This window comes from Jaculus jaculus, chromosome 2 (genome assembly GCF_020740685.1).
Source record: "Jaculus jaculus isolate mJacJac1 chromosome 2, mJacJac1.mat.Y.cur, whole genome shotgun sequence".
Lineage (NCBI taxonomy): Eukaryota > Metazoa > Chordata > Mammalia > Rodentia > Dipodidae > Jaculus > Jaculus jaculus.
In genome coordinates, this window is record NC_059103.1 from 86,061,129 (window position 1) to 86,133,217 (window position 72,089).

The window sequence follows — 72,089 nt, forward strand, 5'->3', positions numbered from 1 at the left end:
ATGGTGATTTTACATTTTATCAGAGAGAGAAAAAACAATAGATATCTATATGTAGAAGAAGTTAAAAAGGCCCAGTCAAGAGAGGAGTTTATTTATTTATTTATTTATTTGGACGCAAGGCTTGTGCTTTATTTAGTGCGATAGCTCAAATTTGGTGTGAGAGGTAGAGACCCTCACATGTCATGGCCAGATGACAGAACTGTGTGTGACAGATTTTTAGGAGGGCCAGATGAGGAGGGAAAATTGTGCCATTTGCCATGTCATTGGGGAAGTTATCAGGATCAATGAGAATGTTGAAATTGAAAGTATTAAACTCAGGTCAGTGGTGTCCATTATCTAGAGAATGTTGTGGCCAAATTTGAATAGTCAGAGTAACTTGGTAGGCAGGAGCTGAAATAGTCAGTTCCTTTAAATTAATTGTGAGACAGGACAATGGAGTGTCTTTTGGAATAGATCATTTAGAGCCCATTTTGAACAACAACTACTAATCCTATCACTAAGGATGTCTATGAGGCTTTGGGAGGGGAATGAAACCCAAGGATTAGGAGGGAACATTCCCACGCTAGTAATCCTTGGGGTGTCTGGTGGAATGATCTGTGGGGGCTTCCCAGAGTCTCCAATCATCCACAGACAGGAAAGCGAGAAACTCCAGTTTCCAAGGTCTGACACAGGGCACCTCCGCCACAGACCTAGAGTGAGTACCTTGTCCTGAAGGCTGTAATTTGATGAGGATGTGGATGGAGGTCATCACATGGCAATGGCTTCTCATCTGGAGTTCAAAAGTCTATGGGGAGAGGGTGTAATGAAGAAAAAAGTACCAAGGTATTCCAGGTACCAAGCTGGAAAGACTGGAGGTCTCCGGTCACAACTGGTGGCTGTTTAGTTCAGAGAAGTAATCACAGTGAACATCTGTGCTCACAAGAGAGTGAAACACTGGCAGGGAGTTAGGGAGGAAGAGAGGCAAAGAGAAGAAGAGGGCTCACAGCCGGGAAGACACCAAGAGCTCCAGTGTGGTTCACAGCACCAGATGTAAGGAAAATGAAACAGAAAAACAATGAAAACACCAGACTTTATATCAATAGACAGAGACTCTTTATTGAAGCACAGTGAGGGACTGCAATCTTCCCCGCAGATGGAGGCTGAAGCACTGATCTAGGCTGGGGTTCAAACTTATAAGAAGGATACAGAAGAAAACAGTCTGGACCAGCTACAAGTCCAAGGGGAGCAGATGACTGTAATTATTTGTATCGTTGCTCAAAATAAGTTTTCTCAGAAAAAGTGTCTAAGGGAGAATATCCCAGATGGTTTCTTCTCTTTCAACGAATTCCCAAGTTAAGGGAAGTTTATCAGCCAGAGAAGTTGTCAGGCTTGTCTGGGACTGAATGCCTCTGATGTTCCCAAGACCTCTAAGTTTCAGGGACAGGCATTAGCCCTTCAGTTCCCTCTGGTTTCATGGAAAGTCAAACCCTTCCTGCTTTCACACTATTATCATTATAAAATGTACTTTTAAAATCTCTAATAGTATTTTAAGGTTGCCTGATCTGATATTATTATACTTATTCCTGACTTGTTGTCTACTGTGTTTACATTTGTTAAGTTTTTATTCTTATTCATCAATTTTTTCATTATCTTTATATGTTCATAAATAAATTTGTGTATTTAAAATTAAGGTTTTCTCATATAATAGTGTATAGTTAAATTTTGTTTTTAAACGAGTCATCAATCTTCAAACATTATGTTAATCAATCTATTTTGCATATAATTACTGATGTTTGAATATATATCTGACATTTTAGACTTATTGTTTCTCTGTTACTATTTTCTATTGTCATTTTAATTTTGTTAGTAGACATTTTAATTCTTTTTTTATTGTTATGCTACATATTACTTACTTTCTAAATTATTACCTGATTTACAATTCACATCTTAATTCATACCAATGTAGGTATACCTGTTATATAATTTCAAAATTTATATGTCATTTATGCTTTTACTTATTGCTACTATTGAATTAAATTCTTGTCACTATTACAATTTATGAATATCCACATTGGTTTAAAAGTATTGATATATGCAATTGACCTTAAAAACAGAAAGGAAAAACATATTATTAAAATATATTGGTAATATCTAGTACATTTATCTATGTTATTAAACTGAATGGTTTCATTTGTTCATCTTAATTTTACCTAATATCCATTGACCTTTCTTTTTATCCTTAAAAATTCCCTTTATTTTTTTATTGGCCTGTTTCTGCTAAAAACAAATTATTTGTGTTTGTTTCCTTGGGATATGTTGTATTATCATTGTTATTTTTAATTTGGCTTCTTTGTATACATAAGTTTTAAATGACAAGCTTTTATCTTAGTACTCTGAGTATATGACATGCAACTGACATCAGGAATTTCTAATGAACAAGTGTTAAATATATAGTGCAATCCTTAGTAGTTATTTTTAGCTTAGAGATTACCCTTTTATTTTATTTCTTTTTGTTTTTTGTCTTTCAAGTATTTCACTGTCATGTTTGACTTCTTTTGATGTCTGACTTTTTATCTCCTTCAGTTCATTTCCATGAGATTCATTAAAATTCATGAATGAGTAGGTTAAAATATTTCATTAAATATTTGATGTTCTAACCATTAACCATAGCAACATTTTTTCATATTATAATTTCTTGTTTCTCCTTCTTGGACTGTGTTTGTTGGTATGTTTTATGGTGACTGCAAATTTTTTCAGATCTTTCATTTTGCTCAAATTTTTGTATCCCTTCAATTAAACAATCTTAATACATTTTTTGAGCTTATTGAAGGAGACTTTGCTAACAAATCATATTGTGCTTTTTATCATTTTATTATATGCAAATTCTATTCAGCTCCTTATGAAATGGATTTTATAAATATTTTTGTAGAGGTATAGGTTTGGTCTTTGAAAAACATTTATAATGAGTAATATAAAAGAACAGACTAGCAAATCTAATTTTTTGATCCTATAGATGAAACATATTTTTTTCATGGACTTACATTTTCAGTGTTAAAAATAATAAGGGAACTCTAAAGATCAAACAGATCTCCCTAGAATTGTGCTGTTTTAGCACCCCATAATTTCTACTTGCAGTTGGTTTTAGCCAGCAAAAAATTTCTCCCATTCTGTGGATACTCTATTGGTTCTGCTTGTTATATGGTTGTCTGTGAATAAAAGATAGCTTCATGAGTACCCAGTGGTTAAGTTATTGTTTAATTTCCTGAGCTACTAGGTTTTGTTAGAGATGTCTTTTCCAACTCCTATATCATGGAAAGTTCCTCCAGTTTTTTGTTTTGTGTTTTTGTTTTCTTCAAGTAGTAGAGTTTATGGTCTTATACTGAGGTCTTTGATCCATTTGTACTTAATTTTTGTGCATGGCAAGATGTGTGGATCTAGTTGCATTTTACTTTTACTGCATAGAGTTATCCAGTTTATCCAGCATCATTTGTTGAACATACTGTCTTTTTTCCAGTCTACATCGTTAGGGCCTTAATCAAATATCAAGTAGCTGTAGTTTAGTTTTTTAACCCAAAGTCCAGGTCCTCTATTCTGTTCCATTGACCAATAATCCTGTTTTTATGCCAGTACCATGTTGTTTTTGTTACTATGTCTTTGTAATATAACTTTGGATCATGTGTGATAACTTCTCCATAGGTGATTCTTTTGCTGAGGATATGCTTGGATATCTGAGGCCTTCTGCCATCCCACATGAATTTTCTGATCATTAGTTCTATATTTGTGAAAAAGAATGTTGGGATGTTTTATTGGTATTGTATTAAATCTATATATTGCTTTTAGTAAGACTGTCATTTTCACAATGTTAATTTTGCCAAACCAAGAGCATGGGGTATCTTTCCATTTTCTCAAATCCTCCTCAATTTTTTCTTGTGTATTTATGTTTTCATTATATAAGTCTTTCACATGCTTGGTTCATGTTATCCCAACATATTTTATTTTGTTGTTGTTGCTATTGAAAATGGGACAATGTATCCAATTTCTCTGTAGCTTTGTCTTTTGCATATATAAAGGCTACTGATTTTTGTGCATTGATTGTGTATCTTGCTACTTCACTGAAGGAATTGATCACTTCTAAGAGTTTTGCGATGTAGGTTCTGGGATCACTTATATACAGAATCATGTCATCTGCGAATAGGGCTAACTTAGTTTCTTCCAAGCCAATTTGTATCCTTTTTATTTCTTTCTCCTGTCTTATTACTTGAGATAGGACGTCCAGGACTATGTTGAAGAGCAGAGGTGAGAGTAGACACCCCTGTCTTGTTCCTGATCCCAAAGGTAATTCCTTCAGTTTCTCCCCATTAACTATTACTTGGGCTTTAGGAGCTTTGTATATAGCCTTCATTATGTTGAGATATAAACCATACATGCTTATTCTCTTCAATGTTTTGAAAATGAAGCAATATGGTATTTTGACTTTTCTTTATCTATTGAAATGATCATGTGGTTTTTGTGTTTAAGCTTATTTATGTAGTGTATTACATTGGCAATGTATGTTGAACCAACCCCATGTTCCTGGGATAAAGCATAATTGATGAAGGTGGATAATGCTTTTCATGTGTTGTTGAATTCAGTTTGGGAAGATTTTGTTCACGATCTTTTCATCTAAGTTTATTAGGGAAATAGGACTATAATATTTTTTATCTTATGGCCTCTCTGCTTGGTTTAGGTACTGTATTAGTCAGGGTTCTCTAGAGGAACAGAACTGCTAGAATGAATTATTTTAAAAAGGGAATTTATTGGATAAGCTTACAGTAGTCCAATAGCAGTTGCAGGCCTGACAATCACTTGACCTGGTAGCTGCTCAGTCCTTGTGTCCAGATGCCTCAGCAGTCCCGACCTGGCAATGCAGATGGTGCCAGAAAGCCTGGAGGCTTCTTGAAAGAGCTGCTGGGTTTCAATCCATGCAATTCATGACCAGGAGTGGGGTGAGTTGAACCTGTCCATGTGGATGTTGATCTTTTGGAACCTATGTTTTGGAGTAATAAGCATGGACTTGGTGCTTGCAAATGATGATGTCTTCTGGAGTGGTAAGCCAAGTTTTATGGACTATTCTGATGAGAGTCTGAAAATGCTAAGTGCAGACAGCATTGAACTTTGAGGCTTGGCTTATGAGCTTTCTAAGGGGAAGGAAAGACTGCCAAGGATTTTGTTGGAACTGGGCTACTGGCATAAGGGCTGGCTGCATCCTGCTGCCCAGGCCCAGAGAGTTTGATCAAGGTTAAATTTGTAATGGACCGATATGCTTGGCTAGAGATATTGGACTGAGAGATTTAAGATTTTAAGCTGGAAAACCTCAAGCAAGTTAAAATTACAGGCACTGATACTGGTTTTAGGTTACTGAATCTGCTATTGTCAAACACATTAGCAACCTTAAAGAAAGATGGTTCAATCGCTTTACTATGGAAAGGAGGCCTGAGGAACGACTATCATAAAAATGGAAACACGTTTGGAAAGAGTTGACTGGAGGAGGAACCTGCTTTTCAATGTTACGATTTATTTTGTGTGTGAATTAAGCATATGGCTGTGTTTTGCACACCTCGTATTGGTTTCAGAAGCATGAAAAATGCAAGAAGTGGTCCTGAATTGCACATGCTTCTAGGAGCTGCCGCTGAGATGTGGCATAAGGTGGGGTCTGATACCCTGATATGCTGAAAGAGCTTTTGAAAAATGTGAGGAGTCATCATGAATTGCACATGGTTCCAGGAGTGCATGCTGAGATACAGCATGAGGCAGGGCATGATGCCCTGATAGGCTGAAAGAGCCTTTGGAAGATGGACTGTGGTTTGCATGAAGACTTCCTCCTTTAGTTGATCCTTCCTAGAAGCAACCTGTGGATTACTAAACAGATAAAGTTGACAACACCTTAACTATCACAGGTAGTATGGTGATACTAGCTTCATAAAAGGAGTTGGGGAGCTTTACATGTGCTCTGATTATGTGGTATATTTTGAGAAAAATTGGTTTCAGTTCTTCTATGGAGGATTCATAGAATTCATCTTAGAATCCATCTAGTCCTGGAATCTTCTTTTGGGGAGGATTTTTATTACTTTCTCAATCTTAATGGGTGTGAAAGTTTTGTTTAGGAGACTAATCTACTCTGAGTTTTGCTTTGGTAGGTGGTATGTGTACATGAATTTATCCATTTTCTCCATATTATATAGTTTTGTAGAGTAGAGGTTTTTGAGATAAGTTCTGATGACCCTCCAAATTTCACTTATTTCTGTTGTGATGTCTCCTTTTTTGTTTCTAACTGTTAATTTCAATGAACAAGCTCATTTTTTCATCAGTTTTCTTAATTGTTTTCTTAGTTTCCAATGCATTAGTTTCTGTGCTGATCTTAATTATTTGTTACTTTGGAGGTTGGATTCTTCTTCCTTTTCCAGTGCCTTCTGGTGGATGCTTAGGTTATTGATTTGGGAGCTCTCTGTCTTTATTATGAAGGAATTTAGTGTTATGAGTTTTCCCCTGAGGGCCACCTTCATTTTGACTCATAAGTTTGGTAGGATCTGTTCTCATTGTCATTCAATTCTAGAAATCTTGCAATTTCATTTGTTATTTCATCCACTAACATTTATTGTTTAAAAATGTGTTGTTCAGTTTCCAGGAGCTAGAGGGATTCCTGGCACACCTTTTGTTGTTAATTTCTAGCAATATATCATTGTGATTTGATATCGTGCAGGAAATTATGTCAATCTTCCTAAATATATGGAGGCAGGCTTTATGGCCCAGCATATGATCTATTTTAGAGAAAGTTCCATGGACAACTGAGAAGAATGTGTGATCTGTGGGTTTGGGGTAGAATGTTCTGTAGATGGCCATTAGGATTAATTGATCTATTATGTTGTTGAGCACTCTTATTTCCCCATTAATTTTTTGTTTGGATGATCTATCTATTGATAATAGTGGAGTATTGAAGTCTTGCCTATGATGGTGTTGGTGGTTATTTCTGCTTTGTTGTCAAGTAGTTTTATGAATTGTGGTGTACCTCTGTTTGGTGTATAAAAATTGATTGTGATACCCTCTTGTTGAATCATTCCCTTGATAAGTAATAAGAGGCCTTCTTTTGTCTTTTTGATTACTTTTAGTTTGAAGTCTATTTTATGCAATATTAGTATAGCTATGCCTTCTTGCTTCTTATTTCTGTTCATTTTCCACCCTTTCTCCTCAAGGCACTGTCTGTCTTTAGTGGTGAGGTGGGTTTCTTGAAGACAGCAGATTGAGGGGTCTAATTTTATGATCCACCCTGTTATCTTATGTCCCTTGATGGGTGAATTAAGGCCATTAATATTTAGGGTAGTGACCATGAAGTTTGATTTGATTCCAGTCATATCGTGTTAGTTTATGTGGTTTAGTGTTTTCTTGGACTTTATAGTTTTTTGTGCCTTCTCTGAGTTGGGATGTTGTGTGATATGCTTCTTGTCGGCACTTGAGGTTGTTTATTTGACTCTTCTGTATGGAGAATTCCCCAAAGTGCTTTCTGTAGGTTTGACTTTGTGTTCATACAGTTGTAAAGGTGACTTTTATTATGGAAAGTTTTTCTTTTACCATCTATTATGAGGGACACTTTTGCTACATAGAGTGGTTTGGGTTGGAAGCCATAAGTTCTTAGATTTTGTAGTGGTCCATTCCTGGCCCTTCTGGCTTTCAGGGTTTCCATTGAGAAGTCTGAAGTAATTCTGATGGCATTACCTTTATATGTGATGTGTTACATTTTCCTTAGTTGCTTTTAGGACTTTCTCTTTGCTATCTATGTTTAGAGTTTTAATGATACTATGCCTTGGAAAATTTCTCCTTTGTTCTAGTCTGTTTGGAGTTATGTTAGCTTCTTATAACTTGATGGTACTTTCTTTTGAGAGGGTAGGAAAGTTTTCTTTGATCATTTTGTTGCACATTTTCTCCATGCCTTTGGTCTGATTTTCTTCCCCTTCTGGTATTCCAATGACCTGAAGGTTGGGAAATTTAAGAGTATCCCACAATCCCCTCATGTTTCCATAATGTGTTAATATGTTTGTAATTGACCTTATAGCCTCAGATATATTCCACGAAGATTAAGCTTTTTACATAAGTCTTCAGCAGACAGATCTCTGATGAAGGGGGTGTGTCACTATGGGCAAATTTTGAGTAAAGCCTTAAAATGTGTGGCCAAAATCAGTGCTTATTTGCTGATGCTAGGTATTGTCTCTCTACTATGGGTGTATGATGAAGTGAGTCAGCTTATTCCAACATGATAAAATATTCCATAGAATATATAAGCTTGAGATAAAGCTTTTCCTTTCATAAGCTGTACCTGGTCAGGTGTTTGTCTCAGCAATAAGAACATAAGTGTAACGCATGCCAAATACACAGTTGTAGACAAGGAAATGGAATTAAATCTATTTGAAAGACCACTACATATATTAATCACATCAACATTACTTGCCTAAATGTTTATCAGATTGTTATTAAAAGTGCCTAACTTCAAGAATTCTGAAAAAGTTTAAAATAAATTTTTATCCCCTGTATTATTACTCCTTTCTAGAAGGTAGAAAGTTTGTAGGTCCTTTTGCAAATTTTACTCATGTTGTCTCTAAGAATACTTACTTGATGTGGTTGGAATATAATAATAAACCTGATAAAATATTACATTCCCCACAATTAATTTAAAAGGGCATAAAATAAATTTCAAAATTATAGACTATCAGTTATATTAACAGCCCAGTTTCTGTCCCTGTAATTATCAATTCTGAGTCAAAAATTATCAATCAGTAAGAAATCATGCATCCGATTATAAAGGTTAGCACTATTCATATATCCAATTTTATATCAGTTTCATAATAATATATTTAAAATTACTTATTTATTTATTTTTGGGTTTTCAAGATGGGGTATCACACTAGCCAAGGATGACCTGGAATTCCATATGTAATATCAGGCTGGCCTTAAACTCACAGTTATCCTCCTACCTCTGCCTACTTAGTGTTGAGATTAAAGGTGTGCACAACCATGTCCAGTAGATTATTTTTCTTACTACTAAATTTGTCACTAAATAAATCAAACTCATTTTATTACTTACTTTAGTGATGATCATTTAATTTGTTAAGTTTTACATTTTCTGTATAAGATCCTAAGATGGTAGGCATAATAAAAGTTTTATATTTTTGAAATTCTGAAGTGAATGAACTGGTAAATAAATCTGAGACTTGTGAAATCTGTTAGAATTCAGGATTGACCAGAGCAATGTGAGGAGTACAAGAAAGAGAGGAAAAGCCAATCTCCACAGCACAGACTTTATTGAGAACACCCAGTGGGGTGGGGGGCAGCCTTCATATTTACCTAAAGGATAAAGAATATATATTAGGAACTATGATGTTAGTTTCTGTTTGGCAATGCAGACAGCAACAATTAGCATCATAAAATAGAAGAACCACATAAACATCCATTCTATAGTAATTTAGTTTCTACTTTTGAAGCAAAAAAAAAATCAATCTTTAGGTTCAATAGAATAAATTCTGTAACATCAATATGTCTTTTTGAAATGATCCATATATTAGGTACTGTCTTATTGCTGTGATGAAAATACCTAACAAGAAGGAATTTAAGGGTAGAAGGGTTTATTTTAGCTTACAGCTAATGGGGATAGAATCCAACATGGTGGAGAAGGAATGACAGCCAGAACATGAAGCGTGGTGCCCATCCAACCCATACTGAAAAATCAGATTGGTGAATTCTGACTTTTGTCTTTCTCCTTTGTATACATTCCATGACTCTAGCTCATAAAAGTTAGTTTTATCTACTCAGTTTATCTCATCTGGAACATTTCTCTCATCTATACCCAGAGATTCCCCCTTTCATAGAGTTTTCAAATCCTATGAAGTTAAACAACAAAAATTGACCATTGTAACTACTTACAAATTTATGGAAAAATGCTAGTTATTACAAATAATTTGAAACAATTAGTTTCAAACAGCAAGACATTTTTTTTTCTTTTCTTAGCAAGTTGTTTTCTTTTTTCATTTAATAAACATATGGCTTCTGTTTGCTGTTTCTTACCCATTCATAGGACCTGTTTAAAAACTTTAAGTAGAGGTTTTTTTTTAGTATTTTAGGTGCTTTTCCAGATCTATAAATATTGAGGTCAACATTATATCACATATGTATTGAAATATTTTTACAGAGGGTGGACAGAATGGAACACCAGTCTAAAATATTGGTAAAGTCTAACATGGAATAAAAAGAGATCAGTGCATGCATGAACTCTTTCATCCAAATTTCAAAACTGGAGGGAGCTGTGTGGATAGGAGGATCTCATTTTTAGTCCCCCACAATCCATACCACCATGAGTTATTTCTTCCTCATCCAGAGGTCCATCCTTAAGAATGTCATTGTGCCATCCTTGGTAGGGTCAGCTCAAGCTGCCTGCCTGACAATGGGCCAAGGGGAACAGGCCCTGCTTTATTCTAGCCTGCAGTACACATCACTCAGGTTGGCTCTCCCCAGGCCTGATAGAATCTGAAACTGCAGCCACCACTGCTGTCTCTTTTTCAGCCACATCTGAGATCATTGAAAGAGAGAACTTTTCCCTTTTCCCTGGGAGCTATGGTCCCCTCCTTTAAGCGTTTAAGTGTTTAAGGTTGCCTCCAAGTTCTCACATAACTCTAATGGTGCAGCTGTTGTGAGTAGTCATGCATGCTGAGTTGGGCTTATTTCATGTTGCAGCTGCCTGGGTCACTCTGCTTTGAATCATCCAATACTCAAATTCCTATAAGTACCTCTAATGGACTTGCTCGTTCACCAACTTGTACTTGGGTGTCATTATTCTTATGGGGGTAGAGGAGGTCTTCCATTGCTCTCTTTATCTGGGGTAAATATCAATAGACTCTCCAGAGCTGTGGTGATGCCTTAGTAGGAAAGAGTTCTTGCTGCACAGATATGAGAACCTGTCTGAGTAAAACAGATTCCCCAGGAAAAGTCACACAGTTAGAATAAGATGAGTAAGCTAGGTTAGGTAAACTTGAATGAATAAACCGATATCATGACTGTATTATTCAACTCAAAAAATATTTGCCCTCTCAATATTTCCTTGGCTACATAACATAAACATTCAATCATTCTGAAAGACACCTTTATAAGGAAATATCTATTAATATTGTCAATCATCAGTTGATATAACATAAATCTAGAAATAAATCAATTTTTTTCTAAGTATTTTTAGCAACTTTGGTGGGTGTTTAAAGCTAAGTAAACACAGCCAATTGTGACTGTTTATACAAAGAAGAAAAAAAAAGAAAACAAAACATTTCAGTAATCCCACAGGGAGAAAAAGAGGCCAGATTTTCAGCAGGTTTCTATCAGTTACCCAAGTATAAAAATATCATTTTAATTCCAGAAAAGAACTTATTTTAAGTGATGAAAGGTATCACAAAAAATACACTTTGATTCATTGGTAAAAATACATAGAACTCAGAAAAGGTTGAGGAGAAGTATAGGAAAACAATATATTAACAACAGAGGTAGGAAGTATTGTGGAAATAACTTAAAATAAATTTTGAAAAATTTCTCTGAAAATAACTTTAAAATATGAACCATTAGAATATAAAGGAGAATGGAAACAGAACTTTTATACAAAAGTTTTAGAAATGTTTTGATCAAAAGAACAATTTTAATGTTCACTCCAGAAACAAAATATTTTCTTTTCTAGTAAAAGAAAAAGTTTAATTAACCAAAAACAGGGTCCAAGCTATTACAAAATTGACAATAATGAAATATGTATAAACAGAAACTATAAATTGACTTTTAAATTTTGAGAGTTTCAAATGAATGATAAATTTCCTACATGACAAACCATGTCTCTACTTACAAGGAATATGTAAATGATTCTAAAGCTTCATAGTGAGAAAATTATCATAGTTCAGGAACAAATTCATAGCTTCAACTTACTATAGAAAGAATGGAATGTAAATAAAATCTTTCACTCAAATTGGGTCCTCCCCCCCACATAGTGACCCATGAGTAGTCAAAAAAGTAAGTCCATTGCCAAAGCGCTTTGTTCCTTGCCACATCCCATGCTCACTATACATCAAGAGCACATGCTGAAAGGAAGGGGGAAAGCAGTTTCCTCCTGGCTAGCCCTTACAGCACTGGAAAGTGCTATGGAAGCTGATGAGGAATAAGGGTCACCAATAATGTGGATAAGCAGGAGATCCTGAAAGTTATGAAACCAATCAGCTGGGCAAAAAGTACACAGCTGTGCAACAATGGCATATAACCTATGTGTGTAACCAACTGTGCTTTGATTGGACATGAGACCTGCTCAATGAAAGAGAACTCATATCAGGTACTAGGAACCCCATGGATAGAAAAGTCATAGACTCCAGAGAACCTCCACTGCTCTTTGGCTAATAAAAGTGAGTATATGCACCAAAATATCCCTCAAATAACTATGTTTATCCCCTTTAGTCTAAGATGCTCTCACTTTTATTTGAAGAATCTGTTTCAAGTTACAGTTGACAGAGAATACTGCTGAAATCCATAAGTACAGGAAAAAAAAAAAAATAGCCAGCTGCCTACCATGAGATGGAGCACCTCAGCCACATTTGCCAGGGCCCAGGAGACATTTCAAAAGCAGCAGCAATGTGAGTACTGCTCTTACTACTAGGCTGAAAAGCAGCTTTTAGGGAGATGGCAACAAACAATGTGGCCAGTCAAATTTCATCAAAACAGAAATCTAGAGGCTACAGAGAGTTCAATACTAAATCAGATTTCTTACATGCCCATTATGGCTCAGGGAACATTGCGGAAGAAGAGGTGGAAAGATTGTAAAAGATTAAAGGTAGATAGGATTAACCCAAGGCACAGTCCCCCCCCCCCTCATTAAATAGGTCATGAATCAAAGTTTAGAAATATTTGTCTATTACAAGTGGGATATGTGAAATATGTGAACAAATGGGCTTAATAAAACAATATCAAGGGCTGGAGAGATGGCTTAGCGGTTAAGCGCTCGCCTGTGAAGCCTAAGGACCCCGGTTCGAGGCTCGGTTCCCCAGGTCCCACGTTAGCCAGATGCACAAGGGGGCGCATGCGTCTGGAGTTCGTTTGCAGTGGCTGGAAGCCCTGGCACACCCATTCCCTCTCTCTCTCTCTCTATCTGTCTTTCTCTCTGTGTCTGTCGCTCTCAAATAAATAAATAAGTAAAAATAAAAATAAAAAGAACAATATCAAATATATTTAGAGACAACCTTTTTTGAATGTGTAGCATTTGTGCTGTCATGTGTATGTAACATATGGAAGAACATCATGTGTTCTTTATCATCTATCTGTATGTTTCTTTGAGATAGAGTCTCTCTCTGGTTGCCAAACTGCAGTTTTCACGAACTCCAGAGATTCTCTAGACTCTGCTTCACACAAAACTGAAGTTACATATGTGGTGGCAGATGCCTTGAATCCCAGCACTTTAAAGGCAGAGGTAAGTGTATTTCCATGAGTTTGAGGCCAGCCTGAGCCTACATACTGAATTCTAGGTCAGCCTGGGCTAGAGTGAGACATTACCTCAAGAATACAAACAAAAAAAAATTAAAAATAAAACTGAAGTTAGAGTTGTTCAGGGCCATCCACAGATATTTGCATGGGTCCTAAGAAACCAAACCCAGGTAGTATCAGGTCCTTTCATGCCCTCACACTTGGGACAAGAACTCTTGCCTACATAGCCAAAATTACATTTTGATTTTTCATGTTTATTTTCAAGTTATTGATACATGGTGAATATTAATAAATGTTGACTATTCTAACTATATCTGTCCTATATCTATTTTATAGTTCTTTTATGAGATCACTTTCCAAGTATGATTATAAAAGGAGACACTACAAGAGCTCAGAAAAGAGGGTTATTGTGTTCATAGATGGCAGACACAGGAGACATGATGTACTACTCGGGACCAGGGAAAAAGTCCCCCGTGGTTAGCAGGCAGAAGGTTGAGAAAGGGGAAATATTAGGTAGCTGTCTCTATCAACTTTTCAGTTGAAAATGAATGGAACACAGGATGACAAGTTTGAGACTGGCTGATGTGAACAATTTTGGTGGACTCTATTCTATAGGACTGGCCTGGATATCTGTCACCTTTCACCTGTCACCAGAAGATTAAGGGGAGGAATGTTGCCTTGGGCTACATGCAACTGATAAAGTAGGACAGGGCTCTGTATTGATATGTTTTCTTATCATCAGAACCCCTATGATTGAACTCTTTGTCACTTCAAATAGTGGTTTTCCACTTCTTACAGTTTCCTAGGGTGAAGAGAGGCAGTCTTCAAACAGTCAGGTAGATTTCTTTCAATGTCAAAACAACACTTACAAAGTCTAAAAAAAAAATTACATATATATTATTACATATATATATATATATATATATATATATATATATATATATATATGATGCTATCACTGTTGGTTTCTCCCTCATTAATTACTTACAAGAATAACACTCAAATATGAACATAATAGTAAGTGTTACTTGTCCATATCCATGAGGAGATGAAAGTCTTTCTTTCTGTGGCTATTCCCTAAGCTGGCTACAGTCTTGTGCTGACCTTGACTTTTCCAAATACAATGCACTTGTCCAATAGAATGTCTTTAGGAAGCCATATTTACATAAGTTTTGGTCACAATGTAGAACAGATGTCATGATTAATTTTTGGTTGTCAACTTGGCAGGAATTGGACTAACCATGGTAATGTACTGATCATTTTTGTGAAGGATTTTTATATTAGTTTAGTTGAGGTGTGGGAGGTTACCTCCCTTAACTGTGGGTAGCACAATCCCATTGAAGTGGGATAGGAGAAAGCTAGCTTCTTTTAGGTATTTCACTTAAAAATTGAGGCCCAGAGAGATCCAGAAGATGCCGCTTCTACATGGCACCTTACACTGATGCTCAATGGAACTCTTGGAAGAAATAGAACTCATGTGTGATCAAGACTGATCTACAGCTCTTCTTGTTGCCCACAGTTTAGTACGCTACCTAGATAGATGGCCAAGGTAGACTAACCCAGATTGGCTGGCTCTGGGATCTGCCCTCCAAATCTAAAAGCAATCAGAGCCTTCTCCTTCCATATAAAGGCTGCTCTGCTTTGCTTTTCCTATCTTCACTTGGGCCACAGGGATTCAGGTGAGTCTGGCCTATATCCTCACCCAACCTAGCTGGGTGGGAGTAGAATATAGCATTGTTTCTTGGTCTGGGGGTACTTTTCTGCTTTCTTCCACTTTGTAGTTTGGTATAACTAACCTATTTTGATTAAATGCTTGATTTTTCTCTGGTCTCTGAAACTACCACATACATATTTTCCCTAAATGCTAAATCTACCATATAGGTGATTTCACTAACTCTAGGCCTGCTACCTGTGTAATTTCTTTAAACTCAGAGTAATCACAACTGGACCTCTCTTCATTACTCATTTATTTTCTGAATTTCTCAGTCTATGCTTTGATATTTTCCCTATTATCTTTCCTTGAGGCTCACCATTTGCACTTTAGCTCCTCTCCATTTTCTTGCAGCTCACTCCACCTCAGTGTGGTAATTTGAACTAATACCACCCAATATATTTGACACTACATTAAAACTTATAACTTAGATCTCCAGCTGGGCTGGAGGAAGTGTTATTATGGGTGGATCCTAGGGTCCATCCCTAAGGTATTACTAGAGGCAGATCTGAATTCCAGCCTAAAGGTAAATAGAGTGTAGAAACTCTGCCTGGGGTTCCTGGAGTGTGATCGCCTGTGAAGATGGTGGTGGATTTTTTGTCTCCATGGACCTATAAAAGGGGACCAGCTTTTCCACCATTATGGAACTTCCTTGGAATCTATAAGCTTCAATAAATTCCTTCCTCCCATAACTTGTGCCTGGTTTGGAAGTTCATCCCAGCAACATGATGATACCCAGTCTTTCCTAGAAAGTCTCCATTTATCTACCCTCCACACACTTGTATCTCTACTCAATTTCCCCCCAAACATCAGTTTTTCTTAAAGAAATCTTATAAACAATGCAGTGATTCCACATGAGAGCATGTTTCCTACTTCCTACATGCTTATTACTCTGCTCTAGTCTCCCTTCCAAGATACCAATCTCCCTTAAATTAATCCCAAAATTTATTTCTCCCTAAATAAAACTTAGTAATTCATAATTTATCCTTCTTGAGTTTTTCTTTATCAATTATTTGTTAAAGTAGGACAGAACCCAAACCTGGACATAATAAATTTTGGGGACCCCAAAAGCCCCAATATCCTGCCTCAACATGTTTTGGGTACCTGTACTGTATAAAAAGAAGAGAGCTAGTTGAGCATACACAGTTCATGCCTCTTGCTACATCCTCTGTACTGATATGGTGATTTGATACTAGTTCCCAAATTGTGTCATATTACACTGCCACAAAAATTCCCCTCAATATTATAAACTGAATTAAATCTTTCTCATTCTATTCCATTATCTGCTTCTGGTAGGTTACTTTCTCCAAGTCATGAAAAGGTAACTGTGAGCTGGAGTGATGGCTTAGCAGTTGAGGCACATGCCTGTGAAGCCAAAGGACCTAGGTTCAAATACCCAGGACCCACATAAACCCGATGCTCAAGGTGGTGCATGCATCTGTAGTTCATTTGCAGTGGGTAAAGGCCCTGGTGCACTTCCTCTCTCTCAAACAAATAATCTTTTTTTTCAAACAAATAATTTTTTTAATTAAAAAGTTAACAAAATAGAAAGGAAAAGTAATTGATAATTAAATTGGTTCCAAGAAGTAGGGCCAATACTGCAATAATCCCTGACCATGTGGTTCTTGGACTTATCAAGCTGGTTTGAAGGAGGAATGTGGAAGAATTTGCAATGTTGGTTTAGAGAGGCTTTACAATTCTGGAGATTGCACTATGGCCCTTATGCTTCCAAATCAAGCACTTTCTTGACTGAGCTTTCTCCCCAACATCTCATGTTAACCAAATTCTTAATATTCATATTGGAAAAGATTCAAATATTGGGACTGGAGACATGGCTTAGCTTTTAAGCATTTGCCTATGAAGCCTAAGGACCCCAGTTTGAGACTGGATTCCCCAGGACCCACATTAGCCAGATGCACAAGGGAGCGCACATGTCTGGTGTTGGTTTGCAGTGGCTGGAGGTCCTGGCACATCCATTCTCTCTCTCTATATATATATCTGCCTCTCTTTCTCTCTGTCTGTTGCTTTCAAATAAATAAATAAACAAAAAATTCAAAGTATTAGACCTTATGTATTACTTAAGGGTTGATCTTAAGAGATTTCTCTTGTGGTACAGCAGTTATAATCTTCAAGCACTTTTACTTAAAGGTAGGGTAAATATAGTAGGAACAACTGTGGTGCTTTGAATGTAAAATGGCATGATAGCCTTATGTTTATAAATCAGCCTTTTAGTGAATCCCTAGCTGGTGGAGCTTTTCTCAAGTGAAGCGTTTCTGGAAGTGGTATGTTGCTGAGGGTGGACCTTGGGGTTTATTAGCCCTATTACATTTTAGCTCGAAAGCTCACTCTTGTTGATAGCTTATGGGACAAGATGTGTTGCCCAATATGTGCTCTTACGTGTGTTGCAGTCAGATTCACATTGTTGGCAGAAAACACTTGCCCAACAGTAGCTTGTGGGAAAAAAAAAAAAAAAAAAAGGTTTGTTTTGGCTTACAGACTCAAGGGGAAGCTCCATCATGGCAAGGAAAAATGATGGCATGGACAAAGGGTTGGCATAGCCTCCTGTCCAATATCAGATTGACAACAGTAACAGGAGCATTGCCAAACACTGACAAGAAGAAGCTGGCTATAACACTAACAAGTCTACCTCCAACAATACACTGCATCCAGCAGGATCCAATTCCTAAATTGCCATCAGCCAGGGACCTAGAATTCATAATACATAAGTTTTTGAGGGACACATGAATCAAATCACCATGCCATGATTTCCCTTATGATAAAATTTCCCCTCATGACCATAAGCAGAAACAAATATTTTCCTTCCATATACTTCTGTTGGTCTGGTGTCTTGTGCCTAGCAACAGAAGGTAACCACTAAACAAGTCAATCTTTATTATAAATTAATTTTTAATGCCTTATAATTTTTCATTCCTTATCTTTCAAGTGTGCATAATAGTCTATACATGATAATTTTTTATTATCATTTGATTACTTTAAAACTTAAATGGTGAGCTGCAAGCTGGGGCTTGTGCTATGGCTTCCAAACCATTACTTTACCCAGCAGAAGTATTCCTCATAATAGATGATGAAAGAAAAAAATTTCCATTAAACAAATCAACTTGATGATTATATGAATACAAACACAAACCTACAGAAAATACTGGAGAGAGGGCTGGAGAGATGGCTTAGCAGCTAAGAGCTTGCCTGTGAAGCATAAGGACCTTGGTTTGAGGCTCGACTCCCCAGGACCATTAGCCAGATGCACAAGGGGGCGCACACATCTGGAATTCACTTGCAGTGGCTGAAGGCTCTGGCATGCCCATTCTCTCTCCCTCTCTCTATCTGCCTCTTTCTCTGCCTGTCGCTCTCAAATAAATAAATAAAAATATTTATAAATAAATAAGAAAATACTGGAGAGAATACTCCACACAGAAAAATAAAACAACCAATCTCAAGAGCCAGCAGCAAGATCACAATAACTAAAATAAGCCAAGCTCAGAACAGTACATAACACAAAAAAGCACCCAATCCCACAAAACACCTTATCATGTCAGGGATTAATTCAAACCTCACAGTAATAACATTACATATTAATGGTCTTAACTCACCCAACAGAAAACACAGGTTATCAGGATGGATCAAAAAACTAGATCCCTCTATATGCTGCCTTCAAGAAACCCACCTCACCACTAAAGATAGACACTTCCTCAGGATGTAACATTGGAAAATGATATTCCCCCAAAATGGAAATTAAAAACAAGCAGGTGTTGTTATATTAACATCTGATAATATAGACTTAAACCAAAAGTAATCAAAAAGGACAAAGAAGGCCACTTCCTACTAGTGAAGGGGATGATTGAATAGAGCACATCACAATCATAAATATATATGCACGAAACATAGGTGCACCACAGTTTATAAAACAAAATCTACTTGACAATAAAACAGAAATAAACACAAATACCATCATAGTAGGGGAATTCAATACTCTGTTATCATCAATAGAGAGATCATCCAAGTAGAAAATCAACAGTGAAATAATGAAACTCAACAACATTATAGATCAACTTGACTTAATGGATATCTATAGAACTTTCCACCCCATCTCTACAGAATACACATTCTTATCTTCAGTCCATGGAACCTTCTCCAAAATTGACAGTACATTAGGCCATAAAGTGTGCCCTCATAAAGTCAGGAAAATTGAAGTAACGTCCTGCATCATGTGAGATGACAGTGCTTTAAATCTACAAATTATCAACAAGAGATTCATCAAGAACTCCACCACCTTTTGGAGATGAAACAACACACATCTAAACAATTAATAGGGCTTGGAAGAAATTAAAAAAGAAATTGTAAAATTCCTAGAATTGAGTGATAATGAACATATAACCTACCAAAACCTAAGGGACACAATGAAGACAGAGCCCTAAGGGGAAATTTCATAGCCATAAATGCCTTCATTACAAAGACAGAGATGTCAAATCAATAACCTGACTGTCCTAAATGTGTTGGAAAAACAAGAAGAATCAAACTCAAAGAGGTCCAACTAGAAAGAAGCAATAAAGATTAGAGCAGAAATTAATTTGAAATTAAGAAAAAAAATGATGAAATAAAGAGCTGGTTCACTGAAAATATAACAACATTGACAAACCCCTTCCCAAATTTATCAAGCAACAAAAGAGAGAAATGTCAAATTAACAAAATCAGTAATGAAAAATAAGTGGTGACAACAGAAGTTAATGAAATTAGAAGAATCATCAGGTTATACTTCCTCAACCTCTACTCCACAAAATTAAATAATCTGGAAGAAATGGATGAATTTATAGACATATACTACCTACCAAAACTAAACTAAGAGCATATTAATCTCCTAAACAAACCTATCAAATTGAAATTTGTATTGAAATGGTCAAACTTAGAACATATCATTCTAAGTGAACTCACACACTCATAGAAAGATAATTTCTGCATGATCTCACTCATTTGCAGTTCCTAACCCAGATCAGACCAAGTTGCTGACATATCTGAATAGTATCTCAAGGCTTAGACAATAGGAAGGGTAGGGCTCCGGGGAAGTGAAAGGGTGGGTGTGGACAAAAAATATGGACCCAAATTGAACTAGTACCATAGAATCCTATATCCTGGAAGTCACACTGAAAGGTGGAACCCTCAAGAGGTCCTTAGGGTCAAGATGGCCACAGCTTAAGTGTTTCACACCTCTGTGTTAAGGAAAGGCAAGACATTAAGGGTTTGTTGGGTTTCTAATAGACCTCCAGTGAGAGGACACAGAGTGGCAAAAAAAGAAATAGGCTGATTCCCACACTCTTGGGTAGCCCATCAGTCCTCATACCCTCAAGCAGTCACCCTAGCCATAGTCTCAGAAACATGTTTTTCCTGAACTAAATGCAGATCAAGGGACCCAGGCCAGCTTTAGTCCACCTGTGCCATAGCAAACAGGCAACCATCCCACTTCTCCCCACCCCAGTGACCTCCTTCTCACACCCTCCAATTCGTGAAACTGCTGCCCCACTCCTCCCAACCCCACAACCACTGTCCCACTCACCCCCAAACCATGTGGCCACCACCCCACTCCCCTCACCCTGCCTGCAGTTCCATTCCCAGTCCCGCATGACTGCCACCATACTCCTCATGTCCCCTGAAAATGCTGCCACACCCCCTGACCCCATGGCAACTGCCCCAGTCTCCCTGCCCCACACCACCATTGCCCTACTCCCTCCACCCCCCCAGCACAGCCACCACACTCCCACTGCCCCTGTGGCTGCCATCCCACTACCGCTGCCCCACTCTACCATTGTCACCCCCCACCCCCGTCCCACACAACTGGCATCCCACTGCCCCTGAACTGTCAACAGTCCCACTATCTCCACCCCATGCAATGCAACCTCCGCCCTATGCCCCTGCCCTGTTCAAACTCCATCCCCTGAAAGCATACCACTTTCCAGAGACTCCCATCCCTCTGTGAGCCCAGGAAAGCCAGATTAGCTCCACACACACCATCAGGCTCTTGAACGCCATCCCACTGGCCACTGCCCCCCATTACCCTGTCCATTTTGGGCTACCTAACCATGCACTCCCATACCTTGAATCACAGAACAGCAAGCTCCAGAGCCTCACAAGCTCCTTTCCTCTGAGCAGACAGGCCCAATTGCCACCAGAAAAATAGTGGAAGCAAATATAAAAGGGGAAAACCACTGGACACACTTCAAGGGTATAGTATAGCTTCCTTGTAAATTAAATAAGGCTAAAACACTGTGATAGGCAGAACACAATGCAAAAGGAATAACATGAAAAATCAAATGCAAGTAAATCCAATGAGATCATCCAGTCCCACAATGGATGTCTCTAATCAAAACATAGAAGAGACATTAGAATCAGAACCCCAAAATGAAGTTATGAGCTATGCAGCCCTAAACCAACAAATGGCAGAACTTACAGAAGAGCAACAAAGGGCTGATAATCATATGAATGCTGTTATCACTTGACTAGACCTAATAGATAAGATCCTGGATAGGGTTAAATGATCTGAAGGAGAACAAAAAAAAAAAAAATAAGAGGATCTAAATAACTAGATGGCTAAGCTCAATGAAGACATAAAGAAATGCAAGGATGAATTCCAGGAAACACCAAGGAAATCAGAAAATAACTTGAAACATGAACTTGGCAAGGGATGAAAAGTAGCAGGAAGTGAAAACCAAATTGAACAAGTCCAAAACTCTATAGAATCTCAAAAATATTCAATAAAATCTAAAATTTCTGGGAACAGAGCATGAGATACCCTTAAATGTCCTAACATTGAGATCATGGGAATGCCATAAGAGGAAGAAATTCAGACAAAGGCATGGCAAATTTATTCAACAAAATTATTGAAAAAAAAAATTTCCCACTCTCTCAAAAGAAAGGTTCATTGAGTTATAAGAAGCTAACAGAACTCCAAACAGATTGGACCAAAGGAGAAACTCTCCAAGACATATTGTCATTAAGGTTCTAAACATTGATACCAAAGAGAAAATACTAAAAGCAGCTAGGGAAAAACAACAAATTATATTGAAAAGTAACCCAAAAGAATCATTTCAGACTTCTCAGTGGAAACCCTGAAAGCCAAAAGGGTCTGGAATGGAACACTGCAAAGTCTAAGAACCTATGGCTTCCAACCCAAACTACTCTACCCAGCAAAAGTATCTCTTACAATAGATGATGAAAGAAAAACTTGCCACAATAAAATCAGCTTTACAACTATATGAACACAAAGCCAAACCTGCCGAGAGTACTTCAGGAAATTTTCCAGACAGAAGAATCAAATAATCAATGTCAACTGTCTACAAGAGACAGATAACAATAACCAAGCTCAGAGAAGGCACAAAACCTACAAAGCCAAGAAAACAGCAAACCACATAGACCAACACAATATGGCTGGAGTCAAATCAAACCTCATGGTCATTACCCTAAATATTAATGGCTTTAATTCACTCATCAAGGGACATAAGCTAACAGGATGGATCAGAATATTAGACCCTTCAATCTGCTGTCTTCAAGAATCCCACCTTACCACTAAAGAAAGACATCTCCTCAGGGTGAAATGGTGGAAAATTATATCCCAAGCAAATGGGAATAAGAAACAAGCAGGCATAGATATACTAGTAATGGATAAAATAGACCTCAAACCAAAAGTAATAAAAAAAAAAAAGATAATGAAGGCCACTTCCTACTTATCAAGGGAATGATACAACTAGAGGATATCATAATCATACATATTTATGTACCAAACAGAGGGGTACCACAATTCATAAAACAAAGCCTACTTGACAATAAAACAGAAATAACTACCAACATCATAGCAGGGACTTCAATACTTAATTATCAGTAATAAACAGATCATCCAAACAGAAAATCAACAGGGAAATGAGAGCGCTCAACAAAACCATAGAACAAGTAGAACTAATGGACATCTACAGAACATTCTACCCCCAACCCACAGATTGCACATTCTTAGCAACCCACGGAACTTTCTTTAAAAACCAAATGTTGTTGGAATATGGAGGAGAGCCAGTCCCCAGAAAATTAGCCCATATAGTGCTGGAAGGCACTACATGAGCTTCCAAGGGAATTTGGCCAACATCTGGCCAAGCACCTCAAAGTCTAAGCTATTCAGAAGCAAACAAACTGACACAATCCTCACACATCCATGGTGGATGGCTAACATACCCTCTCAGTAGAAAGGAGACATATATGGATCTGGGAAAGATATCAGAATCATATCCAGATAATGATTATGCTCTCCATTGTCAAGCTCCTACTAACATTAGACTGTAAGAGGGTCTACCCCCTTTTAATTCTCTCTAAATCAATAATGGTTATCCCATTTAACAGGTGCTTACCTCATTCTCTATTGGAGAATCTTCTCTTTTTCACATGGGAGCTATACCTGAGGAGATAAATGACCCACTGTGCTTAACCCTAGCCTCAGCTGAAACCAGAGAGGAATTGGGGAAATGAGCTACAGAGCTGCTTTCTCAGTGAATCTGATATCAGCACAAGGATGAAGGAGATATACAACGAGGACATTCAACACCTACCAAACCAGAGACCAAGAGGCTCTTGAGTGCCCATCATTGAAGTCAACTTAAAATTCTTCCTTCATTGTTCAGGGAATTTTGTGGAAGAAGGATCAGAAAGATTGTTAGAGCCACAGTTTTGAACATTTTGCACATAGACATTCTGAATCTCTCCCCATAATGCTTGACCTACAATTCCTGTCAGATTGACCTGCATCTTCAATGAGGAAGAATTCTTTAGCAAAGGAGCAGGGAGGAGGAAATGAATAGTATCAACATGTGTTGTTTACATACAAAATACATCCATATCTAATAAAAACTGTAAATATTTGTATAATGCATATGTATAAAATACATTGCACTCATTGGTTAAAATTGGTAACCCAGGCCCAGAAAAACCAATGTCACATGTTCTCTCTCATATATGGATCCTAGCTATAAATGCTTGGACTTCTTTTTAAGTAGGAATAAAACTTAGTAGCAGAGACCATTAAGGTAGAAATAGGATGTAACGGTAATGGAAAGGGAGGTAGGGAGGACTTAATAAGATGGTATTGTATATATATAAGTAGAAGAACAAATTAATTGGGATGAGAAGGCCAAAGTAAGTTCGGAGTAGAGACTGAGAAAAGTAAAGGGGGAGTGAGGACTAATAAAAATCTAAGAGGATATAAATAAATCATATGGAAACCTACATTTTTGGACAATGCAACAGAAACCACAGATTGTTATTAGAGAATTTTCAGTGCCTTGGATGGGAACTTTCCAGTGAGATGTGAGCCAGGGAGGTCACAAATGCCCCCAAAACATTACAAGCCATTGTTGAGGCTCTTGGTTTCCCACCAGGAATAGATGGTAAGACCTTATTCCTGAAAACTCCACATACTTGGGCTACAAGGTCACTGAGAAATCCTGCTGGAGCTGAGCTGAAAACCACCTCCATATAAACCAGCTGACAGAAAGAGTAAAAGTTATGTTGCATGCAATTCAACGGGAGAGAGAGAAATCACCAGTGAAGATATTCAACAGTATACTCTGCAAGTACTTAAATTTGGCCAGCCAGACCAAATGAGCAAATGGGTGCAATAGTGGTATGTCTGTTATGGGAAAAACCAACTGTTCTATAATTAGATTAGAGGCCTCCTCCATAGGACAGAATACATCCCCAATACTGAAAACCTAAAACATGGATATTCATGATCCCCAGGGTTGTAACATCTGCTGATGTCTGGCTAAATGTATATACTATGCTCACTTAACTGCCCAATAAATACCTCTTTTAATGTTCATACCCATATATCAATGCTACTCTCATTTTAAGTGGAGAAACATCCCTTGTTCCTGGATTGGAAGAATCAATATTGTGAAAATGGCAATCTTACCTAAAGCAATCTACACATTTAATGCAATCCCTATCAAAATTCCAAAGGCTTTCTTCATGGAAATAGAGAAATACAATCCAAAAATTCATTTGGAATCACAAAAAACCGTCGAATATCTAAAATAATAGTGAGCAACAAAAATGAGGCTGGTGGTATCACCATACCTGATTTTAACCTATACTACAGAGCCATAGTAACAAAAACAGCATGGTACTGGCACAAAAACAGACATGTAGATCAGTGGAACAGAATAGAGGACCCAGATGTAAGCCCAAGTAGTTATAGCCACCTGATATTTGATAAAAATGCCAAAAATACTCATTGGAGAAGAGACAGCCTCTCAGCAAATGGTGTTTTGAAAACTGGATATATATCTGCAGAAGGATGAAAATAGATTCTTCTCTCTCACCATGCACAAGAATTAAGTCCAAATGGATTAAAGACCTTAACATCAGACCAGAAACTCTGAAACTGCTAGAGGAAAAAGTAGGGGAAGCCCTTCAACATATTGGTCTTGGCAAAGACTTTCTGAATACAACTCCAATTGCTCAGGCAATAAAAACCACAGATTAATCACTGGGACCTCATGAAATTACAAAGATTTTGCGCTGCAAAGGACACATTGAAAAAAGCAAAGAGGCAACCTACAGAATGGGAAAAAATCTTTGCCAGCTATATATCTGATTGAGGATTAATATCTAGGATATACAAAGAACTCAAAAAGTTAAATAATAAGGAATCAAACAAGCCAATCAAAAATTGGGCTATGGAGCTAAATTGAGAGTTGTCAAAGGAAGAAATACGAATGGCATATAAGCATCTAAAAAAATGTTCTACGTCACTAGTCATCAGGGAAATGCAGATTAAAACTACATTGAGATTCCATCTCACTCCTGTCAGATTGGCCACCATCATGAAAACAAATGATCATAAATGTTGGCAGGGATGTGGAAAAAAAGGAACCCTTCTACACTGCTCGTGTGAATGCAATCTGGTCCAGCCATTGTGGAAAACAGTGTGGAGGTACCTAAAACAGCTAAAGATTGATCTACCATATGACCCAGCTATAGCACTCCTAGGCATATATCCAAAGGACTCATCTCATTTCCTTAGAAGTACATGCTCAATCATGTTTATTACTGCTCAATTTATAATAGCTGGGAAATGGAACCAGCCTAGATGTCCCTCAACTGATGAGTGGATAATGAAGATGTGGCACATTTATACAATGGAGTTCTACTCAGCAGTAAAGAAAAATGAAGTTATGAAATTTGCAGGAAAATGGATGGACCTGGAAAGGATTATACTAAGTGAGGTAACCCAGGCCCAGAAAGCCAAGCGCCACATGTTCTCTCTCATATGTGGATCCTAGCTACAGATGATTGGGCTTCTGCGTGAGAATGAAAATACTTAGTAGCAGAGGCCAGTAAGTTAAAAGGGAGACATAAAGGGAAGAGAAAGGAAGGGAGGAGGATACTTAATAGGTTGATATTGTATATATGTAATTACAATGATTGTAATGGGGAGGTAATATGATGGAGAATGGAATTTCAAATTGGAAAGTGTGGAGGTGGGGAGGGAGGTAATTACCATGGTATATATTTTATAATCATGGAAAATGTTAATAAAATTTTTAAAAAAATAAAAAAAAGAGAATCTTGTCTTTAGACAGCAGTGACCTTGGGATGACTCAGAAGGCACCATGATGCTTGGAAGAAGTGACAGAGTAGTGCTCAAAACTAAAATATCTCTACTACATCTTCCATGGCTCAGGGTCTATTATGGAGAAGGCTGCAGAAAGAATGTAAGAGCCAAAGGAATGGTGGGACTTTTTACAACATGCTCCTCCACAAAATGGCCTGAATATCCATTACTTCACAGTGCCTACCTACAAAAGGCTATCATAATAGGAATAAAAGATGATGACATTAAAATATAAAAGAGATTGATTGGAGAGGGGGAGGGGTTGTAACAGAGAGTGGAGTTTCAAAGGAGAAAGTGGGGGGAGGGAGGGAATCACCATGGATTATTGTCTATAATTATGGAAGTTGTCAATAAAAAATAAATTAATAATAAAAAATCCTTTCATTTTGCCAGGCAAACTATGATTTAATTGAACATTATTGTTTAAAATAGTTTTTGATTGACAGTAATATAAATAAGGTAAAAATACTTCACTGATCTTCTGACCTAACATGATGACCCATTATGTAGTTTTTTGCCAATATAGGATATTTCTCACACATCATAAACAATATTGACTCATCATCATTACCCAAAGCTAAGTTAACATCAGGGATAACTCTTGATATCATATATTCTTTGTGTTTGGTGAATTTTTAATCACATGTATTGCAGTTAGAATTCACATGTATTGCTGGTAGAATTCACTCAACCACGAGTAGCTTCTGGGAAGAAAAGGTTTATTTTGGTTTATAGGCTTGAGGGGGAAGTTCCATGATGGCAGGGAAAATGACAGCATGAGCAGAGGATGGACATCATCCCCTGGCAAATATCAGGTAGACAATAGCAACAGGAGAGTGTGCCAAACACTGGCTATAACACCCATAAGCCTGCCTGCCCCCAACAATACACTGCCTCCTGGAGGTGTTAATTCCCAGATATCCATCAGCTGGGAATCTAGCATTCATAACACCTAAGTTTACGGGGGACACCTGAATCAAATCATCACATCATGTGTCATCAATTATACTATTCTGATTTTAAAAGGAATTACTTCATTTTTATTAACTTACTATAATGTTGGCTATATGTTAGTATTATATAGCTTTAGTATACCAAGACTTTTTCCATCTAGTTATAGTTTCTTCATGGCATCCATAATGAAGGGATATTGAACTTTGTTGAAGGTCAAAGGTATTTTCTGTATCTTTTTTATATGACTATACAATTTCTGCCCTTTAATTCTATTTGCACACTGTACACTATCTGTGCATGCCACACCATCTTACACTCCTGGAATAAAGTCAATTTGGTCTTTGGGTATGAATATCACAATCATATTACCTCCCCGTTACAATCATTGTAATTACATATATACAATATCAACCTATTAAGTATCCTCCTCCCTTCCTTTCTCCACCCTTTATGTCTCCTTTTCAACTTACTTGCCTCTGCTACTAAGTATTTTCATTCTCACACAGAAGCCCAGTCATCTGTAGCTAGGATCCCCATATGAGGGAGAACATGTGGCGCTTGGCATTCTGGGCCTGGGTTACCTGACTTAGTATAATACTTTCCAGTTCCATCCATTTTTCTGCAAATTTCATAACTTCATTTTTCTTTACCGCTGAGTATAACTCCATTGTATAAATGTACCACATCTTCATTATCCACTCATCTGTTGAGGGACATCTAGGCTGGTTCCATTTCCCAGCTATTATAAATTGAGCAGCAATAAACATGGTTGAGCATGTACTTCTAAGGAAATGAGATGAGTCCTTTGGATATATGCCTAGGAGTGCTATAGCTGGGTCATATGGTAGATCAATCTCTAGCTGCTTTAGGAACCTCCACACTGTTTTCCACAATGGCTGGACCAGATTGCATTCCCACCAGCAGTGCAGAAGGGTTCCTTTTTTTCCACATCCCCGCCAACATTTATGATCATTTGTTTTCATGATGGTGGCCAATCTGACAGGAGTGAGATGGAATCTCAATGTAGTTTTAATCTGCATTTTCCTGATGACTAGTGACGTAGAACATTTTTTTAGGTGCTTATATGCCATTCGTATTTCTTCCTTTGAGAACTCTCTATTTAGCTCCTTAGCCCATTTTTTGATTGGCTTGTTTGATTCCTTATTAGTTAACTTTTTGAGTTCTTTGTATATCCTAGATATTAATCCTCTATCAGATATATAGCTGGCGAAGATTTTTTCCCATTCTGTAGGTTGCCTCTTTGCTTTTTTCACTGTGTCCTTTGCGGTGCAAAATCTTTGTAATTTCATTAGGTCCCAGTGGTTAATCTGTGGTTTTATTGCCTGAGCAATTGGGGTTGTATTCAGAAAGTCTTTGCCAAGACCAATATGTTGAAGGGTTTCCCCTACTTTTTCCTCTAGCAGTTTCAAAGTTTCCGGTCTGATGTTAAGGTCTTTAATCCATTTGGACTTAATTCTTGTACATGGCGAGAGAGAAGAATCTATTTTCATCCTTCTGCAGATATTTATCCAGTTTTCAAAACACCATTTGCTGAAGAGGCTGTCTCTTCTCCAATGAGTATTTTTGGCATTTTTATCGAATATCAGGTGGCTATAGCTACTTGGGCTTACATCTGGGTCCTCTATTCTGTTCCACTGATCTACATGTCTGTTTTTGTGCCAGTACCATGCTGTTTTTGTTACTATGGCTCTGTAGTATAGGTTAAAATCAGGTATGGTGATACCACCAGCCTCTTTTTTGTTGCTCAGTATTATTTTAGATATTCGAGGTTTTTTATGATTCCAAATGAATTTTTGGATTGTTTTTTCTATTTCCATGAAGAAAGCCTTTGGAATTTTGATAGGGATTGCATTAAATGTGTAGATTGCTTTAGGTAAGATTGCCATTTTCACGATATTGATTCTTCCAAGCCAGGAACAAGGGATATTTCTCCACTTTCTAGTGTCTTCTGCAATTTCTCGCTTGAGTGTTTTAAAGGTCTCATTGTATAGATTCTTTACTTTCTTAGTTAGGTTTATTCCAAGGTATTTTATTTTTTTTGATGCAATTGTGAATGGGAGTGATTCTCTGATTTCATCCTCTGTGTGTTTGTTGTTAGCATATACGAAGGCTACTGATTTCTGTGTATTTATTTTGTATCCTGCTACATTGCTGTAGGTTTTGATCAGCTCTAACAGCTTGCTAGTAGAGTCTTTAGGGTCCTTTATGTATAGAATCATGTCATCTGCAAATAATGATAACTTGATTTCTTCCTTTCCAATTTGTATCCCCTTTATGTGTGTCTCTTGCATTATTGCTATGGCTAAGACTTCCAAAACTATATTAAATAGAAGTGGAGACAGTGGACACCCTTGTCTTGTTCCTGATTTTAGCGGAAAAGCTTCCAGTTTTTCCCCATTTAGTAATATGTTGGCTGTAGGCTTGTCATAAATAGCCTTTATTATATTGACATATGTTCCTTCTATTCCCAGTCTCTGTAGGACTTTTATTATGAAGGGATGTTGTATTTTGTCAAATGCTTTCTCTGCATCTAATGAGATGATCATGTGATTTTTGTCCTTCAACCCATTTATGTAATGTATTACATTTATAGATTTGCGTATGTTGAATCATCCCTGCATCTCTGGGATAAAGCCTACTTGGTCAGGGTGAATGATCTTTTTGATATACTCTTGTATTCTGTTTGCCAATATTTTGTTGAGAATTTTTGCATGTATGTTCATGAGGGAGATTGGTCTGTAATTTTCTTTTTTTGTTTTCTACTTTGCCTGGTTTTGGTATCAGGGTGATGCTGGCCTCATATAAGGAGTTTGGTAGAATTCCTTCTTTTTCTATTTCCTGGAAAAGCTTAAGAAGCAATGGTGTTAGCTCTTCCTTAAAAGTCTGGTAAAATTCAGCAGTGAATCCATCCGGGCCTGGGCTTTTTTTAGTTGGGAGATTATTGATAACTGCTCGGATCTCCATGTTTGTTATAGGTCTATTTAAGTGATTAATCTCATTTTGATTTAATTTAGTTAGGTCATATAGATCAAGGAAATCATCCATTTCTTTCAGATTTTCATACTTTGTGGAGTATATGCTTTTATAGTATGTCCCTATAATTTTTTGAATTTCTCTGGAATCTGTTGTGATGTTACCTTGTTCATCTCTGATTTTATTAATTTGTGTCTCTTCTCTCTTTCTTTTGGTCAGATTTGCTAAGGGTTTATCAATCTTGTTTATCCTTTCAAAGAACCAACTCTTTGTTTCATTAATTCTTTGGATTGTTCTTTTTGTTTCTATTTCATTAATTTCTGCCCTAATCTTTATTATTTCTTCCCGTCTACTACTTTTTGGTTTGCCTTGTTCTTCTTTTTCGAAGGCTTTAAGGCGAAGCATTAGGTCGTTTACTTGCGACCTTTCTAATTTCTTAATATAGGCACGTAAGGCTATAAATTTACCTCTTAGAACTGCCTTCATTGTGTCCCAGAGATTTTGGTATGTTGTGTTCTCATTATCATTTGACTCTATAAATTTTTTGATTTCCTTTTTGATTTCTTCATTGACCCACTCATCATTTAGTAGTGTATTGTTTAGTTTCCATGATTTTGTGTATGCTCTATAGCCTTTCTTGCCACTGATTTGTAGTTTAATTCCATTATGGTCAGATAGAATGCAAGGAATTATTTCAATTTTCCTGAATTTGTTAAGATTTGCTTTGTGTCCTAATATATGGTCTATTTTAGAGAATGTTCCATGTGCTGTTGAAAAGAATGTATATTCTGCAGCCTTTGGATGAAATGTCCTGTATATATCTGTTAGGTCCATTCCTTCTATGACCTCATTTAGTCCAGATGCCTCTCTGTTTATTCTTTCCCTGGATGACCTGTCAATTGATGAGAGTGGGGTGTTAAAGTCACCCACCACCACTGTGTTTGGTGTTATCTGTGACCTTAGTTCTAATAGTGTTTGTTTGACGAATTTGGGAGCCCCCATGTTAGGTGCATATATGTTTAGGATTGTAATGTCCTCCTGTTGTAGTGTGCCCTTAATCAATATAAAGTGACCTTCCTTATCTTTTTTGACTAACTTCGGACTAAAGTCCACCCTGTCTGATATTAGGATAGCAACCCGTGCTTGTTTTCTAGGCCCATTTGCTTGAAACACCGTCTTCCAACCTTTCACCCTAAGATAATGTCTATCCTTTGTAGAAAGGTGAGTTTCTTGGAGACAACAAATTGTAGGATCCTGCTTTTTAACCCAGTCTGCAAATCTATGTCTTTTCGTTGGGGCATTGAGACCGTTGATATTAAGAGATATTATTGAAAGGTGTGTATTTATGTTTGCCATTTGTGTGTGTGTGTGTGTGTGTGTGTGTGTGTTACTTGTTCTACCTGTGCTCTCTTCTGTTAACTGGTATTTGAGTATGGCTGGTTTTTTCTAGGTTCCTTATATGTGTGCTTTTCCTTTTGTTCAGCATGGAGGATTCTATCAAATATTTTCTGTAGAGCTGGTTTTGTCTTCAGATACTCCTTTAACCTGCTTTTGTCATGGAATGTCTTTATTTCTCCATCTATTTGGATGGATAACTTTGCAGGATAAAGTAACCTTGGTTGACAGTTGTTATCTTTCAGAACTTGGAATATATCACTCCAAGCCCTTCTGGCTTTAAAAGTTTGGGTTGAATAATCTGCTGTAATCCTGATGGGCTTGCTTTTGTAGGTAACTTGATTTTTCTCTCTAACTGCTTTCAATATTTTTTCTTTGGTTTGTGTGTTTGGAAGTTTGAGTATAATGTGGCGAGGAGAGTTTCTTTCTGGATTTTGTCTGGCTGGGGTTATAAAGGCTTCCTGTATCTGTATTGGCATCTCTTTCCCAATTTGGGGAAAATTTTCCTCTATGATTTTGTTGAAGATGCCTACTATGCCTCTGGAGTGGAGTTCTTCTCCTTCTACTATGCCCTGAATTCTTATATTGGATCTTTTCATAGTGTCCCGAATATCTTGAAATTCCCACTCATACTTTTCTATAAGTTTGTCTTTCTCTTTGTTGGACTGCATTAGGTCTGCCACCTGATCTTCTAGCTTAGATATTCTGTCCTCTCCCTCATCCATCCTACTGGTGAGATTTTCTACAGAGTTTTTTATTTCATTAACTGTGTTCTTCATTGCTAGTAATTCTGACTGGTTTTTCTTTATTATTTCTATTTCTCTATTTATGTCTTGTATTGCCTTCTTTATTTCATTAAATTGGTGTCCTGCCTCTTCTTGATTCCTTTGATTTCCTCTTTGATTTCCTCTTTGATTTCTTCTTTGTTTGTTTTCATGTGTTCTTTGACCTCTTTGAACATATTTATAATTATTCTTTTGAACTCTTTCTCAGGCATTTCCTCTGACTCTTTCTCACTGGAGGACATTTCTGATGCATTAATACTTTTAGGTGGATTTATATCGTCTTGCTTTTTAGTGTTTCTTGTGTTATAATATGTATATTTTTGCATCTTGGATTAAGTTAATGCTTGGATTTTCTAGCTAGCTGTGTATTCTTAGCTGTATCAATTGATTTGATGTAATATATTTTCAGGGTAGGACCCTAAGGTATTAGGTGTGGCTCTTAAGACTCTCAGAGTATCTACAAAGATGTTCTTAGGGGTTGAGTTTCCCTGCTATAGGAGTATTCAAGCAGGCTGAGTGGAATAAAATACTGGTAGATTCTAAAATTTAACTAAACACTGTACACATTCCATCAATAACAGCCCCGAGTATGTATGCAAGAGTAGTTATTATAATGACCAGATCCTCTATCAACAAAGAGGTTTAGATTTCTGGTCTGTTGAGGTATCCAAGTCAGCTTGTGACCAAGTGAGACCCTTCCCTGGTGCAATCTCAGTTACCTTGGGTGATTTTGGTCTCAGTCAAGTTGCTGCCTAGGTCGTCTGGCTGCTGTTCTGATTTCTGGAGCTGGGCACTTGCTTTTCCTACGGGGCAAACTGAGCCGCTGCTGCCGCCTCTGCTGCTGTTGTAGCTGCCACCCCCGGAGCCACCACCGCTGCTGAAGCTGCCATTGCCGTGTCCACCGCTGCTGCTCACCCCGAAGCCGCTGCTGCGGGATCTGCCACCGCTGCCGCTCCTGGGTCCGCTGCTGCTGGGGCCACTGGTACTGGTGCTGGAGCCGCTGAAGTTGCTGCCGAATTCTGCTCCTGCTTGGGTCCCGCCGTCAGCCCAAGTTGGCGTGGCCGGTCCCGGGCCGCTGCTGTGTTCGCTGGAGCTGGGTTCAGGCGGCGGGGGAGGGGAGGGAGCCGCGGCTGCTCTGGTTGTATTGCTGTTCCACGAGTGCTTCTACCTCGCGTTCTGCTCCTCCCTCCGTTGCTCGCTGCCGTTCTCCCCTCATGTTTCCCGAGTTGCGGAGAGCGCGGTGTGAGGGGAAAATCCCGCACCTGGCTTGTCCTGCGGCTCGAGCCGAGAGTCTGGCGGTTTTCTGTGGCTCCGCGGCTGCGGCGGGTGGCCGAGCTGTCCCGGAGCCGCTGTTCCCGCCTGTGCAGGCTCTGGATGCTCTGGAACTCTTCCACTTCTCCGCTGCCGCCTCAATTTCCTATACACCTCACTTTTTAGTAAAAGTGTGTATTTTGCTGAGTTTTTTTGGTCTTTTTCCCCCCTAGGCTGCTTTGGCGTGGTACCTACACTGCCATCTTAACCGGAAGTCTCGGGTATGAATATCTGAATGTATTGTTGAACTCATTTTGCGAGTGTTTTACTGAGAAATTTTATTTCTATATTCATCATGTAATTTCTTTTGTATAGTTAATCATTGTTTTGCACTCACCTCTAAAGATGCTACCTGGCTATTGCAAAGAGAGATGGGGAGAGACAAAATGAACTCTTCTCCAATGTTTCTCTGTCAAACAGATAGTCATACTTTCACATCAAGTCCCCCAAATGGATTTAGGGCTGGTGATAACTGTGTGAGTACCAGTTGATTAGAACTCCCCATCTTATGGATAAGTCTTCCACTTCCTTCCAATGGAGGTTAGCTAGGAGTGGAACTATGGGCTGGTTCTTTTGCTGAATTGCCTGTGGGTTTCTTCAGGCTTTTGAACTATTTTATTGATATAGGATTTGGGGTTTCAGGAGGTAGCTCTCAAAACTTATGAACCCACATTTTGGCTTGTTATCTCATTTTAACAATAATTGATAAAAAATTAAAGCAATACATAAAAATTATTAATTATTAAGTTTAGGGAGAAATTATAAATTATGGAGTTCTGGGGTTTATTTAAAGAAAGGCTGGATCTAAGGGAAGGCTACAGCAGAGTTACAAGCATAGAAAATAGGTCCTATGAGCTTGTGTGAAAATATTTAGAAGAAACACAGACTTGTGTAAGGCACAGCATAGCCCATGAGGTTGGAGCACAGTCACAAAACACTTGGAAGATAATAGGATCTAGGAATATATATATATGATTTTGAATAAACACACACCTGTGTGGAAGGTATAGCATCAGCTCTGAACCTCCCCATGGAAGAAAGTTAAGAGTAAATGGTGATGGCTTAAGAATAGGAAAGAGGGTACCAAAGCAAAGACCAGGAAATTGGATTGAGAAATGGTTAGTAATTAAAGTTTCACCCATAATAACCCTAAGTTTAGAGATATTGCACAGGTATCAGACTCACATGAAGTTTAGAGGAAATATCCACCTAGTAGTTCTAGAGTATAAGGAAACACACACATAGACTCAGAGATTACAGAAAAATCACACATGCAATTAAAGTGAAAAGTTACTCCAAAGAAAAATACAGATAGGGCCAAGCAGAAAACTGCCTGGGTACAGAAACAGTGCTCTTCCCCCACCCAGCCAGTCTAAATAGAGGAGAGCCAGACTTACATGTGTCCAGACAGATCACAAAGGAGAGAGAGGGCAGATATCAGCATGAACAAACCTTTGTAATCAATTGAAAATGGATTTTTTTTTCCCTCAGGCTCACTTATGTTAAGGGGGAAACCTGATTTATTTGTAGATTCAGTGGAATTGAATCAAAGGCCACTCTACCTAGGTAGTGTACTAGACTGTAGAGTCAGCAGGGCACCCTGCAGCCACTGTGGATGAAACGGGATCAGGTACAATTTCCATTTCTGCCAAGGCAGGGCACCATCTCCTGGTTTTCTCTTTGGGCTTGTGTTCTAACTGAAACTTCCTAAATAAAGCTAGCTTTTTCCTTTTTCTCCTTCACTACCTCTTCTTCCATCATGTCTGATGTTCCTCTCTCTTTCTCTTCTGAACACAGTATATTCTTTCTAACCCTGACTTGTCATTCATGGAAGCACACAGAGGCAAAGTCTAACCTCTTTTACTCTGGGATGGTAAGTAATTATTTTCATTCATTAACTCTGGTGAATATTTTATGGAACAATCTTTTGCTAATTCATTTTTGAAAATACTGCCAAATGCCTACAAAGTGTTGGTATCTTTCAGATATCACAATCATTTAGTTTTTAACTTTGTAACTATTAAGAAAACTGATGTAAGTCTCTTGCAACAGATGTACATTTTCTTTTTAATAATTTTGTGACTTATTCCAAGTAACTGCAAGATGCCTTTGCAAAACAGTATTTTTTTTTCTAGATTAGAAAATGACAGTATTCATTTGCCTAAAAATCACTAGTTGGCAAGAAAGCTAATTAAAATACTACACATCTCTTAGGTCAGCAAGTCTTTAAATATATTTGAAATTGCATTTGTTGCTACAATCTTCTCTTCCATATTAAAAATATGAATGTTCTCAGTAATCTAAAAATATGTAAACTCAGGATATGTAATCCAGCTCATGCATACAACTATGCTTTGCTGAACTAAGAAAAGAGTAAGAATAGACATTATTTGAAAAAGTAATGATGAACCAATAAGTGGCTCTACCTAAGAGCTTTTGTTTGCAGGAGCATTGTTTCACTTCTACTAATAAGTGTAGCAGTGTTGCAACTCATCACTTTTGCAAAATTGTTGTATGATTAAAACTTCACAAATTGTTTATTATTATTATTGACAACTTCCATGATTGTAAACAATATGCCATGGTAATGCCCTCCCTCCTACCACTTCCCCCTTTGAAACTCCATTCTATATTATATCCCCTCCCACTCTCAACTAGTTTCTCTTTTATTTTGATGTCATCATCTTTTCTTACTATTATGATGTTCTTATGTAGGCAGTGTTAGGCACTGTGAGGTCATGGATATCCAGGCCATTTTGTGTCTGGAGGAGCATGTTGTAAGGAGTCCTACCCTTTCTTTGGCTCTTACATTCTTTCCACCATCTCTTCTGCAATGTACCCTGAGCCCGGGAAGCTTTGATAGAGATTATTTCAGTGCTGAGGACTCTGTCACTTCTTCTCATCACCATGGTGCCTCTGAGTCATTCCAAGGTCACTGTCACCTGAAAAGAGAAGATTCTCTAACCAAAAATGAGAGTAGCATTAATATATGGGTATGAATATTAAGAGAAGTGCTTACTAGGTAGTTTGATGAGCATAGTATATACATTTAGCTAGACATCAGCAGAGACATTACACCACTAGGGTTCATTACTACCCCTGTTGTAGGTTTACAGTATCAGGGATGTATTCCTTCCCATGGAGCATGCCTCCAGTCAATTAAGAGGTTGGTTGGTTTTCCCCATAGCAGATGTTCCACTCTTGCACCCATTGGCTCATTTGGCCAGGCTGGAAAAATATAAGGCTTGTAGTATCCACTGTTGGGTATCTTCACTGGTGACTTCTCTCTCCCATTGAATTGCATGCAGTGTGGCTTTCTTCAGTTTTCTGTCAGCTGGTCTATATGGAGGAGGTTCTCAGCTCAGCTCCAGCAGGATTTCTCAGTGACCTTGCAGCCCAAGTATGTGGAATCTTCAGCAATAGGGTCTTACATCTATTCCTGGTGGGAAACCAAAGACCTCAACAATGGTCTGTAGTGTTTGGGGGGCATGAGAGACCTCCCTAGCCAACAACTCACCAGAAGGTATCTCATCCCTGGCACTGAAATTTTTCTAGTAATAATCTGTATTTCCTGAGTGTTTCATTGTCCAAAAATGTAGGTTTCCATGTAATTTATTTATATCCTCTTAGATTTTTATTAGCCCACTCTCCACCCGTCCTTTACTCAGTCTCTTCTCCTGACCTCACTTAGGCTTTTTCACCTCCATTAATCTGTTCTTCTACTTACATACATACATTACCATCCTATTAAGTCCCCCCTTCCTACCTTCCTATTCCCTTTATATCTCCTTTCTAGATTGTTCTCTGTCCTCTGTGTATCCTAGCTACAAATAATAGGATTTTTGTGTGACCTAAAGAACTATCCTGTTTTACACTGAGTTAAGACATTGGGCATAGATTCAAATAGGGTAATTTATTTTAATAGATGTTAGCTTCTAGTGATGGTGCTAAAAAGAAAATGCCATTTTTGTCTTCTATGTACTTTCAAATAACTGTGTTTCAGATATGTGTTTGTATATACATATATATATATATATATACATATATATATATGTGTGTGTGTGTGTGTGTGTGTGTGTGTATATATATATATATGCAAACATACATATAGACATATACATATACATATATATATACATATATATATATATATATAATTTTTAAAATTAATTTGTTAATTCATTTGCCAAGTGAACAAGTAAACCAAAGACCTTTTGCTGCAAGCCCTGCTTTACTTTTTGTGAACATAGTAATTCTACCTGTATTCATTCTATCTATGCTCATGGTATTTGTAGAGATTACAAACACTAGCGTTAATTTTTCTCTGACTCATTTTGTGCTCTACAATATTTATTTATAGGTTTCTTCTCTCAAAATCTTACCCTCAACACATACAGAGAGATTTGAGATTTGAATTAGTCACAAAGTCCTGTTCTCTACACCATCATGTTGACTGATATTTCTCATGACAAAATATCTCAAACCTTGGAATGAGGCATAGTCATGCTTTCTGGACATACAGATAACTTTTTATGCTTTAAGTTACAATTTTTGGCAGTGTTTAACAAATGTCGCTATCTAAAGAACTAATGTGCGTGGGTCAAGCATATCTTTTAAGAAAAACTGTTCAGTCTCAAAGGTGTGGATGATGCGTAGTAGAAGTGCACATGGTGCTGGCATCTACCTGTGAAAACACAGGGAAGCAAAATGTCTCCATACAGCACACAAAGGAACAGTTTTCACTTCAATAAAATCTTCATAAATTTCGTGTTAATCATAACTTTGAGTGAAATATCATGAGGGCCGACTGCCCAAGCAGCCCAGCCCAGCCCAGCCCAGCAATTTCTTAGAGAATGTCATAAAACTTGGATAAGCATCAAGACTCTAATATTATGATAGGCTGAAAGACAACAGACAAGAAAACTCAAGAATCAGCTATATTATCAGGTAGCTAGACAAGATAAATAAATTCCTACTGATATTTACCTGATTCAGCAGAGTATAAAATTTACTTTTTACCTAGACTATAAGTCTATAGTGTTTGCCTTAGGAATCTAACTTGCCTACTTTGGAATTATTAAAACAGATTAACGAAGCATCATAAAGTGTATGATTCTTTGAACATAATGCATTACCTCCATCTTGGTGTCATGGAATAGTTTCAACTGGAAGATAATTGCTCAGTTGTAGGATGCATCAGTCAAATTTTCCTCATGTCTCCTCCAACTCTCCTAGTTTTTGGTCATTATGAATATACTTCAAAGATGAGAGGATATTAACCTTTGACTTCTGTGTGGCAGGGTGAACAGTGGGCTCACGGACCCCAATTCTATGATCAGTGTATGACCAATCCTTACTTTGTGGTTTATGTGAATTTTGCCTGTCAAAGAATTGTCTTACTTTCTAATGCCAAAAAAAAAAAAAATTAAAAATGTATGCTCATAAATCTCCCTATATTTCTCCATGTAGGCAGGGCTTTAAGTTCTGAAACTTTCAGAATTAAAGGAGAAAGGATCTGCTGAAAATGCTTTTCTAGATATGGCAGGCAATGCTTAGAGTCATAGTGATACGACAGTACATATACCTTATTCATAATTATGTAGCTCAACTTTTATCTACTCCATCAACTTATTGGTAAATATTCTGCATTTCCTTCAACACAGTTAGCAAGAACATCAGTCACTTCCTACAGTGCTTCTTTCCTAAAGAGAAAACTGGCATAAATCTCCAGGGAAGAATGTCTATAGCAATTAGTAATCTAATAATTTCCTTTCTGCTTTTGTCCTTCTCGGCAACATGAATGTGAGCTCAGATATATGAACAGCCTTCCATCCCTACTGTTCTATATGGTGTCAATTAAATTGCCCTTTCCAATTACTTTCTCAACTCTATTCATTTATCTAATTTTGAATTGCCAAAACTTTATAAAGATGGATTATCTGATTTTCTGTGTTTGGTTTTAAGTTTTCAGAGAAGAAATAGGTGATTCAATACTCACTGTCCTTTCCAAAATATGACAAAAAAATTAAAGCAAACTATCCATCTATTTGGATCATGTAGAAGTTAAAAAAAAAATGACACCTGTTATTTATTCTCCCTGGCTCTGTCTTCTTTAACATCCCTAAATGAAATGATTGTAATAAGTAAAATTTCACTTTACTGACTACTGGTTCTATTATCTACAAATGCATGCTGCTTTTTGCTTCATGTATGCATGATAAACATAGTTTGAATTTGTTGGTCATGTCTGGATAATTCCGATCTCTTCAGAACTATTCTTTTCATTATTTGCTCACATTAGTCAGAACTAGACGAGAAGAGAAAAAGCCTCATATTTAAGAGTTCTCACCTGTGACATTAAATGCCTTTTTTGATATTTTTTTTAAAAATTCCTAATATTATATGCATATTTGAATGAGTTAGAATTCCTCTGCGTTTAAGCCATAGGCTTTTTTACTGTGATATTGTACGGACTTACCAGGATAAACCATTTTATTAGCAGCTTTTGAGAGCTATTTAATCCTTTTTTTTTTATTAGTTTTCTATTCTGCAACTACAGGCAGTTTGGTACCATTGTTAGGCTCCTCCGTGACCTACCCCCTCCCCATTGGCCTCTACTTGTTGAGCTATATGGGTCATGCATTGTGGAGTTAGCTCAAAGTTATTGGGACGATAAATGTCTCCGTATATCATGACCCAACATGTGGCTCTGACATTCTTTCCACCCCCTCTTCCGCAAAATTTCCCTGAGCCATGTTGGGTTCATTTTTGGTCTGCTTCAGTAATGAGGTGTTGGGGGCCTCTGAGGCTCTGGCTCTCTGATTTGGTAGGTGTTGATTTTTCTCTGTGTTTGTCTCCTTCCCCCTTATGCTGGTATCTGGTTCATCAGGAAAACAGCACCCTTGCTTGTTTCGCCAATTTTCCTTAGTTTCAGCCGGGGCCCTTTTGAGGTATTTAATTCTTATAAATAACTTAAGGTAGTAATTCATAGTTAGCCCCATTTTACAAATAAAACTGAGAAAGCAAAAACATTTCATTGCAGGAAGGTGGGGATGATGGGAGAAACTTTTCTGTCAAATTCAGATTGAATATCACTAAGCACTTGGTATTTTGTGTAGCATGCAACTTAGAAATGTTTATGTTTTAAAATTCACTGCCATTTTATTTAAAATTTTAATTAATTCTATGACTATGTTAGGAGTTATAAATACAATGTGACCTCATCATCCTGTGAAAAATCAAATATCTAAAACATAGCTCTTGCCATTCAGCTTTCTTAGTCATGGATTGCCTGGTAAATAATGAGAACAAAATCCAATTTCCTAAATTACCAACCACAGGCTGAAGTGGGGTTATGATCATTCTTCAAAAGTGAAGCCCTGGATTATTTATCTAGTTACAAAATGACATTTTCTCTACCTTCTATAATTCAATTCGATAGTGTGAGGAAATCACTTCACATAGTAGAACATGGCAAGTGTACAACAAAATGTAGCCATTAGTTTTATTCTCTCATGCTTACCTTTCCTCAGAAAATACATAAACTTTTCAGAATTTAAGAAAAAAAATCAAATATAATAGAGCTCATCCAAAATTATTATGAAATGAATTCAAATTGGTTAATTTTTGACAGTGTTGTCTTACTCCTTCCACTATGGTACTGCGGAAGCTACATATTTGACACATATGCTTACCAAGGAAGAACGCTTCCAGCAGTGACTGCAGAGTTCATTTGAGAACTTTACTCTTATCTCAATTACAAAGACTGTCTGTCAGCTCTGGGAATATCCAGGGAAAAATGGAAGGATGTCTTGAGCAACAAAGAGAGAAGGAAGCAACAATGTGTGATATGAGAAAAAAAGAAAGAAACATAAACAGGGATTTATTTATTTAAAATCACCTTGGAAAGAAAAATTTAGTTGTCACAAGATGTTTCTTGGTAAAGTTAGGTAGCCAGGATATACTAACATGGTTCTTTCTATACCCCACTTGTTTCTGCTTTCATGCATGTCTACGACCACATGTGATCTTTGTGTCCTTGACCTTCACCACTCATTCAGGCCTCAATCACTCTGGGATTCCATATCAGAGTGACAGGTTTCCCTCATACAACTTATGAATAAAAGAAGATTTTCAAGGAAATCAAGGTGACATTTTTGTGCTAGGCCAAAATTAAGACTGTGTGAAAAACCCTCTGATATTTAATGTCTTGTCCCCAAACTGTCATACTAGTAGTAAAGCTGTGAAACTCCTATACACAGAATGAAAGCTTTCATTCCACAAATATCTGAAAAAATAATTATTTGGGCAAGAAATTGTTTTTAAATAAATTTAATGATAACTTTAATATAGGAATATACAGTAAAGGAAATATCCTCATCAAGTTTACATTGTATGTCTCCTTTCCCTGACCCCTATTCCACTGAATTTGTTTTTGTAATCACTTTGGGTACAGAAATGCGCTAACTTGAAGGATCAGGATCATGCCTTACAAATTGCTTTCGTACCCTGTGCCTCACACAGTCTTTCCTCTCTTTCTTAGTCCGTGAATCTTGGAGAACATGTTAGAAGTTGACTTCAGTGTTGTGCTCTCAGCAGCCTCTTATTTCCTGCTTTGATGAGTGTTGAGTCTTCTCAGTGTCCAGCACAATGTCTATGGAGAAAGTTCTCTGGCTAGCAGTAAAATTACTCACATTTAATATACCACGTCCTCTGAAATGATTTCTGGGCCCTGGCAGATATGATAGAGATGAAAAATTCAGTTCTAAGCCCTTGAATTTCTCTTCTTGTCATTCTGATGAGTCTTGAATTTATGGTGTATTCAAAGCTATCTGTAAAAAGAAGGTTCTCAAAGCAAGAGTGAGGACAGTATCACTCAAAGGAGATGAAAATATACACTTACAAAGCTGTTTGAGGGTTTAACATCTACGCTTAGCCAAAAAACAGTGGACGTTTCCATCTAGGGTATGTAACCTTATAAGCTTTTGACTATATTTTCAGTACCAGGCATGAATTTCACCCAACTAAGTGGGCCTCATATCCAATCAGATAACAGTTATTACCCTCATAACCTATGTGCCACCATTGCATTGGTGTACATTTTGCCAGGACGGTTGATTCTGCAGCTTTCGGGACACATTTTTCTTCAGACTGTATAATGACCTTTATGCTTTCCACCATCATGACAGCTAGATAGCAGAGAGATGACTTCCATCTCAGTCCTAGCACAATCTCTCAATGTTCTGTGGTGTCTTCAGAAATAGAGTCTTATCATCTAGTTCTGGTGTGTAACAAAGTGCTTCGTCAATGGCTTAAGCAATAAAACTTTTTTTAAAAAAGATATTTTTGTTATTTATTTATTTGACAGAGAAAGAGAGAGAGAGAATGGGCATTCCAGGGCCTCCTGCCACTGCAAACAAACTCCAGACACACGTGCCACCCGGTGCATCTGGCTAACGTGGGTCCTGAGGAATTGACTCTGGGTCCTTTGGTTTCACAGGCAAACTCCTTAACTGCTTAGCAATCCCTCCAGCCCAGAAATAAAACTTTTTAACATTTTTTTTAATTAATACAAGTTTATGAATCTGAACTAAATAAATATTCATTTAACCAACACAGTCAAGAGCATCAATAATTTTAATAGGTCACAAAATTTTCTTCTGCCTTTGTCCATCTTTGGAGGTAGTTATTCTTAACATCTATCTCCCTACATAATTTTGAAATATATGATGCCTTTTTGTTAATTACAAGGTTTGTCAACAAATCTCTAGAACTTTTCAAACTAGCATAAGTGAACAAGTCACTACTCAATGTTGTATTCTCTGATTCTGCATACTAATACAGATGACATAGATGTATACTATTACAAATATAAGTACAATAATTTTCTTAGTAAAATAATATGAACTAAAAATTAATATTAGAAAAAATGTAAAAGTGACACAATATTGAAACAAAAATATAAAACCAGCTAAATGTTCAATGAACAAAGAAGAAATAAAAAGAGGAATTAGAAAACATCTAGACATACATCAGTATGGTAAAGCAACTTACTAAAACCACAGCTTGTAGCAAAAAGTACTAAGAGGAAACCACATAATGCTAAATGCCCACACTGATAGAAGTAACTCAAACACACACTACTGAGAGCAAGCAGGAAGTAGTGAGGTAGACATTTGCATTAAGTAGTAGGGACTGACAAATTTGTCATTGCTTTAGCTGATAACTCCTCACAGCTAGGAAGACTGGCAGTTTCCTCTGGCAAGTGTTCTTGCCTTGGTTTCCCCATGGCTATATAACCCCTTATGGAGAGTATCGCGGAATGAAAGTGGCTTAACCCACTGAAGATACAAGAAGAGAATAAAGCTGATGGTAGGTAGCCTTTATGTGAAAGAAAATCTTTGTGTTTTCTGGGTTGGTTTTATTGAAATTCCATCTGACATATTCTGATGAATGACAGTTGTGTTACTTTTACTGGGAAGTCTAGTCTATTCACCTTAGATAAGGAAAGCAGCCAGAAATATTACAAGAAAACAATTTGATCAAAGTCTAGCTTGGTGAAGAAATGAGTTTAGTTTACTTACTTACAGGATTCTTACTGAGTGGTTACAGGAACCTGGGTGACAACAGGACAATATAACACATAAAAACCTTGTCGCAGAATGGGTCAAGAATCACTAAAGCATCACTGGGACCCACTGAACAACATCCAGGCTTCTGTACCACCAAGGAGCCTCTTTTCACATCCCCATCAATTGTTCACTGCTTATCCCAGGAAGGGGGCTTATGAGCCTTGTAAGTATTGTGAACCTTATGAGCCCCAGATAGCTTACGATACTCCATGCTCTCTCCAGGAGGGGAGTTTTGATACACATTAGTAATAAAAAATCTATCTGGCTTTGGTCAAAGCCTCAGCACTTTTTAAAAAATAAATCCTGTCCTTTAGCCTGTTTTTTTGCAGGGGCTCCATTATCAGAAAAAAAAAAAAATCTCTCATCTTGATAACCTATTCATCTGCCCCTGTCACAGCCAGTTATCATGTTAGTATAGTGTAGCAAACATCTTTTTCTGGTTTTTATCCACCAAATCTCTCCATTCTGCTTCATGTCCATAAATGACTAGCTATTTTTACTGATTTCAAATCTCAGCCAGACCTCACTTTTTATGATTTTCCTATGAAAATAGTCTTGAGCAAAATCTCACTTAATATGCTATCATACTTTAGAATGTGTTTCTTCTTTACATCCAGTTATACATAAATCAACATGAAATGTTGAACTCTCCCTAATAATGTGTTTCAGGACTGTTTTAAATATGGTTTTAAATTGGAAGTACAGCAAGTTTTGTCTCTTTTAGTAAAGTAGCAACATGTGTGGGCATAAGGAGAATAATATGCTTCAAAATTTAATTGCTTTTGAAAAATTGTACAAGAAATACTTGTGTTGGGAAAGCATATTTGTATAGTAAATACAGTTTCATTAACTGCTCTTAAAATATAGCATAGACTATTTGAAAAGTATTTCACCTGTCACTCTATGGAGCTTCCTTTTTCCCCCCAAAATATTTTATTTATTAAACAATATATCTGTAATTGATAACATGATCCAAAAATACAGATATACATCTTTATTTAATAGAAAGATTTACAATAGTATCTTTCCCTTACAAAGGGGCCATAGGTAATAATCCCTTGAAAATACAATGGGACATTCATGTTAAAGCTGCTTCAGCCTGTTGGATGGAGTATAGTAAAGACCACAGAGCACACACTGAGAAATGTCACAGATGTTCTTCAAAGTAATTATTAGATCTTCCCTGCTTTACATAAGGAGGTAGCTGTTTTGCACATAGTACTCTGCCCTCATATCTGTCCTTGGGAGGTTTTGGCAAGGAAGCTTCAAGCAATAACATTATCCAGAGAACATCTCCCATATGATCACAGTGCCAAGGTCTGTCCTATTATAGGGCTGAGAGTTAGGTCTTCCTGGTTTGGAATAACACAATGAGGGACATTTATTTCTTGCATTGAAGTCTTAAGGTTTTCTTGGATTTTAATTCACAGTGATTGTTCTTCACTACCTCTAAGAAGTGGAGCTTTTTTATTGTAATTGTAAATTGCAGCACAAGCACGAACTGCAGCATTTCTGTGCTATGACTGGGATAATGTTTCATCCCCTTGGTTGAAGAAACTGAGGAGGAAAAATCATTATAGTTCACCAACTACAACCATAAAATATCTGAAAATTTACACAACTGTTATATTAAGCCCAACAATATTATTGTTTCATAAAATTATAACATTAAAATTATATTTACTTAAAAAGCATATTTCTGTTTTGAATATGGACATAGAAGCTCTGACAATATATATAGCTATCACTTTCTTAGAATTTTAGCTTTACTAGTGAATGAACCCTTCTAAGAATCTCAAAAATAGATAATAAATGGCATTTGTTAGAGGTAGAATACATAAAAAGCATGTGAATAGAGAAGGCTGACATTTTTTTAACTTAGTTAAATATATTAACTGCTTTTAAACTTAGTTGTGGTATATTTATAAAAATAATTCAAGTACAAAATACAAATTTGGGACTATAAGAGACTAAAATAAAAAGTAAATCTCTTTAATTTCTTATATCCAGCACCATCTCCCAATATCTTCTTTATAGATGCCTATCTTCACTAAATTAATGAGTACATTCAGGTAGACATACAGCTATAGGGATAAACAGGTTTTTCTGGTAAGGTAAGCTTTGACCTATTAGATAATATATACAGCATTAGTATTGAAATTCATAGTTTAATTTTTAACCCACTCTGCATCTGCCTTGCTGGCAATGTACCAGCTGCATATATTCTGTAGTTACCTTCTCCTTGCTGAGATGAAACACCAGACAAAAAGCAACTGAAAAGAGGAAAGTAGTTTTTTGTTTGTTCTTTTGTTTTGTTTTAAATTTGGCTTATAGTCTCAAGGGTAAACTCCATTGTGGCAGGGAAAAACATAAGATGACCAGAGTTTGGACATTGTCTCTGCCATAGCGGTTGGAAAACAAAAAAGTGGGCCAAACTCTAGCAAAGGGGAGTTGGCTAAAACCAAAATAAGCCCTCCTCCAACAACAAACATCCCAAGTTACCAAGCATCCCAAAAACCCCTGCATTCTCTTTCTGGCTCCCAGAAATCCACAGCCATCTATGCTGTAAAATGCAATGTAGTCAGTCCAACTTTAAATGTGCCTATAATTTTTACCAATCCCAACATTATTAAAACATTTTCATAGTCCACGGTCTCTTAACTGTGAGCCTATAATATCAAAAAACCTCGAGTAAATATTAATACTGCAAAAGATAGCACTGGATATAGCAAAAAGAAATAAAAAAAAGATTGAAGCAATGCAGAATCTAAAGCAAGGAGGACAAATGTCAAATCTTGCTGTTGTATTTCATCTGGGACCCACAGTGAAGCCTCTGGGATTCTAATTCCACCCCTCCTGTTGGGATACTTATAGTCTCCATTAATTTCTGTATGTTCTCTAGTTTTTCTTGTTGCTGATTTGTTGTTTAATCCCACTGTATTTAGATAGAGTACAAGGGGTTATTTCAATTTTCCTGTATTTGATAAGATTTGCTTTGTGTCCAAATATATGCTCTATTTTAGAGAATGTTCCATGTGTTATTGAGAGAAAAAAAGAAGTATATTCTGCAACATTTGGAAGGAATTTTTATAGATATATGTTAGATCCATTTGTTCCATGACATCATTTAATCCAGATGTCTCTGTTTAATTTTTGCTGGGATGACCTATCAATTGATGAGAGTGGGGTATTGAAGTCACCCACTAACATTGTGTTTAGTGTTATCTGTGTCCTTAAGTCTAATAGTGTTTGTTTTATGAAATTGGTAGCCCCCATGTTAGGTACATATATGTTTATGATTGTAATGTTCTCCTGTTGGAATGTTCCTTTATCTTTCCACACTAATGTTGGTTTGAAGTCTATCCTGTCAGATACTAGGATAAGCAAGCCCTATTTGTTTCCTTGGCCCATTTGCTTAAAATACTATTTTCCATACTTTCACATTAAGACAGAGTCTGTCCTTTATTGAAAGATGAATTTCCTGGAGGCAACAAATGGCAGGACCCTACCTTTTAATCTAGTCTGCAAACCTGTGTCTTTTGGTTGGTGCATTGATGCCATTGATATTAAAGAGTTGTTATTGAAAGGTATATATTTATTCTTGCCATTCTTACTTTGTAGTGCTTCCTGCTTTACTTTTACTCAGTTTTTAAAATTGTTATTTGAGTATGGTTTATTTTTTTTCCTATTTCCTCCTGTGTGTGTTTTGCTTTCTCTTCACTGTGAAGGATTCCTTCAAGCATTTTTTGTGGAGCTAGTTTAGTTGTCATAAATTCCTTTAGCTTGTTTTTGTTTTGGAATGTCCTTATTTCTCCATCAATTTGGATAGATCACATTGCATGTTGACAGTTGTTATTTTCAGAACTTGGGATACATCATTTCAATCCCTTCTGGCTTTTAAAGTTTGTGCAAAGTACTCGTCTTTTATTCTGATGGGTTTGCATTTGTCGTTGACTTGTTTTTCTGTCTAACTGCTTTCAATATATTTTCTTTGTTTTGCATATTTAGTAATTGAATTATAACATGACAAGGAGAGTTTATTCCCAGGTTTTGTCTGTTTGTTTTTTTTTAAAGCTTCTTGTATCTGCATTGGCATTCCTTTCCCAACTTGGGGAAAATTTTCTTATATTATTTAGTTGAAAACACCTACTAAGCCTCTGGATTGAAATTCTTCTTCTTCTACTATACCCTGAATTCTTATGTTTGATCTTTTCCCAGATATCTTGAAATTTTCATTCATATTTTCCTATTAGCTTGCCTTTCTCTTTGTTGGATTGTATTAGGTCTGCCACCTGGTCTTTCAGTTTAGATACACTGTTCTCTCCTTCATCCATTCTACTGTTGAGATTTTCCACTTTTTTTTTTTTTTTTTTGTATTTGACTGACTGTGTACTTCCGAGCTAGAATTTCATTCTGTTTGTTCTTCAGTATTTCTATTTCCTTAGTCATGTCTTATGATGACCTCCTTATTTCATTAAGCTGGTTTCCTTTGCTCTCTTTCAGGAGTTTGTTTTCTTCTTTGATTCCTTTGATTTCTTTTTTTATTTCTTTAAGTATAGATACAATCATTATTTTAAATAAAATCTTTGTCAGGCTTTTCATCTACAACAATTTCATTGGTTATTATTTCTAATGGATTTATAATTTTTGATGGGATTTTATTGCCTTGATTTTCGTGTTTCTTGTATTATGATGTAGTGACTTTTGAATCCTGAATTGATTGATGTTTGGGTTTTCTACTTATCTTCAGTGGTCTAAGATGTGGCAATCCACATTTCTATACTTTCAGGATATGAGTTGAAGGATCCAAGTGTAGCTCTGGTACCCCATTCAAACCACAGAAGTAATCTTTGTTGTTGAGTTTGGTTGGTAAGCAAGTATTCTAGTGGTTGGGGTGCAAAAATTTACTAGCACATTCTGAACTTCAACTGAGCAACATACGCATTCAATAAAATCCTGCACAGAGTATGCAATTGTGCAGATTTAAATAAACAGATAGTCTTACAAAGCCTAAATACCTAAGGGTGTGTATTCCTCTTCACCCTTAATATTGTCAGAGGGGAGGTCGAGATTTCTGTTCTGAATTGGGTTCCAGGTCAGCTTGGATCTGTATCAGACCCTGCCCTCAATAATGACAGAAAAAAATAACAATGACCTTATAAATCTGAAAGCATCAAAGGCAATGATATTTAATCCCCAAATACAGCACATTTGAAAATGGTAAATCCAACTGCTGCATGAAGTCAGGTTCACATTGCTGGTAGAAATCACCCAACCAAGAGCAGCTTCTGGGAAAAAGAGGTTTATTTTGGCTTACAGGCTCAAGGGGTAGCTCTAAGATGGCAGGGGGAAACAATGGCATGAGCAGAGGGTGGACATCACCCCCTGGCCAACATAAGGTAGACAGTAGCAACAGGAGAGAATGCCAAAAACTGGCACGGGGAAACTGGCTATAACACTCAAAAGCCCACCCCCAACAATAAATTGTCTCCAGAAAGCATTAATTCCCAAATCTCCTTCAGCTGGGAACCTAGAATTGGTGGACACCTGAATCAAGCCACCATATTCTACCCCTGGGCCGCATAAACTGATAACAATATGTGATATAAAATGCAATGCATTCATCCAACTTTAAAATTCCCCAAAGTTTCTATCAATTCCAATGATGTTCATACATACCTATAGTCCAAGATCTTTTAGCTGAGCCATAATACCAAAAAAATAACCTCACAAAACCGATTATGGCACAGAAGAAACATTCACGCTACAGAAGACGGCATTGGGCATAGCAAAGAAACATCCAGCCGATATAAGATTTAAAACAATCAGGGAAAACATAAACTCTGTAGCTTCAAGTACAACAACTCTAGCCAGTGACAAATCTCCAAGTCCGAAAATTCTAACCAACAACAAGTCTCTGGCATTCCAATTCAGCCCTACCAGCTATTAACAGTCCTGGAAAACTTCATCAGGACCAGCAGCTTTCCTTAGCAGCCATCTCATGGCCCGCCATCTCCACTGGGTTTCCACTACAATCCATGATTCATCCTCCTGGCTCCACTTGGTCTCCTTGCAGGCATCCAGCAAACCTGCTTCACACTGCCATTGGCCATTTCCAAAACACAAGACTATGTTGTAAACTGAATGACTCTCTCTTTCCTAAATTTCTTCTACTCCACAATACCAGGTAGGGTGCCAATTTGTTAATCCAGAGGAGAATAAACAAACTTTGAAGAACAGGACACTTCTTGAGCACTCAGGCCCCTTCAAAAGAGCTTATATTTTTCCAGTTGCTGCAGTGCAGGTCTTCTAGCCCAATCTCAATGGTTGTAATCTCTCAAACAATTTGCAGGTGAACAGGCAGCAGTTTACCCAAAAATTCTTCGTTCTGTGCCATATCCCTTTGCTCACACCAGTTCATTTCTATGCAAAGCAACCCTGCCCAACTTCTCAGGACAAGGGCATATGAGCAACCTTCTCATTCAAACTGCTAGCCCAGTCTAAGCAAAGCTCTTTCTCATCTCATAAGCCAAACCTCACAGTCCATAGTTTTTACTGCATTCAGGCTTTTCAACTGTGACCAGAATAGTCCATCAAGCTGCACTACATCACTGCAAGGCATCTCTTTGGCCAAGTTCCACATTTGTCTTGAAAATGAGCTCCAAAAAGTCAAAGCCACACAGTCATGTTTCTAGCAGCAATCCTACTCTTCAGTACCACTTTATTGTTGCAGTCATGTTCACATTTCTGGTAGAAATCACCCAAGCAAGAGCAGCTTCTGGGATAAAAGAGTTTTATTTTGGTTTGTGGGTTCGAGGGGAAGCCCCACGATGGCAGGGGAAAACAATGGCATGAGCAGAGGGTGATAATCACCCCCTGGCCAACATAAGGTGAACAATACCAACAGAAGAGTGTGTGCCAAATATTGGCATGGGGAAACTGGATGTAACACCCATAAGCCTGTGCCTGGCAGGTATCCAGATCATGTGGATTGGCATGCCACAAGTGCCTTAGTAGGTTTCTGTCTGTTTTTCTCCTTTGTGGTGGATCTTGGTCTCTCTTGCTTCTCTGTTGTGTCTAAGAATAACCTATACTCTTTCCCTATTCAGAAGAATAGTGTATTTTTTTTTTCTGTGGTTTTACTTAAATCCCTCCCTAAGCTAGTTTGTTATGGCTCCTATGCCATCATCTTACCGAGAACTGTTTTTCTCTTTTACATATTTTCAGTTAACATTATACCAATGATCCTAGTTAATGCAATAGGATCTTAATTAATATTAGAAAAAAAATAAATAAAATTACTTTTGTCAGATGAATAGTGATATACATAAAACATTATTTGAACATCCAGAAAATTCTAAATGTATGCACATTAAAGGTAGGTATTAATCTCTGATTATAATAATGTCAGAGAGTACAAAAGTATATTATTTTCTTTATATCTATTGCTATTTAAAACTTACTATCTTTTTATAATTCAAAGTTTAAAGTTAGAAATGCTGGTAGAGTTTAGCTAGAAATGTCTTTGTGATGTAGCATGAACAGAAGTCACTGTGGCATTGAGCTGCTACATGGATAACCTAGATACTTGTGACTGCTTCATTCATATAGCTTGGTGGTGGTGGATTCCTAAATTCTGCCAAGTTTATGATACAATGTCTGTCACACATGGCATCTACATTTACTCAGGGAAAATTAGAAAGCTTACATAAGAACTCAAAAACCCCAGGCAAGAAAATATAAGCTGATTGGCTAGGAAGTAGGAATAGAATAATACCTCTTAGTCAAAGGCATCCCAAATATTATTAAGATTTGAACATAGCAATGGTCCCATATTTCTATGTGGTAGCTGCCACATCCCTATGAGTGGGCTGAAGCTCTCACCAGACTATTATTAACAGATATCACAGAGTCCATCAACATGTGAACATGTCAATGGCTCTGTCTATAAGGTAACTTATATTATTATATTATTAAGATTTGAACATAGCAATGGTCCCATATTTCTATGTGGTAGCTGCCACATCCCTATGAGTGGGCTGAAGCTCTCACCAGACTATTATTAACAGATATCACAGAGTCCATCAACATGTGAACATGTCAATGGCTCTGTCTATAAGGTAACTTCCATACCACTATGAGAGAGCTAAAGTTCTATATTGAGCCTATCCATAGACATCCCAGAGTATATCAATGTGAGAAGGACAATGAGGCTCTATCTTTTTTTATGAGGTAACTGCTACAGCACTATGAGAGGGCTAAGTCTCTGTGCCAAATACTATCTTTAGATTATTTCATACAATATATATATACTACATTTTATAGCTAAGAAAATCAAGGCACATAGAGGTTAAATAAATTGGCCAAGCTTTGAAAAGGCTGACCTTTTTAAGTCAACAAGCAGTACAATAATTGGATACAACCCTTTAAAGAAAAAATATGTAATTTGATGGTTCCACATTGGTGTGGACTTTGATCATGACATAGGTATTGCCATTTTGAAATCAGAGCAGTGATGATTACTCATACTTAGAAGATTCTTACAAATGTGGCTCTTTTAATGTCCTCCCATAGAAGGATGTGGTCAGGATCATCATTAGCTGTTCCCCTTGGATCCTAGTCATTCACCCCATGTAGTTCTGCAACAGCTGCATGTGGTCTTTGGGAATGCTAAAGTATACAGAAAATGGCTGGGGATAAGGCCTCCAATAATTCAGCTTTGAGGATGCCATCACTTACACTGAGAAAGGCTTCAGTGATGTAGCTGTGTTTGGGTCATTTAAATAGACTCAGTAAACACACTGGTTTTTCAAACTGTAATTGTATAGAATTATTTCTTTGATCTGACATTGTCCCATCTAAGGTAAACACACATGTTCCATATCTCCGTAGGCAAGTTTTAACTCACACATGCATAATAATGCATTTTTCAAAAAACAGAAGTACCGATGACAGCAATCATCAGTTACACAACATAGAGAGTGAATACATTGACAAAATGATAATTTATGTACTTACACACTAAAAAACACTCAGCTTATTTAAAAAAAAAAAACAAAAACAAATTAAAAGGTCTGGAGAGATTGCTTAGTGCTTAAGGTTCTTGCCTGTGAAGCCTAAGGACCAGGTTTGATTCTCCTTGTCCCACATAAGCCAGGTACACATGATGGCACATGCATCTGGAGTTCATTTACAGTAGCTAACAGTCCCTGGCATGCCCATTCTCACCCTGTCTTTCTCTTCTTCTCTATGTTTCTTATAAATGAATAAATAAACATAAAACTCAAAGCAAAGCAAAAGAAATGCATAAAGATTGGAAGATAATACTGAAGTAAAATATCATAGTATACAATCTACTATAATAGGGAAGTAAGTGTGCCTGTGTGTGTGTGTGTGTGTGTGTGTGTGTGTGTGTGTGTTTGTGTACATACATGTTCATGCAGTGTTTGCTTGATGCAAAGGACAGGAAAACAAAACAAAGATGAAGCTTTAAATCAGGGAAAACTAATCAATATTCATGACCATCAGTGGCTATCTAAAGATAATTACTATGTTGAAAGTGATTTATGTGGTTAGCTCCTAGCATGAAATTGGAAGTCATACTGGATTTGAAAAAGCTGTTGAATTTTTCTAATATCTATCACTGTAAGAAGCTGTTTCATAACATCTCTATCCTCAAGGAGCCAACTGAATTGTTTGTAACTTATGCAATTTTTGTCCCTGATAAATTGACTTTGGGGGCAAGGAAGCAGAGATGAAATAAGCTTAATTTACTAGGATGCATGAATCATGATAATAGTTGTAACAAACCCTAGTAAGGCATAGTAGCTTAAGGAAAATAGAGACAAAGAGGTTTTAGAAGAACAGAGACAAAGAGCCATCCATTTTCCCATTCCCTTACATATACTTAATGAATATTAATTGGTCTGATAAAAGCCAAGACAGAATGATTCCATGGGGTTGCAGTCATCTTCTCATTGATAAGACAAATACCCAACCAGACACAGCTTATGGGAGGTGAGAGGGTTGGGTATTTCAGGCTTACAGATCCAGGGAAATTTCCACCAGCACTGGAAGAAATAGGTTCCCTTACATAAATCCAAACAATGAGAAACTATCAACAGCCAGCATGAACCAGCAAGCATGAACAACCAGAGCTCAAACTTCTCTGCACACACCTAGTAGGGCTTGTACTCAGACATACCTCAGGGCTAGACTTAAATTCACCCCAGTGACATGCACACCTATAACAGAGATCTGCCTGCTAGTGGCCCAGGTAGGAGTTTCAATAAAAATGAATACTAAATCTGTGGGACCATACATTTAAGCTATGACATTCAATCTACTACACATGGCTAAATATGTATTCAAGATATGTTGTAAATATTAATCACATAGTAAATTGGTGGAGAATTGTATCAGTAATTGGTGTTTACATTGAAGCAACAATAAAAAAGAAATATTTAAGCATTTAAAACTTTCATGACATAAAGCCCATTTCTTCCATAAGGTAATTAGAAAGGATAATCCTCAGCTTTTCCCTGCCTCTTCACATAGCTTGGAGTAAGTATGCATCTAATGACTGTAGTTCAAATGAATCAGAAACTAGCCAAGTTCTTTATTTATTCTAATATGTATATAATTTTTTCAGTATTGATTTATACAAGTTCAAAACCTATTACATCTTCTCTTTCAATTTACTCTCACAGTCAGAGGAAAATTCTTAGATGCCAGAGGCATACATTAAGGCACACACAGTCTTGACCATTAAATAGAGAACAATTTTCTGAACTAAGGTACTTGGTCAGGAAACTATGCTTTCTAAATTGATGTCTTCATTAGAATATGAACTTTCTTGATTCCAGTAGTGCTTATATCATGTACCACTATGAAAATGGCTAACTAAATGGCACATGCGGTAGTTTAACAAAATGATAGTGTTAATGCACACCTGGTATAGGTTTTGGAAGTATGAAGAATGCTGGAAGTGGGTCATAAAATGCACACCATTCCAGTGGCCACTGCTGAAATGCAGCATATGAAGCATGGCACAATGTCCCTTATCAGAGATCAATGCAGGCATTGTGAGATGGTTCATGGTTTGCAGTGGAGATCCAGAGATATTTTGGATATCCCAGAAAGTATATGCAAAGACTACTATGGAACACTGTAGGTTCAGAATAGAAGTTTTCCCTTTTTACTAAGCCCACTTTACTAAGCCCAGGTAGAGGGATGGAAGTTGGAAATACATAAACTGTTATCACTGGTTATGATACGACATGTTATTGATTTTGCATTGGTCTCTCCTTGTTATGCCTTATATCAATGAAAATATTACTCTATGCCATTATATGTTGGTTTTATAGAACTCACAGTTATGGGACAGTTTTGTTTTGTTTTGTTTTTAAGCAAGGATCTTACTTTTATTTATGGTATACAGGGCTTCTAACAGCTGAATTCCATTACCTGATTCAAACTAACAGAAATATACACAATGGAATTTTGTTAAGTCATAAAGAGAAAGTAAATTATGAAAATTTCAGGGAAATATATGGAAATGGAAAATACAGTGAATGAACCCATTAGGCATTTTTTTTTCTTTTTCACTCTTTTTTTTATTAATTAGTTTTGTACTCAGCAAATACAGTCAAGTTGGTACCATTGTTAGGCTCATCCATGTCCTAACCCTCCCCCTGGTCCCTCCTTATTGAGGTATATGGGTCATGCATTGTGGAGTTAGCCCACAGATATGGGTAGGAGAAATGTCTCTACATATCATGACCTGACCTGTGGCTCTGACATTCTTTCCATCCCCTTGTCCACAAAATTTCCCTGAGCCATATTGGGTTCATTTTTGGTCTGCCTCAGTGATGAGGTGTTGGGAGCCTCTGTGTCTCTGGATATATGATTTTGTAGGAGTTTATTGTTGGCTCATGTTTGGATATATTCTGACTTGTTTCCCAGCTCCAGCTATGGGTCTCGTTCCACTGAGGGGATCAGTTAGCCAAATCAAGAACAGTTGTTTTTCGACCATGGCTGTGCACCACTATTGCACTTGTGTGAGAATCATGATATGTTATTTACTGCTAAGTAGGTTAGAACATGAGTTTCTTGGACAGATATTGGTCATTTTCCCCCAGTTGACCATGTAGCACCTTCTGGCACTAGACAAATTGACTATCTGGGGACTGACTCTCTTCCAGCTTCCAGTCATGTTATTCCATTTTATGTGTCGACCACAGTTTTTTCTTTTGGTTTTTGGATTTGACTCTAAAAATGGTGCTTTTATTAATTTTTTTATCTTCTTTTTTAAAATTAATTAGTTTTGTATTCAGCAAATACAGTCAGTTTGGTACCATGATAAGGCTCATCTGTGATCTACCTCTTCCCCACTGGCCCCTCTTTATTGAGGTATATGGGTCTTACATTGTGGAGTCAGCCCACAATTACAGGTATGATAAATGTTCTTACTCTCCTTGGAGAATCTGCTTATCTTTTTCAGATAGATGCAGATCCTAAGGAGAGAGCCACCCCATCATACCTCAAAAGGGCCCTGGCTGAAACTAAGGAAAATAGGAAAAACAAGCAAAGGTGCTGTTTTCCTGATGAACCGGATACCAGCACTAGGGGGAAGGAGACCAACACAGAGAAAAATCAACTCCTACCAAATCAGAGAGCCAGAGCCTCAGAGGCCCCCAACACTTCATCACTGAAGCCGACCAAAAATGAACCCAACATGGCTCAGGGAAATTTTTTGGAAGAGGGGGCGGAAAGAATGTCAGAGCCATATGTTGGGTCATGATATGCAGAGACATTTATCAACCACAGTTTTAAAGTTGATAAAGATTATTGGGACCTTCGAAGTTAGACTGAATGCAATTTGCAATGTGAGATGATTATGAGTCGAAGTGGGCAAGAGCAGAATGTTGTAGTTTGAATTATGTCCCCCATTGGCTCAGATGTTAAAATTGAACTTGTAACTTGTATCTCAAACTGGCTGGTTGGAGGAGGTGTCACTGGGGGAAGATCTTGGAGTTCAACCCAAAGGAGTAACTGGCAGTGAATCTAGCCCAAAAGTATAAGAAAGCATTCTGAACTCTGGGAATTCTGTTTGCTATCATTTTGTGCTTGTTGCTTTGTGTGTGTGTGTGTGTGTGTGTGTGTGTGTGTGTGTGTGTGTGTGTGTGTATGTGTATGTATTGACATCTTCTATACTTATAACAATAAACCATGGTATTTTCCTCCCCTCTCTTCTCCCATTTTCCACTTCATAACCATCATATCACCTCCCTCTCTCCATTAGTTTCTCTTTTAATTTGATGTCATCATCTTTTGATCCTATTATGAGGCTTTTGTGTGGGTATTGCTAGGCACCATGAGGTCTTGGATATCAAGACCAAATCCTGTCCAGACAGTTGTATGTATGGAGTGGCACCCTTTCTTTGGCTCTTCAATTCTTTCTGCCACCTCTTACACAATGGACCCTGAGCCTTGGCGGGTGTGAGAGGTTTTAGTATTTGACACCCCTCCGTCCATTCTCAGCACTGTGTTGACTTTTGGGTCATCCTAGTGGTAATTGTCATCTGAAAAGTGAAGCTTCTCTAAACAGAAGTGAGAGTAGCATTAATATATGAGTAGGAACATTAAGTGTAATGCTTTCAGGGCAAGTTGGTGAAAGTAATATAAGCATTTATCCAGACATTACAGGCTTTATACTCCTAAGGCTCATGGCCTACCCTGCCATAGGGTTTTGACTAGGTTTTCAGTTCCAGGCACATATTCTCTCCCATAGAGTGGGCCTTCAGTCCAATTAGAGAGCAGGTGGTTTCCCCCAGAGCAGGCAGGACACTATTGCCCTGGTTCAGTCATTTTGCCTATCTGGCCAAATTAAGGTTTCCATTGTCCACAGTTTTCACCACTGATGATTTCTGTCTCCCATAAGACTGCATACAGTGCAGCTTTTTCCAGATTTCAGTTGGCTGGGCTACAGGGAGAAGGTTTTCTGCTTAGCACCAACTTGATTTCTCATTGACATTGCCACTCAGACATTTGAAGTCTTCAGCAATATGTTCTTACCATCTCTTTCTCATGGGGAACCAAGGGCCATAGAAATAGCTTATAATGTTTTGAAGGCAACACACACTTCCCTGGTCAACAATTCACTAGAAGGTATACCATCCCAGGCACTGAAATTTTTCTAATAACAATCCATTCTTTAAGAAGGTAGATTTTTGTATGTCTTATTCAGAATATCTTGAATTTTTATTGACCCTCACTCCCCCTCCTGCACATTTCTTCAATACAATCTCTTCCCCTGACCTCGCTTAGGCCTTTCCCTACCATGTAATCTGTTCTTCTACTTACATATATTCAATACCATCCCTTTATCCCCTTAAGATCTTCCTTCTCCTCTCTCTTATAGCCTTTTTTTTTTTTCTAGTTTATGGGCCTCTGCTACTGATTTTTGTTTCCAGATAACACAAAAGCCTATACATTTGTAGCTATGATCCACATGTAAGAGAGAACTTGTGATGTTTGGCTTTCTGGGCTTGGATTACATCAGTTAGTATAATGCTTTTGAGGTCCATCCAATTCCCTATAATTTCATAATTTCATTTTTCTTTACTGCTGAATAGAACTCCATTGTGTTGATGTACCACATCGTTATTATCCATTGATCTGTGGATGGACATCTAGGCTGGTTCCATTTCCTAGCTATTGTGAATAGAGCATCAGTAAACATGGTTGTGCAGGTATCTCTAAGGTACTGAGAAGAGTCATTAGGATATATGCCTAAGAGTGCTATAGCAAGATCATATGGCAAATCTATTTTTATCTGTCTCAAGAACCTCCACACGGATTTCCACAATGGATGTAGCAGATTCCATTCCCACCAGCAGTGCAGAAGGATTCCCCTTTTACCACATCTTCACCTGTTGGGATCTGAAAGGCCCAGGCATGAGGACTAGTGGAACTTCCTGAGCCTAGCTAAAGTTTGGAGACCTGTCTCTGGCCAGCTATGACTCAGCAAGATGCCTAATGGCTTCTGGTCTGCTACCTCCATGTGGCAATTGTACTTACCATTTCAATAGTTAAAGTTTACTATTGGCCCTTACCTCTTTCCCCATCCTAAAATCCCCGCCTTCGTCCCCAACATGATATAGGCAACTTCTCAGTGTAATAAAGTGAGTTGTTTCTGTGAGTTCCTGCATCAAAAAGACTCCTAACTCAGTGTGGTTTTTCTCTGGTGGCCAGGAGAGGTGTCTGAGTTGTCCAACGCTCATCATCCTTCTCAACACCTATGGAGGAATCAGCAGGCCTGGTTCTTCCCTCAGCACTATCTACCTGACCAGGAAGGAGCCCCACATCTGGCACCCAACTTGGGGCTGTGGGACCCCAACAGACTAGTGCACCCCATGAGAGGCAGTCGTTGAGGAGGTAATCAGTGAGTGCGGGTGAGCATATCCTCAAGAGTTATGAGGCAGTTTTCATATTTAGTGCACTAAACTTTGCTTCTATAACCTGTACTTACTTGTCAACATCTCTACATTCTCTTTCTGTTTCCTTTCACTTTTATTTCACAGACAAGGTGCATCTGCAGCTTTTGTACAACATGTTTATCTATCTTTTGTATCCTTGTGGTTGTATTATACTCGTGTGTATGTGGGTTGCTGTTGCCCTAGTTTTATGGACATCTCTCTCTCACCTTTATAATAAGGGACAGTCTACCTCTAAATCCAATCCTGCCTTAGAATCTCTCAGGGTACTCCTAAAGAGTAGAGGGCTAAATTTGACTTATAATCAGGCTCAACAGACCTGGGATTGCCTTTTCAAGCTGGCACCATGGCTGCCAGAAGGAAATCACTTTGATTGGGACATGTGGGATAGGGTAGAGGCCCTGGTTTGTCAGGCACATGTGGAGAAGGGTCAAATACCCCCCTCAGGGGTCCTCCCTATGATCTCATCCCTCAAGAACTACTTCCCTCCAAGACCAACCAAACATAAACAAAAGACAGAAGGAAAAGATAATATACAGGCTGATCCAGCTACTCCTCCTGGAGATACAGCTATAAAAACCCTGAAAGAGGATACACCTTTATACTACTCACTCGATCCCTTTGAGAGTGCTCCCTGGCCTTCTGGGGGATCTCTTCCACCTCTTCCATCAACTAACCCTTTCTGGACCCCTTCAGCCCCTCCTTCATATTCAGCTGCCAAGCTGACAGAAAATAAAGCTACTTTTTTATTTCCCATCAATCTAAATCCTGGGGGCAATCTCACTGCTGCTTGGTATCTGTGGGAAGCTCAGGACCTTAAGGAGCTTAAAAAGGTGGCCTCGGAGGATGGACCCAACTCCCCTTGGGCTGAGATCCTATTACAGGGACTTGCCCATCAACCTTGTACAACCCAAGATTGGGAAAATCTAGTCAGGGTTGTCTTGTCAGGTCCCCTATACATTAAGTGGTGTGCCTATTTTAGAGATGAGTGTCATGCACAGGCAAAATGAAACCAAAATCAACAGCCCCCTGTGCCAATAACTTTGGAGATGCTCTCCAGTATCTCTGATCAATATAATACAGGCACTCAACAGGTGGCTATACCTGACCCGTATAGGGACCAGGTCAGGGCACGGGGCTTGGTGGCATGGAAAAACCTTGATGAGGGACCCTCTGAAACCCCCCTTATGAATATTACTCAAAAACCATCTGAGGAGTAGGCTACATTTATGGATAGGGTGGAAAAAAGTCTCCAAAGAAAATTTCACCCAGGGGCATTACAAGATCAGTTTACTACAAAGCCTCCCATGCCCTCTTGGGGATGACCAACACCCCTCGCCCCCGCTGCCCTAAATGCAATAAGGGATTTCCTTGGGCTAGGGACTGCCAATTGAAGTTTAACACACAGAGAAAGCCTTTGAACTTCCTCTGGGGCTCCCCCCAGCACCGTTAAATAAGGGGAAAGAATCTATCAAAGCCCATTAGACCGCCCCCTGGTCCCCAGCCTTAGACCCAAAATAATTTTAAATATTGACAATAAAAAATTCAAACTTCTCATCGACACTGGAGTGGACCAAACAGTCCTGAGAAAGGAGGAAGTGCCCCCCTCCTGGCAGCTTGTGCCCGGCCCTCCCCTACTGGGATTTGCCTGGCAATCCATCTCCTGGGAGACTGCCATATGGCTCCCTTGGACTGACCAAGGTGGAGACAAGGGAAATGTCCGCCCTCTCGTGGTGACTGGGCTCACTGCTAACTTACTGGGGCAAGACATCCTTGGAGATGCTGAGGCTTTCATCACTACTGACCATAAGGTCTTTTATAATGACTTGTTAAATTAAAAAAATAATAATAATAACAACAGTTTGAGGAAGGGAGGGAATGTCATCCCAATTACTTCAATAAACACCCCCAATTCTAAGGGCCACTGCCCAGCAACCCCCCATTTAAAATCCAGTGGAGACCAGGGGACCCTATATGGGTTGAGCAGTGGCCTCTCCCTTCTTCTAAGTTACACCAACTCCACATACTTATTGATCAACAGTTGGAGGCTGGACATATCCGTCCCTCCACTAGTCCCTGGAACTCTCCTGTCTTTGTCATTAAAAAAAAAAAAAAAAAAAAAGCCTAATGGGTCCTGGAGATTCTTACATGATTTAAGAATGATCAATAAATGCATGATCCCCTTCGGAATCCCCCAGAGGGGACTCCCCTGGATCCAAGCTAGTCCCAATATATACCATATTACTATCATTGACATTAAAGATTGCTTCTTCTCTATCCCTCTCCATCCAGGAGACATGGAAAAATATGCATTTTCTGTACCCACTGTTAATTTTTGTGGTCCAAATAGGAGATTTGAATGGACTGTCTTACCTCAGGGCATGGCTAATAACCCACCCATTTGTCAATATTACCTGTCATCCATTTTCTCTTTTCTTATCAATCCCCCCAATACCCTGTTTCATATCTACATGGATGATATTATTCTTGGGTGCCTAGATTCCTCCACACTCCAGGAACTTACCCACCAATGTCTAACTATCCTTCATACTCACAGCTTTAAATTAGCTCCTGAAAAAGTTCAAACTGTGCCTCCCTTTAAGATCTTGGGCTCGACCCTTACCCTAGATACAGTTTCACCTGTTAAACCACAACTTTATATTCATGATTCTTACACCTTGCCTCAACTCCAGAAGATCTTGGGATAAATTAACTGGATGAGGCCTTGGATACCCATAACTACTAAAGAGCTGTCCCCTTTGTTTGACCTCCTAAAGGATCTTAACTTCTCCTCTCAGGTAATTTTGTCCCCTTGTCATCAACAAATTTTCCATAAGGTACAACAGGCTATAAATACTGCAACCATAAAGAGGTTCAATCCTAATTTGCCCATCTCCCTCTACATTTTCTCTGGGAAACATTATGCACTGCACTGTTGGTCCAGGAAGGTGAGCCCATCCAATGGATCCACCCCTCAATCGGTGGGATCCTCAGAGTTTATTCTATAACCAACCAGGTTGCTGATTGCATTATCAAGGGCAGAGACACCTCTTTCTGGTTGTTTGGCACAGAACCTCACCTTATTGTCACTCCCATTAAGATAACTGATTTCACCTGGCTTCAGAGAAATAATAACAGAGTTGCTATGGCTCTTGAGGGGTTTCTAGGTAAAATTTATTGCTATTATGGCCCCCACAAATGGATGAGTTCTTTCTCCAGGTTAGAATCGAAACCCCCCCAGGCTTTTTCTGTGGCAACCTAACCCTGACTTTCTTACCTTGTTGACTGATGGAGGGCGCCTGGGGGCTTCCCTAGCCATTTACCCTCCCTTAAAACAGGAAAAAGAGCCTATCCCCATAAAGTCAGTCCCCCATGAGGTTGAGGGGTCAGCACAATTCAAAGAGCTATTTGCTGTCATTCTAGCTTTGGACACTATTCAAGAGCTGTTTAGCTTATTTTCTGGCAGCCTTTATGTTGTTAATTTATTACCCAACCTGGTTGAGGCCCATATTAGACTGGACTCCTACCCTATATCTCCTTTGATGATTCAAGCTCATTCCTACTTGAACAAAGAATTAATCCCATTTTTCTTCAACATCTCAGGGGTCATCAAAACTTACTGGGATTTCTCTCTCAAGGAAACAACTTGGCTGATAAAATGGCTTCTATGCCTCAATGTAATATTATTACAGAAGCTACGCGCTTCCACTTATTGACCCATGTCAACTGGAGAGGTCTCAAGCACAGGTTTCCACAGGTACCAGTCAAGAACCTTAAAAACATTGTCCAGAATTGTAAGTCCTGTCAGCCTTTCCTCCAAGTATCCCCTCTTCAAAATACAGGAAACAATCCTCAAGGGCTGCACCCTAATTGATGTCACACACTATTCTCCATTTGGAAAGCTTAAATATATTTTTCTTTCAGTTGATACCTTCTCCCGCACCTGCTGGGCATAAGCACATGCCAGGGGAAAATCTAAACATGCCATTAGTCATATGCTTCCATGTTTTGGCACTCTTGGGCTGCCTGATCAAATTAAAACAGATAATGGTCCCTGCTTTGTAAGCAAGGCCTTTATCAATTTTCTCCAGACCTGTAAAATCACAGTCCACAGGCATCCCATACAACCCCTGGGGCCAACCTATAGTTGAAAGATATAATCAGACTCTCAAGTCTCAATTACAAAAACAAAAGGGGGAATTCTTACCCCCACATGACCAACTGAAAAAGGCATTATTTACCCTAAACATTTTCAACTTTTCTAATGAAAATAAACAATTATCCCCTTTTCAAATCATTGGTCCTCATCCTTTACCTACAGTTCTATCTGGGTAAGATGGAGGGACCCATTGACTGGGGCCTAGAGAGGGCCTGATCCACTCCTCACAGCAAGGAGAGGGTTTAGATGTGTCTTCCCTCAAGATGAAAAAAGACCCATTTAGGTACCAGCGAGAGACCTAAAATATTTGTCCCAACAAGGGGACACTGACAATCACTTCTCTAGGGAGTGTCCCGCCCCTGAGGACTGTTCCCAAAATGGTCCTTTACCCTGCTAAATTAATAACTCCCTCTGTTGCGGACAATTGCTGGCTTCGCCTCCGATCTGGGCCTCTCTGGCTGCTTGCAGTACAGTTGCCCATATGATCTTAAAAAACTGCTCAGCCACCTTCCCCATCCCCGTCCAGCTTTTCCCAATGTTTCCTCTGAGCATTTGGGCCCTGCCTTTCTCTAATAATTCCCATACAGATGTGGGACACATTCATCCTTCCTTATGTACTTTTAACACAACTGAGCCCAGTTCTCAATGCTGCCCGCCTGCTGGAATGGCTTATATTTATGGAAGCGGGATGGCTTATAACTTTCTGCCCACCAATTAGACAGGTATTGTGCCCCAGCCACCTTAATCTCAGATGTGGATATCATTTCTGGAAGCTAGATTCCCTGGCTAAGTTAGTCCTACAAAACAGGAGAGGACTAGACATACTAATGGCCGAAAAGGGATGCGTATGTTTGTTTTTACAGGAAAAATGCCGCTTTTATGCCAATAAATCAGGAATCATCCAGGACAAGATTAAGGGACTCCAGGAGGACTTGGAGAGGAGGCGATGTGACCCCCAGGACAACCTGCTGTGGACAGGCCTACATGACTTCTTACCCTACCTCCTCCCTCTACCTGGACCCCTGCCCCTTCTTCCCCTTTTCCTTATCCTCACTGTAGGGCCTTGTTTAATTAACAAAATTACACAATTTATTAACCAGCAGCTAGAGGCAATAAAACTTCATCAGGTCGAGATATCACAGGCTGGCAACTCAGGAATTAAGTTCCTCAGATGACCCACTGCCACCTCCCCTGCCCTCCATGTGACCAATGACGGGTAAGATCCCCAGAGGGGGACAACCTAAGAGAGGCCATGGAGTGGCTTCTCAGTGAGCTAAACAACTGGTACTCAATGACTGGTAAGATCCCCAGAGGGGTAAAACCTAAGAGAGGGGCCATGGTAACTAATGCTCTTACAAAAACAAAAGGGGGGGATTTTGGGCTCTGAAAGGCCCAGGAGTGAGGCCTAGTGGAACTCCCTGAGCCTAGCTAAAGTTTGGAGACCTGTCTCTGGCCAGCTATGACTCAGCAAGACACCTCATGGCTTCTGGCCTGCTACCTCCACGTGGCAATTGTAATTACCATTTCAATAGTTAAAGTTTACTATTAGCCCTTCCCTCTTCCCCTATCCTAAAATCCCTGCCTTCATCCCCAACATGATATAGGAAACTGCACAGAGTAATAAAGCAAGTTGTTTCTGTGAGTTCCTGCATCGAAAAGACTCCCAACTCAGTGTGGTTTTTCTCCGGTGGCCAGGAGAGGTTTCTGAGTCATCTGATGCTCATCATCCTTCTCAACTCCTAGGGAGGAACCAGCAGGCCTGGTTCTTCCCTCTGCATTACCTACTTCACTGGGAAGGAGCCCTATACTCACCAACAATTATTGTTATTTGTTTTATTGATTGTAGCCATTCTTACAGAAGAGAGATGGAATTACAACATAGTTTCAATTTGCATTTCCCTGATGACTAAGGATGTGGAACACCTTTTTAGATGTTTATATGCCATTTGTATTTCTTCCAGTGAGAACTCTCTATTTAATTTCATAGCCCATTTTTTGATTGGGTTGTTTGATTTCTTATTGTTCTGTTTTTTTGAGTTCTTTGTATATTCTTGAAATTAATCCTCTGTCAGATGTGTAGCTGACAATGATTTTCCCCATTCTATAGGTTGTGGCTTTGCTCTATTCACAGTGTCCTTTGTTGTACAAAAGCTTTGTAGTTGCATGAGATCCCAGTAGTTCAATAGTGATTTTATTTTCTGAGCAATAAGGGTTATATTCAAAAAGTCATTACCTATGCCAATATGTTGAAGTGTTTCCCCTACTGTTTCTTCTAGCAATTTCAGATTTTCAGGTCTTATATTAAGGTGCCTGATCCACTTGGATTTGATTTTTCTGCATGAAGAAAAGCAAGAATCTATTTTCATCTTTATACATATAGATATCCAATTTTCCCAGCACCACTTGTTGAAGAGGCAGTCTATTGTCCAATGAATATTTTTTGGCATTTTTGTCAAAAATCAGATGGCTATAGCTGCCTGGATTAACATCTGGGTCCTCTATTCTGTTCCATTGATCTACATGTCTGTCTTTGTGCCAATACCATGGTGTTTTTGTTACTATGGCTTTGTGATATAGCTTAACATTGGTTTTGGTGATGCCACCAGCCTCATTTTTGTTGTTCAAAATTGTTATGACTATTCAAAGTTCTTTTTTTTTATATTTCCAAACTAATTTTAGGACTGTTTATTCTATTCCTGTGAGGAATGCCTTTGGATTTAATGGGGATTGTATTAAATGTGTAGATTGCTTTTGGTAAGATTGATATTTTCACAAAATTGATTCTTCCAATCCAAGAACATGGGTTGTCTTTTCATTTCATTGTGTCTTCTGTAATTTCTTGCTTGTGCATTTTAAAGGTCTCATTGTAGAGCTCTTTCACTTCCTTATTTATTTATTTTTATTCCAAGTTTATTCCAAGATACTTTATTTTGTTGAGACAATTGTGAATGGGAGAGATTCTCTGATTTCATTCTCTGCCCACTTGTTGTTAGTATATAGGAAAACTACTGATTTCTGTGTATTTATTTTGAATGCTACTATTCTGCCAAAAGTGTTTGTCACCTCTAACAGTTTGCTGGTAGAGTTTTTAGCATCTTTTATGTATAGACTCATATCATCGGCAAATAGTGATAATTTGAGCTCTTCCTTTCCAACTTGCATCCCTTTTATTTGTGTCTCTTGCCTTATTGCTATAGCTACTATTTCCAGTACTATAATAAATAAAAGTGAGGACAGTGGACATCTTTGCCTTGCTCCTGAATTTAGTGAAATGCTTCGAGTTTTTCACCATTTAGTAATAGGCCGGCTGTAGGTTTATCTTAAATAGCTTTCATTATGTTGAGATATGTTCATTCTATTCCCAATTTCTGTTATACTTTTATGATGATAGGATGTTGGATTTTGTTGAACGCCTTTTCTGCATCTAGTGAAATGATCATGTGATATTGTCTTTCAGACCATTTATATGATGTATTACATTTATTGATTTGCATATGTAGAATCATCCCTGAATCCCTGGAATAAAGCCAACTTTGTCAGGGTGAATACTCTTTTTGACATATTCTTGTATTCTGTTTGCCAATATTTTGTTCAGAATTTTCACATCTATGTCCATGAGTGAGATTGGTCTGTAATTTTTTTTTCTTTTTTCTTTTTTCTTTTTCTTTTTTTGTTCTGTCTTTGCCTGGTTTTGTTATGAGTGTTATACTAGCTTCATAGAAGGAGTTTGGTAGAATTCCTTCCTTTTCTATTTTATGGAAATTTGAGAAGAATTGGTGTTTGTTCTTCCATTAAGGTATGGTAAAATTTACAGTGAATCTATCTGTGCCTGGGCATTACTTAGTTGGGAGACTTTTTATAACTGCTTGGATCTCTGTACTTGTTATAGTTCTATTTAAATGGCTCATCTCACCTTGATTTAATTTTTTTTTTGTCTATACAATAGCTTTTTTAAATTAGTTTTGTATTCAGCAAATACAGGCAGTTTGGTACCATTATTAGGCTTATCCATGTCCTGCCCCCTCCCAACTGGCCCCTCCTTGTCGAGGTATATGTGTCATGCATTATGGAGTTAGCCCACAGTTATTGGTACAACAAATGTCTCTGCATATCATGACCCAACATGTGGCTCTGACATTCTTTCCACCCCCTCTTCCACAAAATTTCCCTGAGCCATGTTGGGTTCATTTTTGGTCTGCTTCAGTGATGAGGTGTTGGGGGCCTCTGAGGCTCTGGCTCTCTGATTTGATAGGAGTTGATTTATCTCTGTGTTGGTCTCCTTCCCCCTTGTGCTGGTATCTGGTTCATCAGGAAAACATTACCCTTGCTTGTTTTGCCAATTTTCCTTACTTTAACCTGGGGCCCTTTTGAGGAATGATGGGGTGGCTCTCCCCTTAGGATCTGCATCTATCTGTAAAAGAGAAGCAGATTCTCCAATGGAGAGTAAGTTACCACCAGGACAAATGAGATAACCCTTACTTTTTTTATAGAGTGCTTAATAGGTGTAGGCCCTCTTGTAGCCCATGATTGATGGTAGCTTGATAATGGAGAGTGGACTTATGTTTGGATATGGTTCTGACTTGTTTCCCAGCTCCAGGTATGGGTCCCAAACCACTGAGGGGATCAATTAGCCAAATCAAGAGCAGTTGGTTCCCCACCATAGCTGTGTGCCACTATTGCACTTTGTGGGCATCACAACAGGTTATTTGCTGCTAAGTAGGTTAGACCATGAGTTGCTTTGACAGATATTGCTCATTTCCCCCAGTCTCCCATGTAGCACCTTCTGACACTAGACGTGCTGACTGTCTGGGGACTGACTCTCTCCTGGCTTCCAGCCATGGTTTTCCATTTTACGTGTCAGCTGCATATGGTGTCTTCAGCAATAGGGTCTTACCAGTGTTCTTTGGTAGGTCATCAAGTACTCTGACAGAAATTTTGTTAGGTCATATGAATCAAGGAAATCATCCATTTATTTCAGATTTTCAGACTTAGAGGTATATATATTCTTAAAATATGTCCTTATAATTATCTCAATTTCTTTGGTATCTGTTGTAATGGTACCTTTTTCATCTCTAATTTTGTTAATTTTTGTCTCTTCTCTCTGCTGGTCAAATTTGGTAAGTGTTTATCAGTCTTGTTGATCTTTTCAAGGAACCAACTATTTGTTTCATTGATTCTTTGGAATTTTTCTATTTTTCTATTTATTTTTGGTTTCTATTTCATTAATTTGTGCCATAATCTTAATGATTTCTTCTCACCTACCAATTGGCCTTAAGGTGGAGCTTTAAATTGTTAATTTGTAAACTCTCTAATTTCTTAAAATAGGCACTTAGGCACTTAGAACTATAACTTTACCTCTTATGACTGCCTTAATTGTGTTCTAATAGTTTTGGTATGTTGTATTATCACCATCATTTGATTCTATGAATTTATTAATTTCCTTTTTGATTTCTTCAATGGTCGACTGATCATTCACTAGTGTACTGTTTAGTCTGCATGAAAGTCTGTATGCTGTGTAGCTTTTCTTGTTGCCAACTTGCAGTTTAACTCCATTGTGGTCAGATAGAACACAAGGGATTATTTCTGTTATCCTATATTTGTGGATATTTGTTTTGTGTCCCAATATATGGTCTATTTTAGAGAATGCTCCATGTGCTGCTGAGAAAAATGTATATTCTGCAGCATTTGGATGGAATGTTCTGTAGATATCTGTTAGGTCCATTTGTTCCATACCATTATTTAATTCAAACATCTGTCTGTTTATTTTTTGCCAGGATGACCTGTCAATGATGAAAATAGGGTATTGAAGTCTCCCACTATAATTGTGTTTGATGTTACCTTGGCCTTAAGTCTAATAGTGTTTATTTAATGAAACTGGGAGCCCCCATGTTAGGGTCATATATGTTTAGGTTTGAAATGTCCTCTTGCTGGAGTCTTACTTTAATCACTTTAAAATGACCTACTTTATCTTTCCTCACTAATGTTGGTTTGAAGTCTATCCTGTCATATATTTGGATAGTAATCCCTGCTTGTTTCCCAGGCCCATATGCTTGAAATGCCATTTTCCATCCCTTCACCCCTGAGGTGGTGCCTATCTTTTATTGAGAGATGAGTTTCCTGGAGGCAACAAGTGGCAGTATCCTGCCTTTTAATACAGTCTGCAAGCCTTTTTATTTTGAATGGTGCATTGAGGCCATTGATATCAAGTTATTATTGAAAGGTATGCATTTATTCTTGCCTTTCTTATTATTTTGTAATGTTTCCTGTTTTCCCTTTAGTCATATGTTTTAACTGTTAATTGAGTCTGGTTTACTTTTTCCTATTTCCTTCTGTGTGTGTTTTGCTTTCTCTTTGGCATTAAGAATTCCTTCAAGTGTCTTCTGTAGAGCTGGTTTGGTTGTCATAAATTCCTTTTGCCTGTTTTTGTTGTGGAATGTCCTTATTTCTCCATCAATTTGGATAGATAGCTTTGCAGGATAAAGTAATATTGGTCGAAAGTCGTTTGCTTTCAGAACTTGGACTACATCATTTCAAGCCCTTCTGGCTTTTAGAGTTTGTATTAAGTATCTGCTGTTATTCTGATGGGCTTACCTTTGCAGGTGACTTGCTTTTCTATCTAACTGCTTTCAATATATTTTCTTTGGTTTGTGTGCTTAGTAGTTATAACATGGCAAGGAAAGGTTCTTTCCAGATTTTTTCTGTTTTGTGTCCTAAAAGCTTCTTTTATCTGCATTGGCATTTCTTTCCCATTTTGGGAAAATTTTTCTTCTGATTTTTTTGAAAACACCTACTAAGTCTTTGGATTGAAATTCTTCTCCTTCTGTTATTCCCTTAATTCTTATGTTTGATCTTTTAATAGTGTCCTCGATATCTTGAAATAATCACTCAAACCTTGATATTAGCTTGTCTTTCTCTTTTTTGGACTGTATTAGATCTGCCATCTGGTCTTCTAGTTTAGACATTCTGTTCCCTGCTTCATCCATTCTACTGGACAGACTTTCCACAGAGCTTTTTATTTCATTGACTGCATTCTTCAGAGCCAGGATTTCAGCCTGGTTTTTCTTCAGTATTTCTATTTCCTCACTCATGTCTTACAATGACCTCTTTATTTCATTAAGCTGGTTTCCTGTATTCTCTTTCAGAAGTCTGTTTTCTGCTTCAATTCCTTTGTTTTCTTCTTTGATTTCCTTCATTTCTTCTCTGATTTCTTTAAGCATAGATACCATTATTTTCTTGAAATATTTGTTGGGCATTTCATCTAAAACAGTCTCATTGGAGTTCATTTCTGATGGACTTACAGTTTTTGGTGGGACTCTTTTGTCTTGATTGCTTGGGTTTCTTGTATCGTATTGTAATGAATATTATATCCTGAATTGATTTAATGCTTGGGTTTTCTATTTATCTGTAGTGTTCCAGATGTGGCAATCACTACTATATTCCCTCAGGATATGAGTTCAAGGTGCCATGTGTAGCTCTTGTTCCTCAGTCAAGCCGCA